Genomic DNA, 72089 nt, shown 5'->3' with positions numbered 1-72089 from the left:
AGTGGGGAGTGAGAGGGCCAAGTGGGAGCCCACAAGCCCCCTAGGCACGGCCAGGGGGAGGCCGCGCCTAGCAGGCTTGTGGCCTCCTGCTGGCGCTCCTCTGGTACTTCTTCGGCCTAGTATTTTTTATAAATCCCAAAAAAAAAATCCACGTTGATTTTCATGGGTTTTGGAGTTGCGCGGAATAGGTATCTCAAACTTGCTCCTTTTTCAGGCCAGAATTCCAGCTGCCGGCATTCTCCCTCTTCACGTAAACCTTGCAAAATAAGAGAGCAAATGCATAAGTATTGTATCGTGAAGTATAATAACAGCCCAAAAAGCGATAAATATCAACATGAAAGCATGATGCAAAATTGACGTATCAGTAGGAAATTTTTTGTTTTCCATGCAACGTTCCTCAACAGGTTCTGCCTTTGGCAGGCTCCACCCGAAGTCGGAGAGGAGAGTCCTAGTGTTGATGGCATCGGGGAGATCCGGTTGTTCCCTTGTGCGCGCCGTCACCGCTCCCCGCCATTGTCCCCTCGTGCACGCCGCCGCAGCCGCCTAGCGCCTCACGGATGATGCGTGCAACCCACACCCTAGCTCGCATGGCGCAACTGCTCCTCCTCTTCCTGCCGCTGCTGCTGCTCGCGTGTGCGGAGGTAACCTTCTCCACTCTCGCCGTTGCGGGGGGCTCTGCCATCTGTGGCATCGCGGCCGACAACAGCACCGTCTACTACGTTGCGACCAGCGCCAGCTCGTCGGCCTACAACTCCCCCGCCTCGCCCATCGCGCCGCACCTTGTCTTCTCGCAGGTCTCGGGCGGAGCAAGGTTCCTCCGCGGTGTCGTTGATGCGGTCCCAAGCGGAGGTGGCGTCCCTGCGCTCTTCTGCTGGCCGGCGGCGGCTTCGTGCAGGCGGCCTTCGCCTATGCCTCTGTGTCGTCCCTCGCCGCGGGGGCTCCCACGTGTGTGGCGTGGTGTCGACCATCGGCGCCGTGCTCTGCTCTGGCTCGGGCGCGGGCGTGCTCCCGCAGAGCGGCCTCGACCCCCACAGGCTCACCGTCGGCGACTCCCATGGCTGTGAGTTCCGACGGAACAACCACACCGCGGTGTGCTGGAGCCCCATGCCGCTCCGGCGAGGCCGAACTCCAGCGTGCTCGTACCCGTGCCCGCTCAGCGAGGAGGAGCTCGATTTGTTCGGGAGGACAAGTGTGTTTGTGTTGAACAGAGACGATGAAGATGACGGATGGGCCCTATGCTCTTGGACTAATTTATTTTTCTTAGTTTATCTCTTATACTCAGTGACACATGGGACCAGAGGACTATTTTGACCAGTCAACGGGACAAAATACAGAGCTCTATGGAGAATCAGTGATCGTATAATCACCGTAACTCATATTCAATGACCGTATTGAGCATATTCCAAAGTCCAGTGATCGTAGTGTGCTTCGTCCTCAACTTTAATAACCGCTAGTGTATTTATCCCTTTGATTTTTATTTTCGGAAAGCTTCTCTCTACTCCACCCTCGCGCCGAGTCACAGATCATTTGAAAACTCACGCATTTTTCTGAACCTTAAAATCACACGGTTCCTTTCTGTAACGACCAAGATGCGGTCCTTTCCGATCTAGGGGTCGAGGCTCCCGAATAGGAAAGAAGCGCATCTAAGCGTTTCGCAAGCAAGTAACATAGCACAAATAATAATAAAAGTAGACAATTCGGCATTCAACTGTCTTCTCATTAATAACTCAGAGTACATCACAGATACAATCAAGGTAGTTCCGCTACGGACTACAAAACATGGAAATGCTATGCTACCCTGCCTGCAAGCCCACGATCACGACCACGCCTCAGTCCTCTGGATAGTTCACGTAGAGGCGGTCTGTCTCCTCGTCGTACTGTCACGCCAGCTGGGTGCCGTCGAGATCATCTGTCTCTGGGGTACCTGCACCTGTTGGGAGTTTCGGAGGAATCCGTGAGCCACGGGGACTAAGCAATCTAAGACCTTGGTGCCAGAACTAGTCATGTTATTAGGTAGGGAATAGGTGAAGTGTATAAGGCTGCAGCATCCTAAGCTTGACTTAGTGGCTAACTTATGTAAAGCAAATATGAAGGTGGTCTGCACTAGCGGTCGTGATTACTTGATCACTAAGTGATCCAGAACACCTACCTACGGCATTCATAACCCCACCGTGTTCCTGATCGAAGAGAGATCTTCGAGGGGGACAGTCACGGTTACGCACACAGTTGGCAATTTTATTAGCTTATGTTTAAGTTCTCTAATACCGGATGTTAACAAAATATTCCAAGTTGCCACATAACCGCGGGCACGGCTTTCCGAAAGATTAAACCCTGCAGGGGTGCTCCAACTAGTCCATCACAAACGTACACATGCCGCAAAGTAATCATCTATCACGAATCTCGTGATCTCATCGGATTCCTTAGAGGAAAACCTCAACTCTGGGGGAAACCAAAGCTTCACTGGGATTCCTATACGCAAGATATATCGCTAAGGTAAGGCAAGACTAGCAGGACCTCCCGACGTGTCGACGACCCCGATAAGAGTCGCGTATCTCAGTCTCAGGACACGCCGAAGGGAACTAGCTACAGGTACCAAACCTCAAGTTTCCTTGTGGTGGCCCGGCAGGCAGACCAGTTTGGACCAACACTCATGAGGAGCATTGGTCCGGGTTGTTGATTAAAGATCCTCGAGTTGATCATTCCCTATGCAGTTTATTAAGTGATTAGCAAATTAACACCAATGTTGGGTCCCGCCGGACAAGCCTTAGCACTACGCGGTTTATCGAGGGGGTCCCCGTAACAACCCCGAACGTGTTAGGAGCGATCATTATGGAATCAAACACCGGTAACCGGTAACTAAGGCGGCAATAACGGAACAAAGCACCCGGCAAAAGGCTAGACCTTCCTTCATTTACCAAGTATATAGGTGCATTAATTAAAATAACAGAATTAAGATAATGATATCAAGCTCATGTTGTCACATGAGTCAAGGCACCTGCAACTAGCAACGCTAACATTAGTAGCTGAGCAAAGCCTACTTAGCCATACAAGTTTTGCTAGGAAGGGATCAGTGTTTGGATTCATGGCATATCAAGAGGCAATTTAATTCAGTGGTAGGCAGCAAGCAATATGACATGGAAACAAAACTAGCATAACAAGTCTAGAGATTGAATCAAGGTCATATCATCTTGCCTGTGATATCCTCAGCTTGGAATGGTTCTGGTTCGTCCTGCACGTACTCTCCCGACTCCACGTATTCGTTCTCCGATACCGGTGCTACCCAACATAAGAATAACAACCAGTGAACAGCAGCACCACAAGATGCAACAAACACATGATGCATGAGATGAAAAATGAGCATGCATCGCTATTTCTATCACTAGCACAAGCAAAAGAAACTACTACAAGTTTCTGGACAGAACTGTACACTAAGCTATTTTCACATGCATGAGGATGGCATGAACAGATGCGGCTCGTGAAAACGATGCAAAACCATATAAATAACATTGCAAACGGAGCTACGGATCAACGGGAATCAACGAGACAAGATATGAAGCTCTACGTGGAAGAATCAACACCACACCCCCAATTGGCACAAATCTGGTATTACCAGGTTGCCAAGACATATAACAACCCAACATGAATGAATTGGAGCAAGGAAGAACACCACAACATCAACTAAGCACACACAATCATCAAAATGACTATACTACACAATCTGCCATAATCTGCATCTTAGATCTTTGTGAGCTACATGCAACATAGCTACAGCCCTCCAAATATGACAAATAATATATGTGGCTGTATCCAACCAAGAACATCACAAGAACCAGCAAGAATAACAGCAAAAGAAATTAAACTCTAGAAGATACAAGACCACAAACTTGCACAAAACCATCAGATCTCAGGGACTTAGTGAAAATTCCTGCACCTGACTTTCTGTCTTAGTTCTGAAGCTTTTTCACAGCAACCAAAACATAACCTACTGGACTCCAAATGAGATGAAATTTGACAGGGAGCTTCACAAACATATCAGGTCCAAAATCCTAGCACTGAACTAAGGCTAGTTCACAACACAATGACCAGCACATCCTCATCTACAGGAGAAGAAAATGTTACCAGATTCTCAGACTTAGTGAAATTCCAGGTTTCACTAAGCTGGACTTTTTCAGCCACATGCCCACTTTGTCTAGGCATAGTTTGCACACCAATAACACCAAGTGATAAATGACACCACTATGATGTAGAGAAAAACCCCTACTACTATCACACAAAAGCTCATGCCCTTGGGCTCCACCTATTTCATGGAAACAAAGAGCAAACTTGCAACAAATCTGAATATGTCAACTCCACAAAGTATCCTAATGGCAAAACTAACTTCACCACTGTATTCCTTGGGAGATTCTACCCCAAAATCATATATAATATGTGGGCACTTACTTGGAACAAGTGACCACAAATTAAGGGAGAGGAAACTACTCCAAATCATGCCTAGTGAATAGGGCATCATTTCTTGTAGTTCCACTATCAACAACTACAAAGGTTGAGCTCGTGTGCACAATGACAAAGTGACATGGGGGTTTGAACCCCATGTTTGTGTCATGCCCATCAACCCACAAGCACATCTACCAAGTAGATCACACACACAATAATCACTATGCCCTCTCAGATATGGAAATGTGAAGGTGCAAGAATGATTTGCAAAGGTGGGTCCGATCCTCACTAACACATCAACTCCACAACACCCACTACACATGCTCTTGAACCACACACAAAATTGCAAGGCATCTAGTAAGCCACACATCATGGAAGTACCAACACCTACACATACATATGAACAACTATATGGTGCCACATGAGCCAAGCCCATGTATGAGTGGAAATCACATATACACACCACAATCTACAAGCACAACCACATGTATATTACCTCACATATGCACACACTAGTGCACCTACAAGCATGCACTAAGCTAGCACCACCACCACACATACACTTCACCAAGTGCTCACATACACACACAACCAACACACTAGAACACACACACTAGTGCATCTGCAGGAAGGAACAAAATTAAATGATGTTTTCTTTATGCCTATTGTTTAGGCACAAGGAGTAGCAGAAATTATAGCAAGGAAAACAAATAGGATAGAAAGAAAAAATAAAAGAGGCAGGCCTGGGATTCAAACCCAGGGCCTCCTGATTGCTAGCCTTTGGTGCAACCACTCTGCTACTGTCATGGTTTTGACAGAGAGAGGGGCACATAGCAAGTTGACCCTCTTGCTGTTGCTACTACTAACGAACAGGGAAATAAAACCAAAAAGGGGCGGTGCACCACCGGGGGACTCGAACCCTGCGCCTTTCGATGACCAACAAGAGTCACTACCACTGCGCTACTGCATCGACATCTGACAAAGGAAGGTGCACAAACAAGGTATACTACTAACAGAGGAAGGAGCGCACCGGCGTCAGGGAGTCCGACGGGACTGTCTCGCCGTTGCTGCTACTACTACTGCGCCAAGGGGAGAGCCCCTACACAGATCGCTACAAGAGGGGGGAGAAGCCCCTTCTAGGCCACAACCCTAACGCACACAAGCCAACAACACACCCAACATACATCTAGCGCGCCAGATCTCTTCCTGGCAGAAACTACTCCGGCGAGCTCCTGCTCGGTCTAAGCGACGAGGAGGAGGGAGGAAGGAGGGAGGAGCTCCTGCTCACCTAGGGGAAGGAGGAAGGGCGCCGATCGATGGAGAAGTCGCTGGAGGGGGAGAAGATCGCCGATGAAGAAGCCCCTGTCGATGAACCGAAGCAGAGGAACAGGGAGGGAGTCCACCGAGAGCGCGGCGTTGACGTGCAGCTGCCTGTGGATGAGGTCGCTCCCTGGCCTCACCGAGGACGGGAATGGAGCGCGGGCTCCTACTCCGTGCCCCTGGACATGGCCGCCGGTGCTGCCCGACGTAGACGGCGGGGTAGACGCGGCGGGGCGGAACTCTCTCTCTCTGCTACCCTACAGACACTTACCAGGAAAGGAGGAAGAAGAGAGATGGAGGGGGAGATGAGAGGTGGCAGCGGCAGGATAGGGAAGGAGAAGAACCCTAGGCCGAGGGGGGGGGGGGGGGCTCGGACGCCCAGCTTATACGGGGGACCTCGACGTCTGCACTCACAGCGTCGGGCGTGCCCTCTCTGGAGCCCGACGGAAAGGAGGCGATGGGAGGGGACGGCGTCAGGGAAAGAAGGAAAGGCATGGGCCTCACGCGCGGGGAGGAAAGGAAAGGAGCGCCAGGGAGAGGAAGCCCACTGGCGCCAACCAGAAGGAAAAGAAATAAAACAAACAAACTGGTAGGAATAAATTCAAAGAAAATATCCCCTGGTCATAGAAAAATATGACCTAAATAATAAAAATAAGAACAAGATTTTTAGAGTAAGCAAATATTTAACAAAACAGTAAGCACTCTTAAAAATCACCAAGCTAGCATAACTACACACTCACATTAATCCCTAAACAAAAGACATTTTTAAAAGCAGAGATAATAAGGTGGGATTTTGAACTTGAGAATGAAGAGAGAAAAAGGGTTTGCAAGTAAAAAGAGGGTATTGAAAATATGACAAACACCAATACTCTTAGTACTCCAACACATGACATCATAGCAGCACCTCATCACATATACAAGGTCACATGCATCATAAGGTAGCTAACCACAAGATCACCACCAACATTTAGTACTAACACCACAAAAAATCATAGTACAACAACACAAGATAAGGGCATGCAATGATATGCTATGCTAGCATGCATGAGAAGAAAATAGTAAGGAACACATATGAAATCATGATATCAACTTTAACATCATAATCTCTGACAAGGTGGACCCACATGCAATAGGTTCAAATATGACAAGGTTACATCTGGGACACTACACTTTCTCTCTCTCTTGGGCCGGCGCGTGTGCCGTGCCGCCCGTCGCCGTCGACGACGGCAACCGGCCCGAGAGCAACGGGCGCGTGCGCCAGCTGCAACCATGGCAACCCCGCGCGCCACCTCGAATCAACCCGGGACTTGGTCGCGCTGGCGTGGCGGCTGCCCCGCTCCTCCTCGTTTTCCGCCGTCTCGATACCTTTCGCCCTCAATCACCAATCCACGTCGAAGCTCCTGCAAGCAAGGGGACGAATAAATTGGCGATCCGTAGGTGCCGCCGTGCCGCCGCTCCATTCGTGGAGGCGATCGGCCGTAGCATCCGATGGACACGCCACTCCACGTACGTCGGCACACTTTTTCGTTGTTTTCACGGCCTCGAGCTTGAGTGCATGCCCTCCATCGCTGTCCATCGGCGCGAGGAATGCACACGATTACACGAAACGCGCGCGCACCGGACAGACTCGCTGATCGTGCGTGTGCGTGTGCGTGTGCGTGTGCGTGTGCGTGATATCTCTCCGAATCGCTTGAAGGAACCCGCCATGATTCCCGCCATCTTCATCATGGAGAAGGCGTGTGCGCGGTGGAATTCTCCGGCCTCGTGGTAGTAATAATAATGGACAATGATCAGTCGCAAGAGCAATAATTCGCGGCTGCTCGTTTCGTCGACGGCCAGTCGTTTGATTTCCTCCGACTAAATGCCGATGGTCTCATGTGTGGTGGTCCTGGCCGTTTGCTTGCGCCGCTGGTGCAGCTGTAGGTCCGGGAGAACGATCACGGTTGAATATGTGAACTGTGATCGATACAGAAAAACGTAACCGTTGTCAAGTTGGAGGCCGTCACTGCCGATCCACACCGAACCGACACTGATTTAGAAGCCTGGCCTGGCATGCTAGCTGCACGCGATCTGAGCTTCCGTGTGCATCTACCTGCTTATCACTTATCAGGCACTCCTACTATGTTGCTAGAGTTTGTAGGTTGGAACCGCTTCTCTTTTTAGAAATGTTGAAATTACTTTTGTTGAGGTAAAGAAAAAGAAATGCCAATCAATCATTGTCAGGAAGATGAAGAACTCATTCCAAAAAAAGAAGAAGATGAACAACTGAACAATAAGACTAGATTTTGCAAATCAAACTAGATTTTCCAAACCTAGTCTTATTGTTCATTTGTACTACACCAAAGTTTGAAGATATTAGAAAAAAAAACGTGATCAAACAAACTAAAAAAAAATCTGAAAATATGAGACATCAAACTTTATCAAATGTTCGAGCTTCTTGCCAAATTTCAGCCAAAAATAATACTCCCTCCATCCCAAAATAAGTGTCTCAAGCTTAGTACAATTTTGTACTAGAGCTAGTACAAAGTTGAGACAGTTATTTTGGGACGGAGGGAGTATCAGAGGAGCTCTCGCTAGAAAAGAAAAAAAAATCAATGTTTTGAGCAGTGATTTTTTTTTGTGAGAGCTCCTTAGATGTTTGCTTTGGCTGAAATTTTGCAAGAAGTTCAAACATTTGACAAAGTTTATTGTCTCAAAATTTCATAATTTTTGGATTTTGTTTGATTACGTTTTTCCCACTTTTTCAAACTCGGGTGTAGTACACCCGAGAGTAGTCACACCTTTCCGCTGAACAATCCATGTAGAGGGGGGAAAACTGAACAACTCATACGTTCTTTAGTAACTTTCTTTTGCGGGTGGTTCTTCAATAACAGTATAATGCATACAACAGACAATCAAACATTTGCTTCCTCCTTGATGTCTAAATACTGGTCTCCCTGAGCTAATATATGAAGCACTAGTAGATTAGAGTTTTTTCTTAAGATCCGGTGATCGTTGGCTTCACTGGATTAAGTAGAGAACGGATTGAGAAACAAGGGTCTGATCTAAAGATCAAGCCAAAAGTTCAGATTAAAGGAAAATGCTGATTTTTTTTTTGGCATTTCACACCCGCGAACGCCATAGGTCCAGGGCACGTCTCATGGCTGCCATCACGTCATTGATCGATGGTCATTTCTTCGTGAAGGTGTGGTTCTGGCGCTCTTGCCATATCTTTTATGTTACCATAACTAACAATATCTCGCACGTTGCTGCGTGAATCGGTTGATGCAAATTTAGGTTGATAATATTATAATTAATATTTAAAATATATATGAGTTATTATATTTGATTCTGTATAGTTGTAAAAAGTTTATTGAATATAAGTACAATAGTTGAATGAAAAACATTTTCTCGTGCATGGTTAAATACTCTGATGAGTTCCCTTGCATGATTGCATGTTCATGTGGGTATAGCTCATTCATAATTGCAAGCTGAGATGATGTGCTTTCATGTTGAGAAAAAATAAGTTAGTGAAAATGAATATATTAGGCATGCATATAGAATATCAACAACTTAGTTTCCTTTCTTTTGTCGGTGCCAACTGAGTCGATGATGGCCATCGTAAGATCCATCATGGTCCTCCATTGCTGCAGATTGTGAGGTTTAGGGCGCGACAACCGCCCTCCCCCATAGGGACACTATCATTCATATGGTCAGGGCGACATGGCAGGTCCAGAAGAGCTGAAAGGAGGACTCGAGGCTGCGCATGCAGAAGTAACCATTTGGCTATTCATTACACTACAACCAATCATTGCACTACATGTGTCTTGATGGAGAAGCCAATTAAAGATCTTCATCTTGTGTGGCACCTATGTCGCATAGAAGTTGGCCTTATAAGTGGCGGGCATTGATCATTGGAATTGCATGCGGTGACGAGCTCATCGAGTACTCGTCGGAGTGTTCAAATTTTGAGGTGGTTGTGTCCAATGTCTTGTCCGACAACTTGATGTTTGTCACCTAGATTTTCCTTTATTAGGGTTGAGCTCGGAAATATTTCCCATGTGAGAGACTCAAATGTCATGAACGCAAACGTGGTTTATAAGTGCCAACATGACTGATCCAACTTTCTTTTTGCATGCTTGAAGAGGTTGGGGAAGAATGCGCAAAATGGAGCAACCTTCAATCATGCACATTGCTAGAATGTGGGTCGTTCCTTAGAGACACTTAGGTCATGAAGGCAAAGAACCAACGGAGTTACAGTGTGGCTATATGCCGACCAGGCATGCTCGTGGAGGCGCCAGGCGAGCCATGACCATCGTAGACACAATGCCTGGCTGGAACGTCCGAGATCACGGAGGCCAAGCCCGACATCGACCTGAGAGCACACATTCTACCGACTCATCCTGTGGCTGCAGCCCACAAGGACCTTCTCTTTTGCCCATAAGAAGCGTTGCCGCACCCCTGTCGGCGCCCTTAAGGAATTTTTTCGGGGCATACAATATCGTGTGAGTACACGTCGGCCATTTTCAATCTCGTTTACCGGCAAGTCTCTTTACTCGTTCCGTAATACAAGATCCCGTAACTTACACTAAGTCACATTACTTGCAAGGCTTGTGTGTGATGTTGTATTACCGAGTGGGCCCCGAGATACCTCTCCGTCACACGGAGTGACAAATCCCAGTCTTGATCCATACTAACTCAACTTACACCTTCGGAGACACCTGTAGAGCATCTTTATAGTCACCCAGTTACGTTGCGACGTTTGATACACACAAAGTATTCCTCCGGTGTCAGTGAGTTATATGATCTCATGGTCATAGGAATAAATACTTGACACGCAGAAAACAGTAGCAACAAAATGACACGATCAACATGCTACGTCTATTAGTTTGGGTCTAGTCCATCACGTGATTCTCCTAATGACGTGATCCGGTTATCAAGCAACAACACCTTGTTCATAATCAGAAGACACTGACTATCTTTGATCAACTGGCTAGCCAACTAGAGGCTTGCTAGGGACGGTGTTTTGTCTATGTATCCACACATGTAAATGAGTCTTCATTCAATACAATTATAGCATGGATAATAAACGATTATCTTGATACAGGAATTATAATAATAACTATATTTATTATTGCCTCTAGGGCATAATTCCAACAGTCTCCCACTTGCACTAGAGTCAATAATCTAGCCCTCACATCATCATGTGAATTACATTGTAATAAATCTAACACCCATACAGTTCTGGTGTTGATCATGCTTTGGTCGTGGAAGAGGTTTAGTCAGCGGGTCTGCTACATTCAGATCCGTGTGCACCTTGCATATATTTACGTCCTCTCGCTCGACGTAGTCGCGGATGAGGTTGAAGCGTCGTTTGATGTGTCTGGTCTTCTTGTGAAACCGTGGTTTCTTTGCTAAGGCAATGGCACCCGTGTTATCACAGAACAAGGTTATTGGATTCAGTGCGCTTGGCACCACTCCAAGATCCTTCATGAACTGTTTCATCCAGACACCCTCCTTAGCTGCCTCCGAGGCAGCCATGTACTCCGCTTCACATGTAGAATCTGCTACGACGCTTTGCTTGGAACTGCACCAGCTTACCGCACCCCCATTAAGAATAAATACGTATCCGGTTTGCGACTTAGAGTCGTCCGGATCTGTGTCAAAGCTTGCATCGACGTAACCTTTTACGGCGAGCTCTTCGTCACCTCCATACACGAGAAACATCTCCTTAGTCCTTTTCAGGTACTTCAGGATATTCTTGACCGTTGTCCAGTGATCCACTCATGGATTACTCTGGAACCTACCTGCCATACTTATGGCTAGGCTAACATCCGGTCTAGTGCACAACATTGCATACATGATAGAACCTATGGCTGAAGCATAGGGGACGGAGCGCATATGCTCTCTATCTTCATCAGTTGCTGGGCACTGAGTCTTACTCAATCTCGTACCTTGTAGAACTGGCAAGAACCCTTTCTTGGACTGTTCCATTTTGAACCTCTTCAAAACTTTATCAAGGTATGTGCTTTGTGAAAGTCCTATCAGGCGTTTTGATCTATCCCTATAGATCTTAATTCCTAGAATGTAAGCAGCTTCTCCTAGGTCCTTCATAGAGAAACTTTTATTCAAGTAACCTTTTATGCTCTCCAAAAACTCTACGTTGTTTCCAATCAGTAATATGTCATCCACATATAATATTAGAAACGCCACAGAGCTCCCACTCACTTTCTTGTAAATACAAGATTCTCCAACCACTTGTATAAACCCAAATGCTTTGATCACCTCATCAAAGCGTTTGTTCCAACTCCGAGATGCTTGCACCAGTCCATAAATGGATCGCTGGAGCTTGCACACCTTGTTAGCATTCTTAGGATCGACAAAACCTTCAGGTTGTATCATATACAACTCTTCCTTAAGGAAACCGTTAAGGAACGCCGTTTTGACATCCATCTGCCAGATTTCATAATCGAAAAATGCAGCTATTGCTAACATGATTCTGACGGACTTAAGCATCGCTACGGGTGAGAATGTCTCATCGTAGTCAATTCCTTGAACTTGTGAAAAACCCTTTGCCACAAGTCGAGCTTTATAAACGGTCACATTGCCGTCAGCGTTCGTCTTCCTCTTAAAGATCCATTTGTTCTGAATAGCCTTGCGACCCTCAGGTAGTACCTCCAAAGTCCACACTTTGTTCTCGTACATGGATCCTATCTCGGATTTCATGGCTTCTAGCCATTTGTTGGAATCTGGGCCCACCATTGCTTCTTCATAATTTGCAGGTTCGTTGTTGTCTAACAACATGATTGATAAGACGGGATTATCGTACCACTCTGGAGCAGCACGTGATCTCGTCGACCTGCGTGGTTCAACAGGAATTTGAACTGGAGTTTCATGATCATCATCATTAACTTCCTCCTCAACCGGCGTCGCAACGACAGAGGTTTGCCCTGCGCCACCATCCAGAGGGATGAGAGGTTCGACAACCTCGTCAAGTTCTATCTTCCTCCCACTCAATTCTCTCGAGAGAAACTCCTTCTCGAGAAAAAGCTCCGTTTTTAGCAACAAACACTTTGCCCTCGGATTTGAGATAGAAGGTGTACCCAACTGTCTCTTTTGGGTAACCTATGAAGACGCACTTTTCCGCTTTGGGTTCCAGCTTTTCAGGATGAAGCTTTTTGACATCAGCATCACATCCCCAAACTTTAAGAAACGACAACTTTGGCCTTTTGCCATACCACAGTTCGTATGGTGTCGTCTCAACGGATTTTGATGGTGCCTATTTAAAGTGAATGTAGCTGTTTCTAATGCATAACCCCAAAACGATAACGGCAAATCAGTAAAAGACATCATAGATCGCACGATCTCTAATAGAGTACGATTACGACGTTCGGACACACCATTACGCTGTGGTGTTCCAGGCGGTGTTAACTGTGAAACAATTCCACATTGTCTTAAGTGAGTACCAAACTCGAAACTCAGATATTCACCCCCACGATCAGACCGTAGGAACTTGATCTTCTTGTTACGATGATTTTCCACTTCACTCTGAAATTGCTTGAACTTTTCAAATGTTTCAGACTTGTGCTTCATCAAGTAGACATAACCATATCTACTTAAATCATCAGTGAAGGTGAGAAAATAACGATATCCGCCGCGTGCCTCCACGCTCATCGGACCACACACATCGGTATGTATGATTTCCAACAAGTCACTTGCATGCTCCATTGTTCCGGAGAACGGAGTCTTAGTCATCTTGCCCATGAGGCATGGTTCGCACGTGTCAAGTGAATCAAAGTCAAGTGACCCCAAAAGTCCATCAGCATGGAGTTTCTTCATGCGTTTTACACCAATATGACCTAAACGGCAGTGCCACAAAAATATGGTGCTATCATTGTTAACTCTAACTCTTTTGGTCTCAATGTTATGTATATGCGTATCGCTATCAAGATTCAATATGAACAATCCTCTCACATTCGGGGCATGACCATAAAAGATGTTACTCATAGAAATAGAACAACCATTATTCTCTAACTCAAAAGAGTAACCGTCTCGCAATAAACAAGATCCAGATATAATGTTCATGCTCAACGCAGGCACTAAATAACAATGATTTAAGTTCATCACTAATCCTGACGGTAACTGAAGTGACACTGTGCCGACGGCGATTGCATCAACCTTGGAACCATTTCCTACGCGCATCGTCACTTCATCTTTCGCCAGCCTTCGTCTATTCCGCAGTTCCTGTTTCGAGTTGCAAATATGAGCAACAGAACCGGTATCGAATACCCAGGCACTACTACGAGAGCCGGTTAAGTACACATCAATAACATGTATATCAAATATACCTGATTTTTCTTTGGCCGCCTTCTTATCTGCCAGATACTTGGGGCAATTGCACTTCCAGTGACCCATACCCTTGCAATAGTAACACTCCGTTTCAGGCTTAGGTCCAGCTTTGGGTTTCTTCGGCGGATTGGCAACAGGCTTGCCGCTCTTCTTCGAATTACCCTTCTTGCCTTTGCCGTTTCTCTTGAAACTAGTGGTCTTATTCACCATCAACACTTGATGCTCTTTACGGAGTTCAGACTCTGCGACTTTTAACATCGCAAACAACTCGCCGGGTGACTTGTTCATCCCTTGCATGTTGTAGTTCAACACAAAGCCTTTATAGCTTGGCGGCAGTGATTGAAGGATTCTGTCAGTGATAGCCTCTTGCGGGAGTTCAATCCCCAGCTCAGCTAGACGGTTTGAGTACCCAGACATTTTGAGCACATGTTCACTGACAGACGAGTTTTCCTCCATCTTGCAAGCATAGAATTTATCGGAGGTCTCATACCTCTCGATCCGGGCGTTCTTCTGAAAGATAAACTTCAACTCCTGGAACATCTCAAATGCTCCATGACGCTCAAAGCGACGTTGAAGTCCCGGTTCTAAGCCATACAAGACTGCACATTGAACTATTGAGTAGTCCTCCTTACGTGCTAACCAAGCGTTCTTAACATCCTGATCTGCCGTAGCGGGTGGTTCATCTCCTAGCGCAGCATTAAGGACATAGTCCTTCTTCCCAGCTTGTAAGATTAGCTTAAGATTACGAGCCCGGTCTACAAAGTTGCTTCCATCATCTTTCAACTTAGCTTTCTCTAGGAACGTATTAAAATTCAGGATGACTGTCGCGTGAGCCATGATCTACAACACAAATATATTCAAAGTGGACTTAGACTATGTTCAAGATAATTAGAGTTCAACTTAATCAAATTATTTGCTAAACTCCCACTCAAAAAGTACATCTCTCTAGTCATTTGAGTGGTTCATGATCCACCTACACCATCTCAAGTCCGATCATCACGTGAGTTGAGTATAGTTTCAGTGGTAAGCATCCCTATGCTAATCATATCTTCTATATGATTCATGATCGAACTTTCGGTCTCATGTGTTCCGAGGCCATGTCTGCACATGCCAGGCTCGTCAAGCTTAACCCGAGTGTTCCGCGTGCGCAACTGTTTTGCACCCGTTGTATGTGAACGTTGAGTCTATCACACCCGATCATCACGTGGTGTCTCGAAACGACGAACTGTAGCAACGGTGCACAGTCGGGGAGAACACAATTTCGTCTTGAAATTTTAGTGAGAGATCACCTCATAATGCTACCGTCGTTCTAAGCAAAATAAGGTGCATAAAAGGATTAACATCACATGCAATTCATAAGTGACCTGATATGGCCATCATCACGTGCTTCTTGATCTCCATCACCAAAGCACCGGCACGATCTTCTTGTCACCGGCGCCACACCATGATCATCCATCAACGTGTTGCCATCTGGGTTGTCGTGCTACTCATGCTATTACTACTAAAGCTACATCCTAGCAAAATAGTAAACGCATCTGCAAGCACAAACGTTAGTATAAAGACAACCCTATGGCTCCTGCTGGTTGCCGTACCATCGACGTGCAAGTCGATATTTTCTATTACAACATGATCATCTCATACATCCAATATATCACATCACATCGTTGGCCATATCACATCACAAGCATACCCTGCAAAAACAAGTTAGACGTCCTCTAATTTTGTTGTTGCATGTTTTACGTGGTGACCAAGGGTATCTAGTAGGATCGCATCTTACTTACGCAAACACCACAACGGAGATATATGAGTTGCTATTTAACCTCATCCAAGGACCTCCTCGGTCAAATCCGATTCAACTAAAGTTGGAGAAACCGACACTTGCCAGTCATCTTTGAGCAACGGGGTTACTCATAACGATGAAACCAGTCTCTCGTAAGCGTACGAGTAATGTCGGTCCAAGCCGCTTCAATCCAACAATACCGCGGAATCAAGAAAAGACTAAGGAGGGCAGAAAAACGCACATCACCGCCCACAAAAACTTTTGTGTTCTACTCGAGAAGACATCTACGCATGAACCTAGCTCATGATGCCACTATTGGGGAACGTCGCATGGGAAACAAAAAATTTCCTACGCACACGAAGACCTATCATGGTGATGTCCATCTACGAGAGAGGATGAGTGATCTACGTACCCTTGTAGATTGTACAGCAGAAGCGTTAGTGAACACAGTTGATGCAGTGGAACGTCCTCACGTCCCTCGATCCGCCCCGCGAACAATCCCGCGATCAGTCCCACGATCTAGCACCGAACGGACGGCACCTCCGCGTTCAGCACACGTACAGCTCGACGATGATCTCGGCCTTCTTGATCCAGCAAGAGAGACGGAGAGGTAGAAGAGTTCTCCGGCAGCGTGACGGCGCTCCGGAGGTTGGTGATGACCTTGTCTCAGCAGGGCTCCGCCCGAGCTCCGCAGAAACACGATCTAGAGGAAAAAAACGTGGAGGTATATGGTCGGGCTGCCGTGGAAAAGTCGTCCCAAATCAGCCCTAAAACCTCCGTATATATAGGTGGGAGGGAGGGGACCTTGACTTGGGGCTCAAGGAGCCCCAAGGGGGTCGGCCGAGCCAAGGGGGGAAGACTCCCCCCCCCAAACCGAGTTGGACTTTGTTTGGTGGGAGGGAGTCCTTCCCTTCCTTCCCACCTCCTCTTTTTTTTTCTTTTCTCTTGATTTTTCTCTTCTTGGTGCATAGAGCCCTTTTGGGCTGTCCCACCAGCCCACTAAGGGCTGGTGCGCCACCCTCAAGGCCTATGGGCTTCCCCGGGGTGGGTTGTCCCCCCCCCCCCCCGGTGAACTCCCGGAACCCATTCGTCATTCCCGGTACATTCCCGGTAACTCCAAAAACCTTCCGGTAATCAAATGAGGTCATCCTATATATCAATCTTCGTTTCCGGACCATTCCGGAAACCTTCGTGACGTCCGTGATCTCATCCGGGACTCCGAACAACATTCGGTAACCAACCATATAACTCAAATATGCATAAAACAACGTCGAACCTTAAGTGTGCAGACCCTGCGGGTTCGAGAACTATGTAGACATGACCCGAGAAACTCCTCGGTCAATATCCAACGGGACCTGGATGCCCATATTGGATCCTACATATTCTACGAAGATCTTATCGTTTGAACCTCAGTGCCAAGGATTCATATAACCCCGTATGTCATTCCCTTTGTCCTTCGGTATGTTACTTGCCCGAGATTTGATCGTCAGTATCCGCATACCTGTTTCAATCTCGTTTACCGGCAAGTCTCTTTACTCGTTCCGTAATACAAGATCCCGTAACTTACACTAAGTCACATTGCTTGCAAGGCTTGTGTGTGATGTTGTATTACCGAGTGGGCCCCGAGATACCTCTCCGTCACACGGAGTGACAAATCGCAGTCTTGATCCATACTAACTCAACTAACACCTTCGGAGACACCTGTAGAGCATCTTTATAGTCACCCAGTTACGTTGCGACGTTTGATACACACAAAGTATTCCTCCGGTGTCAGTGAGTTATATGATCGCATGGTCATAGGAATAAATACTTGACACGTAGAAAACAGTAGCAACAAAATGACACGATCAACATGCTACGTCTATTAGTTTGGGTCTAGTCCATCACGTGATTCTCCTAATGACGTGATCCAGTTATCAAGCAACAACACCTTGTTCATAATCAGAAGACACTGACTATCTTTGATCAACTGGCTAGCCAACTAGAGGCTTGCTAGGGACGGTGTTTTGTCTATGTATCCACACATGTAAATGAGTCTTCATTCAATACAATTATAGCATGGATAATAAACGATTATCTTGATACAGGAATTATAATAATAACTATATTTATTATTGACTCTAGGGCATAATTCCAACAGTTAAAACCTTGCAGCTTATTACTATTTAGTATTCATTTTGACTTTATAAAATCTATTGTGGTTCATTGATTTTTATATATACTCTCTCTAAGAAAAAAAACTAGTGTCATGTATGTAACATGTCTTCCTATTCAAGAGATATCAAGTACATAACCTTTTCCAACTTTCCCAAAACCAGTCCGATACTCTTTGAACCAACATCATCCAATAAATTTTATGTATTCATGAGCTAACTTGAAAGATCATATATTTCCCAACAAAGTGTGGATATAAATCCAACTACATTGCCAACATCGAGCCTCATATTGAATACTTTTTATTTGAAAGGAATGTTTGGGCCAACTTGACGAAGAACTACCTGAATACCCTGCGAAGGTCATACCCTCGAAAACGTTTACTTGTTTTGCAGAAATTAGGTGTTGTCTCATGATAATTTCATCAGGGTAATGGTTGTTTTGCAGAAATTATGTGTTGTCTCACGATAATTTCATCAGGGTAATGGTTAGAGTGTGGACCACATAGTCTCTTATTCACCACCTGATTTCTAGAGGATTTGATGGTGTCCCACGCTTGTGGCAATCAAACTCTCATCACATGAGTAAGCGGAGGAAGAATTGGGCTGCACCACGGGCTTGGCAAAATCAATGTTGACGGTGCCATTGCACCCATCTAGGCGTAAAGGTATGGCTGTTTTGGTTGTTGGAGTCGGGTGTGCCTTTTGTGTCGCCTCAACAATGGTAAAGGAATCCTTCAAAAGAAAAAGACAATGGTGAAAGGATCGATATGGTTGACTAGAGGGGGGGTGAATAGACAACGACCACTTTTTAATTAAACTTAGCAAGTTAAGGTAAACAACATATGGGTTCACAAATATTACGACAATGAGGTGAACCCTAATGAAGCTAACAACGAGAGCTATTAAGACAAGTAAGATATAGACAACAACATAAGCATACACAAAGTAAAGGTTAGAGATAACCACAAGTGGAACCGATGGAGACGAGGATGTTACCGAAGTTCCTTCCCTTTGACAGGAAGTATGTCTCCGTTGGAGCGGTGTGGAGGCACAATGCTCCCTAATAAGCCACTAAGGCCACCGTATTCTCCTCACGCCCTCGCACGATGTAAGGTACCGTGATTCCACTATAGGTGCCCTTGAAGGCGGCGACCGAACCTTTACAAACAAGGTTGGGGCAAACTCCACACAAAGCTTGGAGGCTCCCAACAAGACCACGAAGCTTCACCACAATGGAATATGGCTTCGAGGTGACCTCAACCGTCTAGGATGCTCAAACACCCAAGAGTAACAAGATCCGCAAGGGATTGGTGGGGGAATCAACTTTTCTCTTGGTGGAAGTGTGGATCTAGGCCTTCTCAACAAATCCCTAAAGAATCAACAAGTTTGATTGGCTAGTTAGAGAGATTGAGCACTTTTGAGCTTAGGGAGCAACAATGGAGCTTGGGAGGATGAGAGGTAAGGTTCCATAGCTAGAAGAACCCTTTATATAGTGGGGGGGGGGGATCCAACCGTTTTCCCACTCACAGCCCGTGTCTAGCGGTACTACCACTGGCTGCAGCGGTACTACCGCTGGCACTCCAGCGGTACTACCGTTGGGCCCCTGGTAGTGCAAGCACTACCACCGCCAAGAAAGTCTTCGCAAAAAGGTCCGTCCATGTACAACCGCTAGGCAGGCGGTACAAAGCTCCTGGAGCGGTACTACCGCTGACCAGGGGCGGTACTACCGCCAGCTAGCGGTACTACCGCTGGCTGCAGCGGTACCACCGCTAGCACTCCAGTGGTACTACCGCTAGGGCTAGAAGTACTACTGCTGGGGATAGCGGTACTACCGCTAGGCCCAGCGGTACTACCGTTGGGGGACCATTTGCAAAGATGAAGGAAACACAAAGGCGGGAGCCACTCCAAAGTTGCCGGCAAGGGGAAAATATGTGAAGTGTGCGCGTGCAAAGATTGATTCCAACCAAACCTTTCCACTACGGTTCCCCTCTTAATAGTATGGCTTTCCTATGACTCAAATAAAGAGAATCATAGAGAACGACGTGCTTCTGTTCCACAAACGAGGAGGCGAGTCGTCTTGTGTCGTTGACGTGTGTTATCTGAAACCTTAACACACACGCTTAGTCCTTTATGGTGCTGTCATCAATCACCAAAATTACTTAGGCATAAACTATGCCCCAACAATCTCCCCCTTTTTGGTGGATTGATGACAATACCGGATTTGCATAGAGAATAATATGAGAACAAAAAGATAGAGATATATGACAATACGGGGCATATGACTCACAGCATATGATGGAAATAAATCTCACATAAGTTCATGTCTCACAAACGATAGCAAACTAGAAGCAAACCAAGTTTGAAGCAAAACACGAAAGAAAGCAAAGCAAAGCAAAGTTTGACTCTGAAAGCAAATCCAGCTCCTAGACTCTCTCCCCCCTTTGGCACAAGACACCAAAAAGGGGCACACCTAACGCCACAGGTGGTTACTCCTCATCCTCAGCATCGCCAGACTCGTCGGTACCCTCCAGATCGTCCTGCTCCTCCTCTTCCTCCTCAGCGCCAGACCACTGGTAACCTTGAGCCTGCATCCAAGTAGCCTCTGGAGTGATGTCGTCCTTTGATCCGCTGGAGATGTCAACATCAAGAGTCCTTAGGACACGCTTGTGCCTCTGGCGGCTCTCCTTCTGAGCCACGTGCGTCTGGTACTGGCCCTTAGCCTGCATACAGAATAGAGTATTCATCTTATCCTGCAGTTTGATGGCCCAAGATGGCATGGCAGAAGAGCGGGACTGAGAGGCGGTTCCTCTGTCAGCAGCAGTCTCTGTGTCAGCATCCATGTGCTGAGAGGAAGTTGATGGGTTGGCCCATTTATCCTTGACGCGAAGCTTGACAGGATCGTGCACAATGTAGTCAGCCTGAACGTATAACTCCTCCTGCGGATAGGTGTCCTGCCACTTCTGACGGATATAAGCAAACAGATAGGGCCCGTAGATGGGAACCTTGCGCATCATGATGCAGTTCCAGAGCTCAGTGAACATAATATCAGAAATATCAAGTGGGGCAGACTCCTTAGTCATAGCCTCCTCACGGAGCAGTAGCATCTCAGCCAGAGAGCCATGTACCTCGTCGAAGTTGCCAATGCGAGGAAAGAGGGTGTTGCGGAAGATCCGATGCATAATGTCCAGATGCCTGGGGAGTACTCCCTTCTTCACATAGAGTAGCTGCAATCTGTCCTTGGCGGGGGCCCTATCAGTGGAAGCTGCAGCATGAGGACGCGACCCAAGTGGAGTGTCAGCTCCCTGGAACTCAACCTTGAGGAATGCCATGAATTCACGCGAGGTACCGGTCATCTTCTGAGTCCCAGTCATCCATAACATGGAGCGCTCGTCATCAGGAGAGAAGTGAACCGTGACATAGAACTGGGCAACAACATTGGGGTCAAAGTCTGTCTTGAAAGTGATGATGTCCTTGATGCCCAGTTTGTCAATCAGAGAAAGAGCATCACCAAAGTAGTCCAGGTCCGCTGAAGGTGAGCCAGGTCAATCCACTGAACGGGGACAAAGTTCTTCTTGAAATTCATGACAATATCACGGTAGATCCTGCAGTGATCCCTTGCCCAAACATGCTCAACATTCTTGATCACAGCCCGCTCTTGGAGATAATGATTTTGAGTGCGGAACCGCAGAAAGTCCTTAGGGTGCATTGTGCAGACATTGATCCCCTTCTCCTTGTGAGCGGTCTTCTTGAAGGCCTACTTTTTGGGTTGCAGATCTGAAGTGGCGGAGCTCTCTGGAGCCTCTGGGTTGCGATAATGCTTTGACTGCGTGTCTCGTGAGGGGTTCGAGCGGCGAGCACCACCTGTGACACAAAGCGCACACCGAAAAGGAGCGACAAAAAGAGTCAAGGCAATGAACTAGAAAAGGCAGAAAAGTAAACACTCATTGCCAAGCACATGAAAAGAATACAAAGTGAATCCTCCGGGCGGTAGTACCGCTACCCCTGACGGTAGTACCGCTGGGGTCCTAGCGGTAGTACCGCTACCCCTGGCGGTAGTACCGCTGGGGGTCCTAGCGGTAGTACCGCTACCCTGGCGGTAGTACCGCTGGGGTTTGATTTTCAGATCTGAGAGATAAAATAGACCCCATAGATATGGCTACACGAATTTTATGAGGGGCATGGGATGTGTATGAACACTAAGAACTCCACCACAGCCCTACTCACATGAGGATCACAAGTACCACCGAAATAAGTACATGCCTAGGCAAGAGAGAGCAAGTTTTAGATCTAATCCCAACATAGTTCAAGTGCTTGATCTAAAACATGTAAATTCTAGGGCATGGCAAAATAAACAGCAAAGATTCATAGGACCTACACTCCCCTCAAATATCTCCTTCATGCCATCCAAGAACAAGGCACAAGATCAAAGACATGGATCCAAACCACCAATGCTCCTAACCCTAGAACAAGAACATCAACCAAGAGAAGAAGGGGAGGAGCTTTACCGGGATTCATGGCCCTTAGAAGAGGAAGGAGAAGTGGAGCAAACCCTCCAATCCGACGGAGAGAAGGAGCTCCACGAATAGAGATCAAAATAGGGGGATTTCGGGGTTGGGGAGGGAGGAGCCGCGAGGAAGAAGAAAGAGTGAGGAAAAAACGGGCTCCCCCTCCTTTATATAGCCCAAGGGGTACGGGCCAGCGGTAGTACCGCTGTGGATCTGGCGGTAGTACCACTGGATGTAGCTGTAGTGCCGCTGGGGTCCTGGCGGTAGTACCGCTCCCCCTTAAGACAACCCTAAAAATTTCCTAGTTAGGTCGTGTTAGATTGGGATCCTGGCGGTAGTACCGATATCCCTAGCGGTAGTACCGCTAGGGTCCTGGCGGTAGTACCGCTACCCCTGGCGGTAGTACCGCTGCAAATGTCACAACGGGACCTAGGATAAAAGAAGAACGCGGGCAAATGACAAGTAAGTGGAAAAGGAAGATAGCACCAGAAATATATACTGACTTGTCATTTTATATCCTTTCTTCTATATGAGAGAAAGGTGGGGGCGGTGGCCGAGGCCACCTATGTTTGAGACAAAGGTATGACACCGCGACGGCTTGTGGCGTTTCTAAAAGGGTCAGATTGTAAAATCTTTTCAAATCTGGTTTATTTTATGTTCATGTTTAAAAAAAAGGTTAAAACAGTGAAAAAGACCCTACCAACCACACATGCCAACCGCATTGTCTAGGGCCTCTAGCCTCCACCTAGACCTGGGCTCAATTACCACGTACCCTCCCATTTTTCTTTTTTCAGGAGAGCTAGCAAAATATGAAAAAACATGTTGTAGGTACATGAAAATTTTACTATAAACACATCTTTTCACTAGGTGGCAAAAAAATGCAAAATATAGTTTTATGTATATGCAATTTTTTTATTTTTTTTATTCACCCTTGCAATTTTATTGATTTTTTTTCCATACTTTACAATGCCGAATTTCTCTTTTGACCATGGCAAATTTAGTTTCGGGACCATGGCAATTTTACTTTTTTGACCATGGCAAATTTAGTTTGTGGGTCATGACATTTTTAGTTTGCGGACCATGGCAAATTTAATTTTTGGACCATGACAAAAATAATCATAGCATGGCGATTGTTTTTTTAACACGACAAATTTCATAACTTAACACAAATTGCAATGGGTGTAGAAAACATATTTTTCTTTCAATTTAATGATTTTTTGTAATTATAACTTCTTGGTTGCATGGCAATTATAATTTTTCAATAGTGTTTCATATAGTCCCGTGGCAATTTCACAATTGTTTGGTTTGAGAAACATGCCAATTTTTATCTGCAATTTACTATGCATATTAGTCTTACATGACAAATTTATTGATGACAATTTTAAAAAAACAAATTGGGCCTGACCCTTTTATCCTGAATATTTTCATAATTTGTTGGGTCAGGGGTCGCTGGGAAACTTGTTCGCCCAGGTTTCCGCGAGCGGGACGTCTACAACTGCCACCAGAATGAGCCGCCAACAAGTTCCTGTGGTCGCTCCCCTATCGAAGTCGATTTGACCTTGTTAATAAAAGCCAGAAAGTATTTATGCACGTGTTCCCAAGGGCCAGCACCCTTAAGCCAGTGGCGAAGCCACACATGAGCTGTGTAGTCCATTGACTACACATTTTTTTACAATAAACATCCTAGAACAAATAGAAATCATGATTTTTTTCTACAAATGCGTACTCCTGACTACACAAGGTTCAGCTGACTAGACATGATTGAACTCCTGGCACCACCACTTCCTAAAGCTACAGTCATTTTTATTGAACCCTTGCATAATTCTAAGGTATCTGACATCAAACTTGCCATATGACGAGAAACATTAACCTCGTCATCCCAAAAAGATGACAACAATCTACGCCGGCTCTCTATTAACTACGTCTAAAGAGACAAATTTAAAGAGGACCGAAGTTCACAAGACAAACCCAAAAACAAGGGCCGTCATCCATCCAAGCCTCCATTTCGTATCTCATTCCTCCCCCGGCTGGATGCCGTTGCTGTCAAACGGTAACATGAAAATTTATAGGAACAGTTGACAATTCCAGAATATCTAGTACTCCAAACTTGTTCCTATCAAAATTTATAGGAACAGTTGACAATTCCAAACTTGTACCAGTATTAATTATCTTAGCACCATCCAAATGAGGGGAAAAATTGAAATGAGAGACGCTAATAAGTTCGTTCCGCCATGACAAAATCGGACCAACAACATTCCAAGGAAACTACACCTCACATGTACATTACGACTCGCATGCATAAAGATCTACTATTATGAATTATGATTACCCATGCGTGCATGAGCGCATGGCGTTTATTGTACTTCTGCTCTTGCTCCGATCTATCTAACGCAGCGCGTCGCGCGATCCCTCGCGGCCGGACGCTGCTGCTGCTGCTGCATGCGCAGCTGGTCGTGGAACCACACGATGAACTCGTCGGCGCGCCGGTCGACCACGCCCTTGCGTCCTTCCTCGTCGTCCTCCTCCCTCGCCTGGAACGGCGAGTCCGTGATCCGCACCTGCCGCGGCGCCGGCCCGCGCCCGGCGGCCCACGGCACGGTCCCGCCCTCCACGTCGACATCCTCCTCCTCCATGTCGTCGTCCATCAGCTCGAACAGCGTCTTCACGGCAGGAGCCGAGGTGTGCTCCGGAAGGTCACCGTGCTGGCTCTGGCTCCGGTGCCGGTGCGCGCCGCGGCGCCGCCTGTGCAGTGGCGTGGTGCTGCAGCTGAACTCCACATCGCGTGGTCGGTACTGGTATTGCTGGCACACGGCAGCGCCAGGGTCCATGGACCGGCACGAGAGCGAGGACGCGCCTCCCCTGCCACCGTGCGCGCCGCGGCCGCGCGGGTACGGGTGCACCGCGGCGCCCGGGTCCATGGACTGGCAGGAGAGCGCCGCCGCCAGGTACGTCGTGAATGCCGGGTCCTGGCCGCGCGCGGACCCCAGGTGGTGGTGGTGGTGGCGCTTGGACGACGACAGCAGGTGGTGCAGGTTCACGCCGAGCGCCGCGATCTTTGGCTGGTGCTTGCCGAGGCCCCTGACGAGCACGAGGTGCACGGCGCGCACCATGCGCCACAGCTTCTTGGCGGCCACCGCCGCCGGCGCCGGGACCTGCTCGCCACGGCCGACACCATCCTCCTCCATCCCCTCGTGCTGATAGTGATACTGATCAGCGCTCATGTCCATCGATCGCCCTACCTCTCCTCCTTTCTCGTTTCGGATTTTTTGTTAGTGCTCTTGGGGACTTCTCTAAGCTCTCAGGACTAGCTCTAATGTCTCTGCATCTGAACAGATGGAAGAAGAGCAAGCGTGGTATTTAAAGGAGGGTCATGTCGTGTGATGGACACAGATCACTGGACATTGATGCCACGGGAGAATTATTGGTGCAAGATAATACGTACTCTTCAAATTGTTCTTTTTGTGCTCATCTGCTAGCTCACGACGTGGTCGGACGGGGTTGGCCGATTTAGCTCCACATATATGTGCATGGGATCTTTGGCAGGAGGTCAGCACGGGCTTGCGTGTCATGCCATACATACCTAGCAAGCTCACACGATGTAGATGCATGGAATTAGTAAGTTTTTAAGCCCGCTTTTCTTGATACGCGCGTTCTGGTACACTGACTAAGAGTTTCCACGTTTAGCTTGCGTGATCTGCTGTCGAGAGAAAAAGGCTACAATGGTTGCTTGAGATATCGACGTGACATTCCCCTCGACACTTTTTACCATGAAAAATAGGTTTCTTGATGTAGAAATGAGAGGAATATGAAGAAATTTGTGCGGCACGGTTTTATATCTGTCCATCCTTGATTCGATCAATTCTATGACCCTAAACTTTGAGACTAGGAAAACTTTAGCCCTAGGTCTCAGTCAAAACTCAAAAGTGTTGTAGCTTACGTATGATCGATGGAATATGTAATTTCACTGTTGGTTCCTCAATGATATATCCATTTCCAGATGTGGTTAACCCTAAACTTTGACACTAGAAAAACTTTAGCCCTATGTCTCAGTCAAAAGTGTTGTAGCTTACGTAAGACCGGTGGAATAATGCTATTTCATTGTTGGTTCCTTAATGATATGTCGATTTCCATATGTGGTTACTGGATTAACCCTAAACTTTGACACTAGAAAATCTTTAGCCCTAGGTCTCAGTCAAAAGTGTTATAGCTTACGTACAACCGATGGAATAATGCTACTTCATTGTTGGTTCCTCAATGATATGTCGATTTCCGAATGTGGTCACTGGGTTCACCCTAAACTTTGAGACTAGAAAAACTTTAACCCTAGGTCTTAGCCAAAAGTGTTATAGCTTACGTACAACCGATGGAATAATGTTACTTCATTGTTAGTTCAGCAATGATATGTTGATTTCTAGATTTGGTCACTACGTTCTAAGTTCTAACCCTAAACTTTTGACATAGGGAAACTTCAGCACTAGATATCAGACAAAGTATTACAATCATCCCCACAAAAGAAAAGTATCACAATCAACGGAATAGCGGTGGTTTCATACACAACAGTCCAGTCGGCACAAGAAAAATAAGAAAACAAGGGAATTAGAAAAAGGAAATCAGAAGATGACAAACCAATAAATGGAAAAACTCATGAGAGGAAGTATGGGAAAATCCTACATCTTCTTGAGCCCTTGTCTGAATATTAATTTGTGTTATTGCATTAATAACATAATAAGGTCAGTGACGCCTCCGACCACCACTATGGCAGGTCTAGCCACCCCCGTGACGAGCTACTAGATTGCCCCTTCGGTGACCCAGTGTTTATGCGAACCAATTTTGTCAAGTATGTATTTATTTATTTTGTGTTATCTTGTATAAAAGGCTTAGGTTACATGTATTTGGTTCCAAGACGAAACTCTATGCTCGATGTAAGTCCAACTGTAACCCTACACAAATGTTGAACACAAATCTAACACATTGTGACTTAAAGGAATTAATATAACTATCACCATGGTGTCATCATCTGCTTAAGCTATGTTAAGACAATTAGGAGCTTTTTGAGTGTTAAGAGTGTAGGTCGACGTGGACATTTAGCTAGAGACACCACAATCATGTGGGCATGCTTGGGGACCATGGATTAACATTATGAAGAGAAGGGCATTGATATTTTCATTAACTAGTGTCATTGGTCCATGTTAGAAAATCAGTTAGCATATTGATCTTGGAATCAAAATGTAAATTAGAAGAGCGAGAAACTAACATAAGATGGGAACTGACGCTTAAGACAAGCATACAACAAATTTCAGACCGTATCATACAACAAATTCACATGGAAAAAAATGAATTCTCGCATGAACTAGAAAAGGCTCACTTAATAGCATGGTAGCACAAAACTGAAATGATGAGTTGTGCGTGGCAAACATGTAGATAGTAGTATTCCTGGTGGTCTATCCAAGATATAATTGATTCAATATAAAATGTTATGGTGAGGACATCTTATAGTGCTAATTAAAAAGAAGAGGCCCTCCATGAATTATGCTTCCTCCGTTCTTAAATATTTTAGAGATTTCACTGAGAAACTATATTCGGAGCAAAATAAGTGAGTCTACATTCTAAAGTATGTCGATATACATCCGTATATAGTTTTCTAATGAAATCTTTAAAAAAAACTTATACTATTCAGAGGGAGTATGAAAGAAACAAAAGTGGAATTTTGATGTCACCAGCTGGAACTAGCCAGCCACCAGGTCACTGTTCATTAATTGGAATGTTTTAGGCAATGCAGTTTAATATCAGGGATGCGACAGCCTCTGATAACCTTGATATCACTCTCTGAGTTTAATGTTACAACCCACCAGTTATACACAGCAGGCCTCTGTCCACCTCAAACAAAACAGCTAACGCTCAACATCACCTGTTAAGTATGTCCAGTGGTGTTTAGTACTATGCAACTTGTGATCTAAGTAGGCTCACACACGTGTCTAAGATCTTTTTGGAAGAACATGTGTACATGTTTAATTTTGGCACCTATTAGTATTTAGAACAGCATGTACTCTCAAAAAGATCCCAGGAAGAACACTGTTACGGAATTTACCTGCCCAAACTTGTGTGGTAGGCAAGATATTTTTTACGGGAATTAGTAGCAGTGATGTGGCAAAATTAAGAAGGCGGTTATTCAAGAGCCTCGAAATGGTACTCCCTCCGTCTCAGTTTACAATCCGGTACCTGTACCTAGGTCGTCAATTTGACCAATTTAATGAGAGACATATATAACAAAAAATATATCCTTAGAAATTTTAAATGTTCTATTTTCTAATGATATAATTTTTATGTTAAACAATATATTTTATATAAGTCAAACTGACTATCTAGATACACGTGCATGCCTTCTATACTGTGAGGGAGGGAGTACGAGACGTTGACCTTCTGCCAAATTAGAAATGCGAGCGGCGACCGATCTGAGTGCTGACTGAGATTAGGTAAGCATTTTTTAGGCTGGTCACAATGGGGAGTAACATAAGGTAGGAACCTACACACTTTTTTAGACTATGTTCCTACCTCCACAATGAGGAGTAACATATATGTAGTGTCATGCAACAATGCATTTATTAGGCTATAGACTCATTGTTTGTTGGAGTGTGTGATGTTCCGGTAACTTAGCTAGTTACCACAAGCACCTCTCTCTTCATTAAATATGTGCCACATAAGCAAAGTTGTATTGGAGTGTGTGATGTTACTACTAAGTTCCTCCCCATTGTGACCAGCCTTAAGGGAATGCCTATCGGTGTTAATTTCTTATCCAACAGAGTTACATCCGCTATTACAAAAAGTACACATGGTTTGCCTTTGGAACCAAAATTATTTTTGGGCACAACCAATAACCTCTATACACTTTGTGTTCTACTCCCTCCATTTCTAATTATAAGTATTTTGAAAAATTTCAATACAGACTATGTATGATGTAAAATAAACGAATCTATACTATAAAATATGTGTATATACATCGGTATATAGTCCGTATCAAAATCTCTAAAATAGCTTATGTTCAGAACTTCAGAAGCGAAGAGAGTACTACCTCCGTCTCAGTTTACAAGTCCGACACATGTACCTAGGTTGTCAATTTAACTAACTTAATTAAAGGCATATATTACAAAAAATATATGATTAGAAACTTTAGATGTTTTATTTTCTAATGATATATTTTTATGTTAAACAATATATTTTATATAAGTTAAATAAACGACCTAGGTATACGTGCATGCCTTCTAAACTGTAACAAAGGGAATAAGACCTATGTAGTGTATGCTAAGCCATGCTTGGGATCTAACATGTGCAATTAAAGTAAATGTCTGGTTAAGGTCTCGAGGACAATTATTCTCAAGTTTGCATCAAGATATTCTTAGCAGGTTTAGTCATTCGGCTAGAGTGAATCATCACATTCAATATTCATACAAACATATCACATCACCATTACTCATCTAGTGAGCAAAGCACATAAGAATATATACATCTAAGCATTAAAGCATAACCATATGAATCTAGAAAGCATGTATACAGGCAAAACGACACACACCCCTCCGCCGTCTCTCTCCTCCGAGGCGCTCCGGAGGTCCCAAACCTAGCGTCCCCAGGCCCGACCAACAGCTCACCCTGTCGTCGGCCCTTGCCGTGGTGGCAGTAGGCCTCGTTCCTCTAAGGAGAAGGGGGATCTCTGGTCGTAGCGTTGGGCGCGACGGATCTTGTGCCCGGGACGGCGGCCTCAGCCGATCTTTGTGGCGTCAGCGGCTGCTGCGGACGATAGGGCGGCGTGGTGGTTGTGTCGGGCACAATGGAGTCATCGCGGGTGGCGCCTCCTCATCACGCGGCGAACGCTTGAGGTGGGGAGGCTCGATCCAATTTCAGTTGCGTGGCTCGGTGGATCCAGGTATGTCGGCGATCACGATGGTGTCATCAGTGGGCCCCTATGGTGTGTCCCGATGCTCTTATCTAGCAAGACGACCCCCTTGGAGCGTCTCTCGTGGGTAGTGACCAGGACATCGTCATAGGCGGGATGCTGGTCTTCGACCTGTTGCTCTTCTTCGGTGAATCGAGGCGGGTGAAGCGCCCTTCTTGTTCTTTGAGAGCGTCTTCGCACTGGCTGACGACGTGTCGGCCTTGATGGTTTCCATGGTGGCACAGTGAAGGTCGAATGTCAGATCTGCCCTGGTTCGGGTGGAGCTGGCTCATTAGTTGTTCTGGCCAGCGGTGAGGATTGTCATGGCGTCTACTTGGTCATGGCACGATGGCTTCATGGGAGGGTGCGAGTCAGCGGAGTGGTGTTACGCGTGAGGATGTGGTGTTGGGTAGTGCTTCGGCCGAAAGTTTGTCGAGTTTAGGGTCGGGCTAGCAAAATCCAGAGCCATGTGCGAAACTACAAATTGGGCCATATCGTACTAAAATGAATTAACGAGCAATTAATTGTAATGTATGTGATATATCGTCTTACATAACAATTGGATATATAAACAATCATACCTACAACAACATTATTCTTTTAGTATTTTGTGAAATGAAAACTTGTAAAGGTAGAGGATGATACTTGTGATGCACTTTTCTAAAAAACTTGTCCATACCACCTTTATAAGATTAATTAATTATATTATATTCTCTTTCTTTTCTCTTGCGCTTCTGGAACCAGACTAATGTTTTTTCATGTTGATTCAAATATGTATTATTGAAACATAAGATAGAAAAGATGAATAAAATAAAATTATAGTAATAGAGCAGAAGATATCAATTGAAAATTAGGCCTTAATGTTTTGCAATTAGACAAACGGTCTAACTCATCTAGTCTCGTGTCATGTCCACTTAAACTGCTACACTCTGACCTTTAACCAAGCAGACAAGAACCGATCTCTAGCGATCCAGGCCAAAAGTTGATTAGGATTTAGGAAATTAGGAATTAAAAGTAAGAGTCAAAGTTAATCAGAAAAGACTCACTACCGGCGGGTAGCCATAAAGCACCTAGAAGATGGAAGTCGTGAAGCACATGGAGTCGGTCAGGGATCGATCTGACGAGACGACGAGTCTGGAACTTGGGAGAGGCCGATCGGTCCGATGAGTCGATGAAAGAGACGATGCCGCGAAGACGAGTAGGCGACGATCCCTTTTCTTGTAGCAACGCCGAAGCGATTGCTAATACGGTTATGCGATCGGGCAGAGTGACGAGTCCATGATCCTTTTTTGGATCAAGTGACGAGTCCATGATCCTTTTTCTGAGGACCGACCCGACCTCATTTCCTTCTTAGAGATCACTATCAATCCAACAACTTTTTTCTACTCCTTCCGTTCTTAAATATAAGCCTTTTTAAAAATTTCATTACAAGACTACATACGGATGTATATAGATATATTTTAGAATATAGATTCATCTATTTTACTCAGTATGCAGTCTCTTAGGGAAATATTTAAAAAGACTTATATTTAAGAACGAATGGAGTATTTGAGAAACACTGATCGAGCAGACCTTTTTCTAGGATTACACATCAAGCAGACCAGCAACGGAGATCGATGCCTCGACAAGAGGTGGAGCACGAGGGGCGTGGAGGCGCTGATGTGGATTCTTTTTTTTCTTAAAGAAAGGGGTTGCCCCTACCCCATTTTATTGAAAATGAAGCAGACAACATCCAAACTACAGCTCAAACGAACCTCCACCAACTAAAAAGAACTGAAAGACACCTAGATCAGGCATAACACGAAGGAAATTTCTTGAGAAGCTAGGCCTGGATCAACCAACCAGCTACATAAAAGTGCATCCAAGCATACTTGGGTTCGAACAACAGCAACATCCTGAAACTTTATTATTACAAACCAGGGAAAGATAAATCAGGTACTTAGATCCACGCTATCTGCATGAGCTCCCCCCGGTGCTTGTCCAGCAGCAGAACGAACCGCTTCGGTGTGTCTGTTTGTGCAGTGTCGCGGAGTACCAACCATTGCTGCAAAATCCCTTTTAGCTTGGCAAGGTCGCAGTCCAGACCTCTCCATGTGTGCACGTGGAAACCGAATTCATTTCTCAATCTCCATAAACTCCATAAGGAGGCAACAATTACCAAATTAAGCACATGGCTCTTTTTGTTTAATTTCCACAAGGAAGAGACATCATTAAAACATTGGATTCTATGAACATAAAAAAATTCTGATATGACTGACCAAATACTACCAGCATTAATACGTTCAAAGAACAAGTGTTACACAGATTCAACTTCATTGCAAAACAAACAGGATAGATCATCCACTGTTTTCCTTTTAGCCACATTATCCCTAGTTAGAATTTTGTTGTATAGACACAACCATAGAAACACATGGATATTTTGAGGACACAAAGTTTTCCATAAAGTGTCTTCAAAAGGAGAAATCACGCCACCAAAGTTAACACACTTGTAAAAGGATTTCACCGAATATATGTCACTAGGCTCTAGGAGCCAAACAGGTAGATCTGGGGAGTCTGACAAGGGGAAGTTTTTAGTATGATCAATAAGTTTTTCCCAACTTACCATAACCCCGTGATCCACGCACCTTCTAAAAGAGAGTTTAAGATTAGACCCATCCCAAACTTGGGACACAGAGCACTCCTCTTGGTTGCATATTTCAAATAAATCAGAAAAACTGACTTTGAGGGAACAGTCCCCAGCCCAAGTGTCATGCCAAAAACTAATATTATCACCATTACCAATTTTCCAAGAATAAAAGTTTCTGGCAGCTTGTAAAGACCAAGAAACACTCTTCCAAAAGGGAGAACCTACGTGTTGTGTAGACCAGAATATATTTGGGCTATATACATTATATTTATAAGAAATTAACTTCTGCCAATCACTATTGTTATTATTAAAGAATCTTTTTCCCCACGAGGCTAGAAGGGCCATATTATATTCCCTCACATTGGGTATCCCCAAACCTCCAAAGTCTTTTTTCCTCGACACCAACCCCCAATGGCTAAATGGTACTTATGCTGGTCTCCCATATTACCCCATAAAAAGTGTGCCATCTGGGAATTAATAGCAATAATAGCCCATTTGGGAAACTTCATCACTGCCATCAGATAAGTAGGAATGCTTACAATACAAGCACAAAGCAGAATTATTTTGCCTTTATAGGTCAAGTATCTACTCAGCCAGCCAAAGATACTTTTAATAATTCTGTCAATTAATGGTTGTAGATCTTCCCTCCTTAATTTTTCATAGTGCAGAGGCACTCCCATATATTTAATGGGAAAAGAACCTAGGTTACATCAGAAAATCTAGGCAAAGAAGTTCGCCCTCTCTTCATCTACATTGATAGTGATGATGTCACTTTTATGAAAATTGATTTTCATACCCGAGAGACTTTCGAAGCAGGATAAAATCCACTTAAAATTCTTTGCCTTCTCATAAGAATCCTCTAGAAAGAGGAGAGTATCATCCGCATATTGAAGGCTGATTATCCCACCCGGTATGACATTTGTTAGCAGCCCCGAAACCAGGCCATGATTGGAGGCTTTAGTCAGCATCTTAGAGAAAACATCCGCTACTAAATTGAATAGAAGTGGGGATATAGGGTCTCCCTGTTTAAGTCATTTCCCACCTACAAAGTAGGGTCCAGTGGTGTCGTTAATTCATAGACTAAAGGTACCTTGAAACACCAAACTCTTGATCCAGGAGATCCACTTGGAACCAAAACCCCTGGACTCAAGCATCTCAAACAGGAAGTCCCAGCTAATCCGATCGTACGCTTTTTCATAGTCAAGTTTGAGCACAAGCCCCGGGGTGTTAGATTTCTTCACCTCATGAATCACTTCATGGGCTAGCACCACACTATCGAGGATATATCTCCCTTTGATAAAAAGCAGTTTGATTCGGGGAGATCAATCTATTGCTAATAGGAGACAACCTATTAGTAAGTGCCTTGGAAAAAATCTTAACAACACAATTACTAAGGCTGGTAGGTCTGAATTTCTTCATAGTCTTGGCATCAGGTTCCTTCGGTATTAAAATTATCAAAGCAAAGTCGGGTCTATGTATCTCTAATCTACCTTCCTCAAAATCTCTCACCATCGCCATGAAGTTGACTTGATCAGATCCCAAAATGTTTGGTAAAAAAGAAAAGAAAGGCCATCAGGGCCAGGGGCACCGTTAGCATATGAACCAAAAATGGCCTCTTTAATTTCCACTTCCGAGAAGTTCTTTTGGAGATTCTCATCCTCAATCTCAGTATTCAATTCATCCCCCTCCCGAAAGGCAGGCCCGAGATGAATATTATGTCTCTCTTCATGGCCAAACAATCCTTTGTAGAAGGATCTTGCGAGCTCCAACATTTCCTCACTAGTGTAAACAGGGCCATGGTCTCCGATTAGTTCACACAAATGGTTCTTGCGGTGTCTATGATTTGCTAAAGCATGAAAATAAGCGTTATTCTTATCACCATCTTTAATTCTGTGGTCTCTTAATCTCTGCCACAAGGCAGTCTCGTCCTTCCTCATAATGCTTTCCAACTCATTTTTGATATCTCTCATACGTGCCTTGTCCTCATCTGTAACACAGTCAGTTTCCTCAAAGATATCTAAGATGTCAAATTCCTGAACTAGGTCCCTCTTCTTCTTCTTCTTGATGGCCGCTCCGATATTCACATTCCAGCCTTTAATCTTCTTCCTAAGTCGTTTAGACTTAGTAATCCAAACATCAATGGCATCTCTACCCAAAACTAGGGTATTCCACACAGTCTCCACTAAATTTTTAAGTCAGGTTGTTCTAACTACCATTTCTCAAATCTAAACATTTTCGGGGAGGTAACTCTGCGAGCCATAGTATCAAGCAAGAGGGGGTATGGTCACTTCCAATTCTAGGAAGAGCCCTCAGTACCGACAACGGAAATAAGGCATCCCAAGAAGGGGAAACAAAAACTCTATCAATGGTGGCGAAAATGGGGTTTTCCTGATTGTTACACCAAGTGTATTTCCTATTAGCAATATTGATCTCCATCAATCCCCACTTATTAATCCAGTCATTGAAAAGGAAAGTAACAGAATGATTCACATTACCACTACTCTTATCAGAATCAGACCTAATAAGATTAAAATCACCACCCAAGATAATGGGATACAAATGATTACTCGGCATCTCATGAAACTCCGCAATAAACTCCATCTTATGCTCATTGTATGACGTACCATAAATCACAATAAAATTGCCAGACATACTTGTCAGTCTTGTTCCTAACCGTAGCAGTCACACAAAACTCCCTATTGACAAAGCCAATAATCTCATATATATCACTATTAATGCCCACAAGGACACCACCAGCTGTTTTCTGGGCAGACAGTTGATACCAGATATAGTTCTTATTACCCGCAATATTATTCAAGGTGTTATTATCAATGCTCTCTTTCTTGGTTTCAAATAAACCATCAAAGTCCACTGAATTTACTCTAAGGAACTCCCGCGGGCGCTGAATTTTAACAGGATGATCTAGCCCCCGAATATTCCAGAAGGCTCCTATCATGAAATTTTAAAAGGGTGGGATAGGCTACAAAGCCTTCTAGACTGACTCAGGTTTGATCTGGTGGTATCATCAACATCACCCAGGGGAGAACCCCCATCAACATTGTGTGTGGGATTGTAGAGATTATCAAGTAGAACAGTTCCAAGGTTAGCATCTGAAAATTCGAGACATCTAAGGCTTTCTCTAAGGACTAAATCATGAATAATATCATTTTTTTCACACAATTATTACCCACACACAAATCAAGCAAATTTGCATTAGTAGTAACAAAAGATTTACCTTGGAAGGAAGCAGGAATTTCCAGGTTCTTCTTTTGTAAGTATGCAGTAGCTTTCTCCATGATTTTAATGTTGCCATGCTGTCTTGTAGTAGGTCTGGTAGAGAGCATTGGCCCCCACTTCTTAGACGGAACGGAGTCCCCTTTCATCTTCTTTTCCACCTCTGCCATCTCCAATGATTCTATCAAAGATCTTTTAGGAGATCCAAGATTTGCAACTAGTTTTTCAGGGAGGCAAACCATCTCTCGCAGATTAACCTCATCTTCTCCTTCAGAATCACCCATTTTCAAACTTCCTGAGTTGGGCAGAGACATACTCCGTGTGCAAACATATATCCATATCCTCTTGAATTGGTATTATCTCAGCAGATTCACGGAAATCTCCCACATGTGCAGAAGGAGTTTTGATCTCAATTTTCTCAATGAATTGTTCATGAACCTCATCACTTAGCATCATGGGATGGAATTTAGCTGCAGAGACACAAGCCCCTCCTGCTTTGCTCCCAGAACCAGAAGGTTTTCCATTTGAAAAGTTTGCCTTGTCAAGTTCATCAATAGGTTCATCAACATCTCCCTCCATATAATCTTTACTATTCTGATCAAAATCATCCCCCAACTTGTCATCATCTCCAATATCCAGATCAGGGTCATCATCATCCCCCTCAGATCCCTCTCCAACTTGTTCAAAACCTTCAACTGTGAAAAACAAAATGTACAACTTCTTCTTCATCTCAACCAGCCTCTCATTGATTTGGTAGAGGCTATTGGGTGATGCCAGAATATGGGGCTTCAACTTGTTGAAGCTTGAATTTCATCAGAAGTTTTAACCTATGCATCTAGTTCATCGTGATCGGAATTATATATATAGTTGTTGGCCACGTGAAGGAGAAAGCATCGCTCAAGCTTGGGGGTGGCTTAAATCTATGATGCACACTTGACCCAATCACGATAACCCAAGAGAAATAATTCTAGAAAACTTTTATGCTCGATTTTATTGTGATGATAAATTAATTCTCGACTCTTCTTCTAATAGTTCCTTCATGAAGAGAACTATTGAATTCAAATGGGATCTTCTGAAAAGAATTAAACGCAACTCTGAAGATTGGGAGCTCGACGAAGGTAAAGAGCTAGGTATAAAACTTGAGTTTGATTGTGTTATATCTTTTATGGAAACTGATATCTCTCATAAGTTTAGCAATAAATATGGGTTTGACTCTGAGATAGTAGCTTCTTTCTGTGAATCATTTGCTACGCATGTACAGGAGCCATCTGAACTCATCCCATGACTTGTAATTTAAGTGCCCCTGGATATTTTCTCAATATGCCAAGAACAAAGACGATGGAACACACCCGAAAGTCCTCCGAATTTCTCAGATCATTGTAGTGTCACCGTTTGTGATTATTGGCTATTTCTTCACCTGACAGTGTGCGCTCATAAATGTGTAGATCAGCCACTCGTACGCCACTTCAGTCTCATCGGAAACTATGGCGCAACCAAACATGATGTTGCAACCAAGGGGATGAACGGCATACCATATATGTTCATCTTGAATGGGTTGTCAAACACGGCCACATCGCCGTAGTCCTGATAGTCCCTTCGCGACGCGACTGCACATCGCATCAGAACATACTCTTCCACCGCCCTTCCTTATCAAGCACATATTTAAAAAAGAAATCAGGATAATTCGCCTGTCTGCTCCTCATAATGTCCACTGTCGTCTCAGCATCACCCCCTTTGCAATGAGCTTTGTTTTTTTCTCTACAACACACATTGTAAATGTCACGCTTAATAAGTCTGCACTTATCGTGAGAACCGTACGTGCTGATAAAGTTTTCAACCATTATATGCTTTCTGATCCTAGCCCCTTGCATCACCAATATCTTTGTCTTCGTGCCATCTCCAATCCGTCTATGTGACCAAAAAATGAGACATCGTGTGGTCGATCCAACGCATGGTTATGATTGTCCATGAACACCAGGATGAACCGAACTTCATGTGTTGTGTCAAACTTCACCACCATATGTGCACCACACTCGCAACGAGTCTCGGTTCTAAGCCCGCAGGTGTGGCCCTCCATGGTTACGAATTTGCCCTGCCTTCTCCCATCCCCCGAGCAAAGGAACCACATGTACCGTATAATTTCAAAAGCACATTTCCCTTGTTTCATCTTCTCTCTTCTGATGTTGAACCCACGTTCTTTGACATGCTTGTTTTAGAATATATATGCATCCTCATGGGACCGAAATGTCATAGCCATGACCTTCCAATGTTTCTTCAACATCTGCTGCTGATTTTGAGCCTCCCAATGGCCATATGTGCCTCATCGTGATCACCGCTAGGACCATCTAACCCCTACTACAAAATTAAATATGCAGCTATGTCAATTATTATGATTTATTACGAACCATTGCATGTCGTACAAAATGTTTGAACAAACCTGGCTCAAGTTATCGACGAATGATTCCTCAAAATCATTTTGCTCATTCTCAACGTCCACGTCTTCCTGCAAATTAAAAACATAAACAAATAGTTAGATATATAGTACTCTGCCAATTAAAAAATGAAAACAAAATTGACTACGCTTACGATTTTCATTGTTTGCACCTTGTTCATTATTTTAAAAATCCTCTCAAGGTAAGATATCACATGAGGGCCACTATTCGTTGTTGCAGCTGTCATCATCTTCGGTCTGACTAACCTTATCTGTACCATTATCATCACCCGTAAATAAGCTTTCTTCGTCCATTTAAACACGCGTACCTAGCTACACGGCACAACACTATTATCGTCGGTTAAACTCAAAGTTCACACGGTGGTCATGCCGATGAATAAATTGCAAAATTAAATTATTGTTTACAAAAACCATCTCGATACGTCCTACAAGGGTTAGATGGCAAACCATGGGCGGCGGTGTGGACGTCATCGGTCAAGGCTGACGGTTCCTTCGTTGTGATTCAAGACGACGATGACGTGGAAGACGACGAAGCCCCTGCGGGATTACGAGGCGGATTCGTGGCGGGGTGCGGCTAAGGTTAGAGGCGGTGGACGCAGCGTCGGACGTCGGGGCGGTCACTGCCAGCATGGACGTCGAGGCGGTGAGAAGTAACGGACACGGCGTGAAGCCGGACGACGGCTACGCCCAAGACGTGGGCGGCACTTCCGTGACCGACGACCGCAGCCTGGGACAGGGAGGATGAGATGGAGCGCTGGGTGAGGTTGGAATGGGATTGTCAACGACGTCCGTAGCCGGCGACGGCGGTCTTCCACATGGCAGGCCATCGGCGACGATCGGCTAGTTGGGCAACTGGATCGGGAGCCGCGTGATCGTCGGGCGGGAAGATGGGATGATCGTGAAATGTTTTTTTTCCTGGGCAGGAGGCGGGCGGGCGTGATCGTGACTTTTTTTTTCTCTTTTCCATGGGCCACGCATATGGATACAATCAGTTGTACGTACACAATACAGGGTGGGTATAAGTTTCATTTAAATGACCCATGAGACGAAGCTTGAAGGTATGAAGTCTTACAGTCCAACAGAGCATACATTCCAAACATCGTGGGTTGTGGAACTATCGGAAAGGTGCGAGCAGCTTCCAAACGCGCGGGAGACAACACGGGGAGACATTCATTTCCGCGACAAATATATCTGAACGGAGGGAGTACATCCTGGTTCGCTTGCAGGAATGAATCTGTTTCATAAACAAGGAGCGTAAAATCGAAGTCGATTACAACATCACCATTGGTATATGGTAAAGGGTCTTGAATCTTCTAACGCCCTACGCCATTTCTGATGTGCTGAGATTTTGAGTTTGCACACAAGGGCAAGCCTCCTTTTTTTTTTAAAAAAAAAAAAAAAAACAGAAGGCTTTATGCTGCGGTCAGTGGAGCCGTCGGCACACCGTACACGACACCACATCATCATGGCACTTCTTGGTACAGGGTATGCACGCACCGTCAGAATCTATGCATTGCTACGACGAGGCTGCTGCAGTACCTACCCTGCCCTGCAGGTAGCTCTGCTTTGCACAATTCCAAAAAATCATCACGGTACCGGACTTCCAAATCAAAGGAACTGGAACAGTCGAGCAGAGCTTTCATTCCTCTGACGACAACTACACTGCAGTGGGTAGCCTACGCGACCAGGACACGACGGTAATGTCACAAACTGGCATCCCGTATTCAGACATGGTGATCGATCTTAGCCTGGAACAGCAATAAAATAAAAAGGTTTGATTTGGGTTTTGGCATGCAGGTGGAGCTGGACATTCAGTTCTAAAGCCTTTCAGAGAACGGAGTCTGACGATGACGAACAGTACGCGAAGGTGGAGCTGTCGTACTGTCCGGGCTGGATAGTGTACTTCGTCGTCTCTGGTACTGCGCAAATACAAGCGCGGCTCGATCAAGTTACGCCACTTAAATGTCGGGTTGTATAGCAGCTGAGTGTTTCTTTCGCACAGGCGCCGACGTTTTTGGTGTGTGATGTTCATAGCCATCCTGGCGGTGGCGGTGCTGCTGCTGCTGCTGCTGTACGAGGTGCCGAGCACGCTGCTCGGGTTCTGCTGCACCGTCACCGGGACCGGGGTAGTAACAGCCGCGCTGCCGGGGCCGCCGACCAGAGGACGACGACGACCTCGCTGCTGGAGGACAAGGTCGAAGCTTGTCCTACGACTCTGTCGACTCCAACGGCGGCGAGGGCGAGGACGAGGGCGAGGACGTGGAGGGAGGAGGCGCGGCGGCTGTCCGTGGTTTGCTTCGACGTCCGGTGGGACTGCTTCGTCATGCCCTGCGGGCACTCCGGTACCTGCCACGAATGCGGCACCGCGTGCGAACTGCGAAATTCGTGTGGTCATCTACGTGTTCCACTGATGGCTGAGAGGTAGATGGTGGTGCTGTGTGAGAGGATCGTTGAGGGAGATGCTAGCTGCGCGTTCTGCCGGAGAAAGCTGAAGAAGGTGTGGAGGATCTCGATCTCCTGCCGTTCTGCGTACGGGTCAGACAGTGGCTCGAGCCAGTTTCCTCCTTCTCCTGCCAGGAACAGAGGATGGACATTTCTGACCAGCAAAAAACGTGGCAAGCATAGTACAAAAAAAGTCAACCAACAAAAAGATCGCCCACCGTGGGGCTCGAACCCACGACCACAAGGTTAAGAGCCTTGCGCTCTACCAACTGAGCTAGACGGGCTTGGTGAATGGTAATTAATTTTAATATATTTGACAGAGTTACAATTGTAAACAGTGAGTACATTTGAGCGTTTTCCTTTTATATCTTTCCTATTTGTAAATGTTGAACTGGTGGAAGTAGCAAACTTTAAAGACACGTATGGATGATTGTATTTTACTCGTGTGTGGGACCTAACAAAACCAAACAAATTAAATACTACTTTGATGGGAAACCAACACTCACGTAGAAGCCACAAAAAACAATTGCAAAAAAATACAACTCCAACTAAAAGACATCTTTTTCGTTTTAGTTTGTCTGAAGTTTTCACAAAATGTTGTTCCACTAGCAACCTTTCAAAATGTTGTTCCATAAGGAGCGAAGCCACTATCCCAAGTTTTTACAAAATGTTTTCCACTAGCAACCTTTCAAAGGACATATTATCGTCACATCCAATTCTTCGACGCATACCTTATACCTCTTACAGTATTTTTGCTGTTTTATGATCGTGAATTGTGTAAGATACTAACTTCTTCTAATCATCTCCTAAGTCATTGGCCTAATATCTCTCTTTTTTAATAGTGTTGTACAACGTACGGACATTGTGCTAGTCCATATAAAGTGGTCGGTTTGATTGTCACAACTTTATCAATTTTCTTTTTCTCCCCCCTCTCTCCCTCTCTGTTTATCTATCTCTCTTTCTCTCTGCCCAACACAAACACAACCACACACACAATACATACAGGGTTTCCTCACCATCGTTTCCCTCTGCCCCCGATCGCCATCCAAGTGTACATAGGTCGGGTTCGCCGGCTCTTCCTCGGATGCACACATTGCTGTAAGTCTAGGTTTTTGTTTCTTAGTGAAGTTGAATAAAGTCTCTCCTCTCGCCCTCCTCATGCCAAAGGTATCTTCTTTGGTGAAGATGGTGCCGTAATGGAGCAATCGAGTGCATTCGGGAAGCCATATCTATTAGATGGCATGTCAATTGTTTGGTATTGTTCAATGCTTCTAAATATACCGAAAGTGTTTGTGTTGGTCTAAATAATCTTCTTGTAGCAGCTATCAAAGGGAGACAATAACCTGCAGCTACCTAAGAGCATCTATAGCCGGAACTTGCAAATTTGGGCCCTTAAGCGCCACGGACGCGTCGGGGCGCGTCCACTAACACTGATCGGGCGCGCCTTATTTGTTGCCTTCCACACCCGCGTTCCCCATATCCTAACCCTCAAAACCATACAAACACATGCAACACTATGTAAACTAGATCAAACACGCAGTTCATCGGATCACATTGCATCACCAGACAAAACGGGTCATAGTTCATCGGCAAATCCATAGAGCAAACTACATAAAATATAGTAAAACGATAAACATAAGGGAAGGATGGAGGAAATCGCCATTTCGTCGTTGCCCCCTTCCCCTTCTGATCGTTGACGCGGATGTGCCCCTCCTTCGTGTAGGCGTCAGCGTGCGGAGGTGCGTCGTCGTCGGAGTTGGAGGTGGAGCCATCCGTCATGTTCGAGTTCTCAGAGGTGCATGTCATGCCCGACAGCCTGTGGAGGAGGCGGTCTTGCTCCTTGGCATGGCGGTCCGCCTCCGCCTTCGCCACCGCCTATTGGTTTGCCTCGCGCTCCGACAATTCGATGGCAAGTCGTAGCGCCTCGGCATCCTTGCAGCGGAGGTGGCGCGCATCCGTCTCTGCCACTGTGAGAGAGCGCCAGAGGACCGACGTGAGGAGCGCGTCCTCGGGGTTGCCCGAGTGCTCGCGCGTGAACGGCGCGCGGCCAGTGCCTCCGCCCTCTCCCTCGCCCATTGCCGCCCGTGACAGCCTGCACGCGCCTTGGACTGAGGCGTCCTCGTGCACCCCAGCCCCGATACGGGCACGAGGACCCAGTGGGGGTAGGAGACCACTTTCGGAGCAGAGGGTTGTGAGGTGGGCAGCGTATCTGATCTAGCTGAGCGAAGCGGCAGGAGATGCGCGCGGGGCAGGAAGGGTTGGCGACGTCGTCGGTGCTGCCTCGATGGTCGACAGTCGCTAAGGAAGAAGATCCATCGCTGCTGAGGCCGCCTTGATCCTACAACGACCTCCTCAATGCGATACTGAGGGCCATCGCCTCCATAGCGATGTTGGATTCGTAAAATTCTGTATCGGAGCTACTTCTGTCGCCGGCCATCGGATGAGAGGGGAGGGGATCAGAAGTGGACTCGATAGAGAGAATGAAGTGACCGGTGTCTAGGGTTTCTGGATGGGTGTATTTGTGAGGTCGATGGTGGGCTGGGCTGACGTGGCGGGTGTGCCCGGATGTGCCCGGACAACCTCATATTCACCCCATATTTGAACTGGATACGAGGGGTGCCGGTGAGCCCGAACGTTTGAGGCCCGATTAGGCCGTCTGTTTGGATCGATTTTTTCTGACCGGGTGACACCTCTCCGGCCCGCCCGAGCGTTTAAAACGGATATGAAGGGTCCGATTGTAAATTCTCTAAGGGAAGAAATAACCCGTTGGTGGAAGCATGCTCGAAGTGTTGGCGACATTGTAACATATATGTTAGATTAGGTTTGGTGTGAGGATGGACCTTTCTTCCGCTTGGTATGCAGGATGGTTACCGAGGCGTCATCGTCCATGAATACATTCTTTGAGTGATAACGATGGCCTAGAGTGACAACAAGTTTGGTGTGCAGCCCCGATGATGTTGAATCAATGTTGTTAGGGTATCTCCAACGCTCACAGCATTTCTATTCACGGACCGGTCCGGACAGGTGTCCGGACTATGATACGGGAGGCAACCATCCAAAACTAGACGCAAATGTTCAACCACATTTCAAACATTATTGAACAAAAAGAAACGAACATGATGCAAACTGAACAACCTGGACGATTTTCATTCAAACTTGAATAATTTTTACAATAAACTAGTCAATATTTCGTTTGTTGAAGTAAAATAAAACAAAACAAAACCATCCTATACTTCACGGTAACCACGTACGCCATGCCGGGCTGACCAGCTGCACCTTCTTTGTTGTTGCTGTTGTGAGAGTCGGAGTTGTTAGGCTTCAAGCGGCGGAAGCGTGAGGTTGCGGCAGTGCTTTCCGGCCACGCCTGGAGCTCGTAGATGATCCTCCTTGCTTGCTCATATGTCATGCGTAGTGCGGCCACAGCCACCGCAGATGTGGGCGGTGGGACCTGCCAAAGCTGACGATCTCAGGGAGAGACCAGTCCTCAATGTACTTCATCATCTCCTCTCGAGGCGGCAGAAACCGCGCTTGCTCGTCTCCGTCGTAGTCTTCGACCGGTAGAGGGCCTAGGTCATTGCGGGATCCTATACATTGAGGATTTGTGGCTGCGGGATGTCGTAGTCCGTGAACTCCGCCCGATGCTTGCCATTGTGCTTATGCCATCGCCGCTCCTTGTTCGCAAACTCCTCAATCGTCAAGGTGTTGCAGGAAGACGAACTTCTACCATCGTTGCCTCTGGGGCCACCGTCGAGGTAGTGGAGTATGCACCAGCGCACCTTTGCGGTGATTGTAGGGAGCATCATGTCACCGATTCGGCATAAGTTAATTTTGAATTTTGACCCAGTGATACCAATCAAGTTGTTCATGTCTTAGCTAAGGAATGTGATCATTGACCAAATGTCTTTGCCGGATCTACACTATGTAAGTGTTTATCTAATTCATAAATCTAGCCATGATGGCATTTTCTTAGAAAAACAGGGGATGATTCTGGGAAAAAAACACAGGGGATAGTGATTCTTGTAGGACCGAGGTTGGAGTACATGGCGCCATACTTCATTAGTAGTATCACTACCTATGTTTAATAAAGACGGAGGTGTTTAAAATGAAAACAAGCGGGGATAGCTCAGTTGGGAGAGCGTCAGACTGAAGATCTGAAGGTCGCGTGTTCGATCCACGCTCACCGCATTACATTTTCGTTTTTTCGTAAAATAACGAAATAAACAAACTGAAAACTCTGCAAGTACTTAACCGAGGGATACAGTCATACAGCTTTGAAGACTCCGAGTAAGCATAGTACTTCTTCACTTTGACATCGTAGGCCACTATTATTGTAGCACAGCAAACATTTAAGGACTAGCGCATAGGTCACTATTATTGTAGCACAGCAAACATTTAAGTACTAGCGCTCGGTAAAGTTTGACAGCCTGGAAGCTTTCATGTTGAGGTCCTTATAACTGGAGTAACTGTGGAAGCGATTCTAGAGCAGTACTTTTTTTCCTTTTAACTCTCAGAACGGTAGTTGTGTAGAGACTGAAGCATGAATATAGACTAGAGCCTGAAAAATAGAGCAGACCAGTTGACATGATCATGTACATTGAAACTGAACCAGGAGGAAGTCTGAACATTGCACGCATCCTCGTCAGAAGTTTGTTTCACATTTCTTGAGTCCCAAGGATACATTTACCATACAGCTATCCCCAACACGGTTTGTCAATGTGATCTCATTCTAGTAGTAGTTGGTATCAGTAAAGTAGAATTAACAGTTTGAAAATTTACCAAACATGACTCCTAGGTACACATATTATATGGACCTCAACATGAAAGCTTCCAGGCTGTGAAACTTTACCGAGCGCTAGTACTTAAATGTTTGCTGTGCTACAATAATAGTGACCTACGATGTCAAAGTGAAGAAGTACTATGCTTACTCGGAGTCTTCAAAGCTGTATGACTGTATCCCTCGGTTTTGTTCTGGACATTGCTGGCTGCCAGATTTTTTGTAAGAATGGATCTGGCTATTCGCAATGGACCTCTATGTCTGAAATTCTTGAGCATTGCCAATTAGTAAGCCTACTTTTCAGAAGATGAGAGACTCTCATGACTACAAGCATAGACAAAAGGAAATTACTCCTAATGCATAGCCATAGTAATAAAAGAAATAAATTATAATTTTGCTGGAAATGATATAGGAAACTATGGTATCCTCAATAATGCCAGAGTTAGAGTTCGTAATATTCCTCCTATTTCTGACAAAGGGTGTTTGTTTTATTGACTCAAAATGAAGCATAAAGCGGATACAAACACAATAAGCACACATCGAACCTCTTCATAGGTAGGATGCACACAGACAACACCAATACACATACACATAAAAAAAACACCGACAAATATTAAAGTCATATAAGATCAAAGCTATGTCTAAGCAAGGAAAAAAACAGCATCTCAACCATGTTTTCTATGTACTAGTATCAAAAGGATATCATTTAATGCGCAATATTGTTTGACAAAAGATCACGAACTTGTCATTGTATATCTCAACCATCTGTACTCCCACTTCATATGAAAATGTTTCTCCTACTTAGTGAAATATCACATAGATCATTTAAAGCCCTGTAACTGAGACACCAAACTTTTTTTGATGTACTGGGTCCACTTTGGAAAGTAAAATATTCCACCCATCCCAAAATAAGTGATTCAACTTTGTATTAACTTTGTACTAAAGTTATTTCGGGACGGAGTGAGTAACATTTAGAAAACAAAAGACTGTCAATTATATAGTCAACATCACTACCAGTACAGTATGACAAAAAATTTAACCATGATTCTCGAGACTAGAGTTAGTACCATTGTGTACGTTTGTCCAGAACCCATACGCAAAAGGATGTGACTAGGACTTAGTTGAGTGAGTCTTAGTCGACTGACGTTATTTATTTATTTTTGAAAAGAAGGATTATCCCAAACTCTGCATCAAGTGATGCACACAACCATTTTAAAAACCAGGTAGCAACAAAGTACGTAGTTCAACACAAATTCACAAGCAATCTCTAACGAAAAGGAATAGATTGTCACAACGAGTGAAAATAGGAGAAGATAACTAAACACATACTATATTGTTGTTGTTGTTCTCACTAGATCGCCTGGGCTAGCAGATACCGGTAGTAGAGATGGAGATGGGGTGATTACCTTCTCCCTGGTGAGACGAACTGTCGCCGGTGGCCATCGATTCAGGGCAACGACGGTGAGGCAGAGAGAGAGAGATGTTGAGGTAGTGGTGCTTCCCGTGAGCACCGCGCTAACCCTAGATCAGTAGGGCGTGTAGGTGGGGAAAGTGGTGCGGTCAACCTCGTGGCTCGTGCCCCGGCCTCCAGATCTGTTAATATATCGCGGGTCACAGGGGCCCACCAACCATAATGGGTTGGGCGCCCCCGATCAGGGCGCATAAACCAAGGGCGTGGTAGGCCGTTGGGCCTACTCAGCGGAGATCATCCTAACATTCTCTCCCTTGATCTCAACTTTACTTTTAACCTTATACTTTCTAGTTTATTTGTTTCATCACATATTGGTACATAGTGCATGTTTCATCGTCACAGCTTAATTTTCGATAGAATCATACAACTACAACATACTTTTTGTTTAGAAACAAATTTTGTTCCTTTTGGGCCTCTCATGATCCATAAATCATAGGCTTTTCCTTAAACCCATGCCGGCTAAGTGTTCCTTGAACACACTCGGTGGTAAACCTTTCGTTAGCGGATCCGCAAGCATATCCTTTGTCCTTATATGCTCGATACTTATAGTGTGATCCTGGATTTTATCTTTCACAACGTAATACTTTATATCTATTGTCTTGGGAGCATTACTCGACTTGTTGTTGTGAGCATAGAATAATGCGGGCTAGTTTTCACAGTACATCTTTAGTGGTTTGTGAATGCAATCTACCACTTTTAAGTCGGGTATAAATTTCTGCAATGATATCACCTGTCCGGTGGCTTCAAAACATGCTATAAATTCTGCTTGCATCGTGGACGATGCTACTACGGACTGTTTGGAGCTTTTCCATGAAATAGCCCCTCCAGCAAGAGTGAACACGTATCCTGACGTGGATTTTCTATCATCTCTGTCCCCCGCAAAATCTGCGTGTGAATACCCTTTTATCTCTAGGGAATCTGATCTTCTGTATGTTAGCATGATGTCCTTTGTGCCTTCCGCATAACGCAATGCTTTCTTTACCATCTTCCAATGCTCTAGGTCTTGATTCTCTTGATATCTACCGAGTACCCCCGGTGATAAAAGTTAAGTCAGGGCGAGTGCACACTTGTGCATACTATAAACTTCCAACAACCGAAGTATATGGCACTGTTTTCATCTGATCGAGCTTGTGCTGGTTCTTGGGACATTGGAATTTCCCAAAATTGTCGCCCTTGACTATAGGAGCAGGCGTGGCTTTACTCGCATGCATATTATACTTTTTGAGAACCTTCTCTAAATATGATTTCTGCGATAGTCCTAAGACTCCATTTTTCCTATCTCGGTGAATTTCAATGCCCAAAACGTATGAAGCATCACCAAGATCTTTTGTATCAAAGTTTGACGATAGAAACTTATTTGTTTCTTGTAGTAGACTAACACCATTGCTAGCAAGCAAGATATCATCCACATACAAGATTAGGAAAATGTATTTCCCATTTTTGAACTTTGCATAAACACAGTTATGCTCAACATTTTCTTTAAATCCAAATCTTTTAGTTGTGTCATTAAACTTTAGATACCACTATCTAGAGACTTGCCTTAGTCCATAAATGGATTTTTTCAGGCGGCATCCCGTATCTTCCTTGCCTTCCATGATAAAACCCTTCGGTTGTTTCATGTAGACATTTTCTTCTAAATCTCCATTTAGAAATGTCATCTTTACATCCATTTGATGCAACTCTAAATCAAAATGTGCAACTAATGCCATTATGATTATGAAGGAATCCTTACATGAGACTAGGGAAAAAGTCTCATTATAGTATATCCCCTCTCTTTGTGTAAATCATTTTGCCACGAGTCGTGCTTTATACTTTTCTGTATTCCCATTAGAGTCATACTTAGTTTTGTAGACCCATTTACAGCCTACTGTTTTGGCTCCTTTAGGAATTATTTCTAAGTCCTAAACATAGTTGGAACTCATCGAGTTCATCTCGTCTTTCATTGCTTCCAACCACTTTGATGAGTGATGACTTCTCATGGCTTCTTCATATGAAGTGGGATCACCTTCCATATGAACCAATTATGTGTTATAAACTTTATAATCAACAGCAATAGCTGATCTTCTTGTTCCGTTAGACCTTCTAAGTGCCTCATTCTCTGGCACATCTTCTAAAATTGGCTGCTTCATCTCCCTTTCATGTCCAACAACAGGTTCAGTGGGATCCTGAAGGACAGGTTCGGTATCTTCTCCTATAGTTGGCATGGTTGGAGTTACAATAGGTAGTGCGAAAAATGGCTCTTGAACCCTCTTCTCCTCAAGATCAATTTTCCGAGCTACCATGCCCCCCTCATCATTTCGTCCTCTAAGAAGACTGCATGTCTTGTTTCTAAAAACTTTGTGTATCTTTCTGGATAGTAGAAACGAAAACACTTTGATTTATCAGGATAGCAAATGAAGTGGCAACTTACTGTTTTGGGATCTAACTTTGCAATGTTTGGATTAAACATTTTGGCCTCAGTTGGGTATCCCCACACCGTGAAGTGTTGCAGGGATGGCACTCTTCCTGTCCACAGCTCGTACGATGTTTTGGGCACCGACTTGCTTGGTACTGTGTTGAGAATGTGAATGGCAGTTTTAAGCGCCTCCATTCATAATCCCAATGGCAAGTTGGAGTAACTCATCATGCTGTGTACCATATCCATAAGTGCACGGTTACGCCTTTCAGCTACTCCATTTTGCTGAGGCTCGCCCGACATTGAATATTGGGCTACTATGCCAGTCTCCTGCAAGAACTTTGCAAAAGGTCCAAGGACTTGGCCATATGGAGTGTGCCGACCGTAGTACTCCCCCCATGGTCAGATCTTACTATCTTTGTTCTTTTTTCAACTGATTTTCAACTTCAGCTTTGAATAATTTAAATTTATCCAATGCTTCATTTCTTTCTTTGATGGATAACTATAACTGAATCGGAAGTAGTCATCTGTGAATGTTATGAACGAGTCATAGCCATCCAGACTTTTCACAGGAAATGGTCCACAAATATCAGTGTGAATTATTTCTAGTGTTCGTGTGCTTCGGTTTGCACCATTTTTGATTTGTTTTACGTACTTTCCTTTAACGCAATCAATGCATCGTTCTAAGTCTGAGAACTCTAGTGGAGGAAGAATCTCACTTTTAATCAGTCTTTCTATTCTCCCTTTCGAAATATGACCCAAGCGACAGTGCCATAATTTCGATCAGTCGTGAGTTCTCTTTCTTTTCTTTTGTTCCTTTTTCAATGAGGAATCTTGCTCATTCACATTACACGCATAATGCATTTTTTCACGAAGTGATAATAAATAAAGCTCATTGTGAAGGAAAGCATCACCCACATAAGCATTATTATACCAAATGACACACTTGCCATGTCCAAAATAGCATTCATAATTGTCTTTATCCAAGCATGAAATGCTAATTAAATTTCTATTACATGAAGGAACAAACAGAATGTCTCTAAGCAAAAGCTTGAATCCTTTGGCTAACTCCAAGGAGATGTCGCCGACAACTTCAACTTTTGCTTGGACACCATTTGCGACTTCAATACTTCTTTCTTTTCTTTGCATAGACCACATCGAATGGAATCCCTGTAATGAATTCGCAACATGAACAGTTGCACCTGAGTCAATCCACCAAGTAGATTTCGAAAATTGTGTATACATGGATTCATTTCCAAAGGAAACAATGGCGTTGCCTCTCTTGGCCATTATGGACTTTAACCAGTCGGGGCAGTCTTTCTTATAATGCCATGTCTGCTTGCAGTGGAGACAAGTGTCTTTGTCCATTGGAAATGGCTTTTGCTGATGGTGATACTGCGAGAGAGCATTACCATGGGGCTTTGAAGGAGAAACTTTGCTATTGTGATTGAAGTTCTTTTTCTTTTCCTTCACATAGTTCAGGGAGCCACCATGTGAGGCTTTAATTCTGTCCTCTTCTTGGACACACATTGCTATTGCCTTTTCTATGTCCCATGTTTCAGGTGACATGTTGTAGTTCACAACAAAGGTTTCAAACTCCTTCGAGAGTGAAGCCATGACCAGGTGGACGAGGAGCGCTGGTTTGATCTCCAGATCCGCATCCATGGGCTTGAGCTTTGCTGCCATGTTGCTCATCCTAAGGATGTGCTCTCTTATTCCATGACCACCGCAAGTGTAGTTCTCTCTAGCCAGTTGTTTTATCAACTGGGTGGCATATGTCTTTGAGGAATTTGTGAACTGACTCTTTATCTTTGTAAGCATCTCCCCTACGGGTGTGCACTCTGCAATTGAGCCCACAATGGCGTTCTCAATTGTATTCTTTTTAAATGCCACACACTTTTTGTTGGCATTGATCCACTTTTGATTGTTGAGGGTGTAGGACATCTTCAATAGAGCATAGTCCCTTCTCCTTTTATCCCATGCGGCATCATCATCAGTGGCCTCTTTGACTGGCTCTGTAGGTCTAACGGGTTGTGGTTCCTCCAAAACCTAGTCTACCTCAACACACACAAATTCCATGTCTACTTTCTTCCTCCACTCAGTGTAGTTGTCACCTCTGAGTGTTGGAACATCTTTTAGGCAACTCATCAAGTGGTAGCCTCCCGAAATCATAATTTAAGTGAGATCACTATAACAATCGTATGCATTAATTTAACATTGGTCAAATTAAACATACAATTGTCTATGCAATTAAAACTATATTACCATTGGACAAAAATAGAAATAAATGCACCTTTAATTCCAATAATGCAACATGATCATGTTATTAACAACGTTGGTCATAAAAAAACATAATCATATTCACTTTAATAATCACTTTAATGTGCTCTTTAAATTTAATTCTCTCTAAACTTTTATTTTCATGGTAAAAGAGCACTTTAAATTTACTTTGCAGCGGAAAAAACGTGAATATAAAATTCATGTACTTTTCTACTTTGCAGCGGAAGAAACTTTTTTGTGACGGAATAAAAAATCATGAAAATTTGTTGTTTTCTTTATAAAATTCATGAACTTTTCTTTTTCTGAAAAAGTTTTTATTTGTATTTTCAGAAAAAAATATTTTTCTTTTCAGAAAAAATTTCTATGTATTCTTCTATTTTCTAAACATAATTTTCATTGGAAAAAAATGCATACAAAATTTATTTGAAATCTACCCAAAACTGGACAGAAAACCAACTTTAAACAACAAAACCGCGACGTGTGGCTATGTGGGCCAAAACCGGCTCCATTCCCCTTCGCCATGTGGTAGAGCAAAGGGTGGCCCGAGCTTGCTCCCGCTGGCCCAGCCACCCGCTTTGGCCCAACAGGCCTGCTGGGGCTACGGTTAGCCTGCCGCTCGATCAAGGCCGTCGGATTCAATCCGAGGGTCGCTCGCCCCTTTAGCCCGGATCAAAAAGGCCACCACAGCCGCCGGGGGGAACCCTAGCACATTCTCCCCGTCGCGCCGCTCTCCTCCCTCTGCACTCGAGCCTGCTGGCTCCCTTGCGCAACACCATAGAGCAGCGAGGATCGGCCGCCGGTGGCGGGGTCGACGACCACCGCGCCGTGCGTGCCTCTCCTTCATCTCCCCTTTTCTGCCTCCAACCACCGCCACCACCACAACTTTATGAGCAGAGGCGGCGGACGGACGGCGGCGCCCCCTTGGCCCCCTTGCTGGCGTGTGCATCCACCTTCAGGTGAGTGCGTTACTGTCAAGTGGCCCCAGCGGCGGCGCCCGTGGAATTTGTCTTTGCTCCGTGAGGGGTTATACCTTCTTTTGACGCCTCGGCTTGCCGATGCGCGCCGAGATCGAGAGGGTTAGCGCGGCCTTGCGGCGGCGCTCTTTGCCGGCAAGGCCCGAGGCCCTCTCCGGTGATCTTTTGCCCTTTTTTGTTTGATTTCTTTGTCCTGCTAGGGTTCTTTGGGGAAAGGAGAGAATTTTTCTTTCTATGTTTCTTTCTTGCTACCAAATATGCAACTAGGACCCAGTGGCATCTGATACCATTGTTGTTATCACTAGATCACGTGGGCTAGAAGATATCGGTAGTAGAGATGGAGATGGGGTGATTACCTTCTCCCTGGTGAGACGAACTACCGTCGGTGGCCATCGATTCAGGGCAACGACGGTGAGGCAGAGAGAGAGATGATGAGGTGGTGGTGCTTCCCGTGAGCATCGCGCTAACCCTAGATCAGTAGGGCGTGTAGGTGGGGAAAGTGGCGGCGGTCAACCTCGTGGCTCGTGCCCCGGCCCCCACCTCTGTTAATATAGCGCGGGTCACAGGGGCCCACCAACCATAGTGGGTTGGGCGCCCCCGATCAAGGCGGATAAACCAAGGGCCTGGCAGGACGTTGGGCCTGCTCAGCGGAGATCACCCTAACAGTTGCCACTAAGGATAAAACAATGGTGTTAATTCATATTAATTGTATTTTCTTTGTATACATCATGTCATTGTTCTCCAAGCGTTATTTTGTTTTACTTAATATTCTAGATGCAAGCTGGATAGCGGTCAATGGATGGAGTAATAGTAATAGGTGCAGGAAGGAGTTGACCTATTTTCTTATGTGTTGATGCATATATACACATTATCATTGTCGTGAATAAAGATTGCATAACTATGCGATTTTCTATCAATTGCCCAACAGTAATTTATTTACCCAGCGTATGCCTATTTCCAGAGAGATGCCACTAGATAACACTATGGACCCCGGGTCTATTCACGTATAAATTTACAAACGTCATTATTTCCTTGCTGCCTTTTACTATTTGTATTTACCTTTTATATTTAATATATTTAAACTATCTATCTACACTACTTTTTCGCTTAGAAGTAACGAGTTCAAGGGGATTGAAAACCCTCTTACCCGCGTTGGGTGCAAGTGTTTGCTCTTTGTGTATAGGCGCTCTAGACGGGGGTCGTGTGGTCCTCCTTTTGGTTCGATAACCTTGGCTCTCACTGAGGGAAATACGTATCTATATTGTGTTGCTTCACACTTTCCTCTTCACGGAAAAACCCAACGTGGATCACAAGTATCAATGGTGTGTTGTGAGCCTTTTACAATAGAAGATTCTGGTGAGGCCAAGCGTTGGGTGCGTCAATGCACAGGTTCCGGAGTTGCTTCCAACGCCGATGAGCCTCTTTAATGGAAGTAGACGAACGGACGGGCATTGAATGGGTACGGTAGATATTTATCCCATCACATTGAGTAATCATCTCTCCGACATTGAACAACTGCGGACACCGGGGACGCGGCATGGGCGGACAATGAGACGCTTCAATGCCGACGCTAGTGAGAGATCATGATCTCTTAGGGTCGATGGCCACTCTAGAGAGGCATGAATATGGGCAACTGGCGTCAGGAAGGAAAGCGTAAGGTCAAGGGATATGGTTTTGGTTGCGCCACTATTGTCGGACACAAGCATGGTAGCAGTCTGGACGTGTGCAAACCCCGGCCCCAGTTTATTTTTGTTTCACAGAAAAAATGGTCGGATGAGTCAATGGACTGATACATGACCGTGTTGGATAACAAAACACGGCTGTACCATGCGATCCAGGTAGTTGCAGACGGTTTGAGGATTGGTGTTGGAGATGCCTTGCATGCTTCACATGGCCTGAAGAAGTTGGTGTCGCGTTGCCATTGCCGAGGATCTCGAGGCCAGTGATTTGTATTGGAGCCGCCTTGAGCACCGTACCCCCATGATTCTCCTCGTCTCTCTTCTCCCTCTCTGCCTTTGTTTGTTTCAAGTCAGTGACACCTGGGTGGGGGAGAACACTAGAAGTAGGGAGAGGAGAGATTAGATAGTGATAAAAAAAGGAAAAGGGAAAAAATGAAAGAGAAAGGGAAAATTAGATAAAAACATACATAAATAATCAACGGTTTGTTAGTTCTTTGTTCATGGGATGACAAATAGATTGTTTTAAAGAAAGAAAGAAAGAAAGGAATGTTCTCGAAAGACATTGCATTGCATGCATTTCATTTTAATTGTGTCAATTGCTTAGCACATATGTCATGTGGTAATTGCACACATGTTTAGGGTGCAGTTGTGAATGTGTATGATTCTCAATTCCAAAACTAATGAAGGTAATTATTAGACTATTATGAAATCTTAGTAATGAAAATAACATTTTGTGAGGGGCGTCTCCGGCCTAAGGGATCGCTGCTAGAAAAGGAACAATCAAAGGAAGAGAAAAAAAATAAAGAAACTACAGGCGTGTTATGCCATCTGCTCGGGAAAATATGCTAGTTGTAATCGAGGCCTAGTTGTAGTCGAGTCTAACCCTCATCCCCCTTAAGAAAAAATGACAAGAAAAAAAGAAAATGTAAGCCATCGGCAGGGTACAACAAGCAGCCGCTCCTCTTGAACCTCTCGTATTGATTACATGTTGTGACCATTATAGTTGTGGGGAATGTGTAACATATGCAATTATAGCAGTTGGGACATATGCAATTGTGGGCCAAAGGTGGATATGCAACTCGACTCCCCCCATACCTTTAAGCAAATAAGAAAAATACAACAAAAAAGGAAATCCAAAAATAAAAATAGCGAAAAACACCGCATTATCATTTGCAATTGCATGCCTCACACGCATGCAATTGCCCCTTCCTTGATAAAACACCACATGGTTGCAACCACATTGAAGACATGCTGATATGAGACACGACACTTGAAGTTGTGTGTGTAGTAGCAGACATGCAACTACCCACACCCTCGAGAATACACCATTGAGTTGGGATGCGTTGAATACATGCAATTCCAATCATGACTTGACACTTTCAGTTGTGTGCCTAGTGACATACATGCAACTGTCCCCTACCTCGACAAAACACCACTTAGTCGCGGACGCTTAGAAGACATGCAGTTGTAGTCGAAGGCGATAATTACAGTTGTGTGTCTAGTTGCAAAATTGCAACTTCCCTCCCCCTACAAAACACCATTGAGTTGTGGTCGTGTTGAAAACATGCAATTACAGTTGGAGCGTGACACTTAGGCATGCAACTGCCCCTTCCTCGACATAACACTACATAGTTGTATTAGTGTTGAAGACATGTAGTTGTAGTTGGAGAAGACATTTTCAGTTGCGTGCCTAGTGACACACACCCCCACAGAAAACAATAATGAGTTGTAGTCATGTGTGAAAGACATGCAATCTCTAGTCGAGGCGACACATGTAGTCGTGTGTTTGATGGCGGAGATGCAATCCCCACCCACCCACCTCCATCCTCAACAAAACATCACACGGTTGTAGTTGGTGCAACACCTGGAGTTTCATGCCTAGTCGCGGGCATGCAACTGCCCCTCCTCGACAAAAACACCACAAAGTGGAAGTCGCGTTGAATACATGCAGTTGTAGCGAGGGCGACATTTGCAGTTGCATGCTTAGTGGCGGACATGCAACCGTCCCTCCTGACAAAACACCATAGAATTGTAGTCGGGGCGACACTTGTAGTTAAGTGCCTAATGACACACATACAACTTACCACCCTCGACAAAAATTCCACAAACTTGCAGTTGTGTTGAAGAGACGTAGTTGCAATCGGGGTGCGACACTTGCTGTTGTATACATAATTCCAGACATCCAGCTCCTCCCTCACCCCCGTGACAAAACACCACTGACTGGCAATTGTGTTGAAGACAAGTAGTTATAGTTAAGGATTCCACATGTAGTTGTGTGTCTAGTTGTAGACACGCACCTACCCCTCTCCCTCGACAAAACATCACTAAGTGGCAGTCAGACTGAAGACAAGCAGTTACAATCGTGAACGCCACATGCTATTGTGTGTCAGGTGATAAACATGCAACTACCCCAACCCCGACAGAATACCACATAATTTCAGTGAGGGGCAACACTTGCAGTTGCGTTCTTAGTAGGAGACATGCAACTAGCCTACTCCCATCGACAAATAACCACACAATTACAGTCGAGACCGATAGTTATAGTTGCATTCCTGGTGACAGACATGCAAATGCCCCTCCTGCACTCTGAGAAAAATGCCATAAAATTGTAGTTCGTTTAAGATATGTAGTTGCAGTAAAAGGTGACACATGCAGATGTGTGCCTAGTGTCAGACATGAAACTACCTCCCTCTCCCAAAAAACACCAATAGGATTTAGTCATGTTGAAGACTTCAGTTGCAGTCGATGAATGCACTTGTAGTCGTGTGCCTAGTGGTAGACATGCATCTCGCCTATTTTCCTCAAAAAAATACCACATGGTTGCATTCAAGAGAAATACATCACAGTTGCGTGCCTAGTGGGAGACATGCAACTGTCCCCATTCGCAGACCTCCGACAAAACACCACAGAGTTATAGTCGCATTTATGAGTACTTGCAATCGAGGGCGACCCTTGCCATTGTTGGGCTTGTGGCAGACATGCAACTACCCCCTCCCGCATCAAAACAACAATGAGTTGTAGTCATGTCAAAGACATGCAATTTTAGCCATGCGAAGGGGGCGACACTTGCAGTTGTGTTCCTAGTGACAAACATGCAACCACCCTCTCCCTATACCCCGACAAAACACCATAGAGTTCTGTTCACGTTGAAGATATGCAGTTGCAATCGAGGCAACACTCGAAGTTGTATATGTTGGAAATATGTCCTAGAGGCAATAATAAATTGGTTATTATTATATTTATTTGTTCATGATAATCGTTTATTATCCATGCTAGAATTGTATTGATTGGAAACTCAAATACATGTGTGGATACATATACAACACACTGTCCCTAGTGAGCCTCTAATTGACTAGCTCGTTGATCAAAGATGGTTAAGGTTTCCTGGCAATAGACAAGCGTTGTCACTTGATAACGGGATCACATCATTAGGAGAATGATGTGATGGACAAGACCCAAACTATGAATGTAGCATATGTCGTGTCAGTTTATTGCTACTGTTTTCTGCATGTCAATGTGTCCGTTCCTATGACCATGAGATCATGCAACTCCCGGACACCGGAGGAATACCTTGTGTGTATCAAACATCGCAACTTAACTGGGTGACTATAAAGGTGCTCTACAGGTATCTCCGAAGGTGTCTGTTGGGTTGGCATGGATCAAGACTGGGATTTTTCACTCCATGTGACGGAGAGGTATCTCGGGGCCCACTTGGTAATACAACATCACAATAAGACTTGCAAGAAATATGACTAAGGAGTTAGTCACGGGATCTTCTATTACGAAACGAGTAAAGAGACTTGCCGGTAACGAGATTGAACTAGGTATGGACATACCTACGATCGAATCTCGGGCAAGTAATATATCAAAGGACAAAGGGAACAATATACGGGATTAAATGAATCCTTGACATAGAGGTTCAAGCAATAGAGATGTTCATAGAATGTGTAGGAGCCAATATGGGCATCTAGGTCCCACTAGTTTTTATTGACCAGAGAATGTCTCAGGTCATGTCTACATAGTTCTCGAACCCGTAGGGTCTGCACACTTAAGGTTCGGTCACGTTTCGGTATAGTTGAATTATAGGTGTTGGTGACCGAAGGTTGTTCGGAGTCCCAGATGAGATCCTAGACGTCACGAGGAGCTCCGTAATGGTCCGGAGGTAAAGATTTATATATAGGAAGTCATGTTTTGGTCACCGGAAAAGTTTCGGGCTCATCGGTAGTGTACCGGGAGTACCGGGAGTACCGGGAGGGTGCCAGGGGACCACCAGGAGGGGTGTGACGACCCAAGAGCCTTATGGGCTGTGAGAGGAGGTGCACCAGCCCCTGGTTGGCTGGCTGAAGCCTCTCTCAAAATCCCATGCGGCTAGGATTGGAGATAAAAGGAAAGGAAGGAGGAGTCCTCCCAAAGTAGTCCACCTCCCTTGTGGGAAGGTGGACTCTTCCTTGTAGGGTTTTGCCGACCCCTTCTCCTTGGAGTAGGGGTCAAGGCTGCCTCCTCTCCCCTCCTCCAATATATACTAGAAGTTTTGAGGGTTTTGACACACAAATATCAGCCACGGCTGCCTCTCTCTCTCTCTAGATCTGTTTCTCCTCTAGTCTAGTTCGGCGGTGCTTAGGCGAAGCCGTGCTGGACTAGTTCACCACCACCACGCCGCCATATTGGAGAACTCATCTACCTGTCTGCCCCTCTTGCTAGATCAAGAAGAAGGTGATCGTCATCGAGTTGTACGTGTGCTGAACACGGAGGTGCCGTACGTTCGGCACATGATTGGGATGGATCGTGATGGGATCGCAGGACAGGCTGCGATTTGGATCGCGAAGATGTTCCACTACATCAACCGTGTTATATACGCTTCCGCTTAGCAATCTACAAGGGTATCGAGATTCACTCTCCCCTCTCGTAGATGATCATCACCATGGATAGGTATTGCGTGTGCGTAGGATTTTTTTTGTTTCCCATGCAACGTTCCCCAACAGTGGCATCATGAGCTAGGTTCATGCGTAGATGATATCTCGAGTAGAACACAAAAGAGTTTGTGGGCGTTGATGTTCAATTTGTTGCCCTCCTTAGTCTTCTCTTGATTTGGCAATATTTTTGGATTGAAGTGTCCCGGACCAACATTACTCGTACGCTTATGAGAGACTGGTTTAATCGACTAACATGCAACTTGTTGCATAAAGATGATTGGCGGGTGCCTATTTCTTCAACTTTAGTTGAATCGGATTTGACCGAGGCGGTCCTTGGAGAAGGTTAAATAGCAACTTGCATATCACCGTTGTGGTTTTACGTAAGTAAGATGCGATCATACAAGATACCCATAGCAGCCACGTAAAACATGCAACAACAAATTAGAGGACGTCTAACTTGTTTTTGCACGGTATGCATGTGATGTGATATGGCCAAAGAGATGATATGATATATTGGATGTATGAGATAATCATGTTGTAATAGTTAAATATCGACTTGCACATCGATGCTACGGCAACCGACAGGAGCCATAGGGTTGTCTTTAATTATTTTTGCGCTTGGAGATGCTTTCCTTTATCGCTAGTAGTAGATTTAGTAGTAACAACATAGTTAGTGCGACAACCTCGATGGTAATCATGGTGTGGCGCCGGTGACGATGGAGATCATGTAGGTGCTTTGATGATGGAGATCAAGAAGCACAAGTTCATGGCCATATCATGTCACTTATGATTTGCATGTGATGTTAATCCTTTTATGCACCTTATTTTGCTTAGGACGACGGTAGCATTATAAGATGATCCCTCACTAAAATTTCAAGATAAAATTGTGTTCTCCCCGACTGTGCACCGTGGCGATAGTTCGTCGTTTCGAGACACCACGTGATGATCGGATGTGATAGACTCAACGTTCACATACAACAGGTGCAAAATTGCACACGCGGAATACTCGGGTTAAACTTGACGAGCCTAGCATGTACATACATGGTCTCGGAACACAAGAGACCGAAAGGTCGAGCATGAATAATATAGTTGATATGATCAACATGGAGATGTTCACCATTGAAGCTAAACTCAACTCACGTGATGATTGGACTTGAGTTAGTAAATTTGGATCATGCGTCACTCGAATGACTAGAGGGATGTCAATTTGAGTGGGAGTTCCTAAGTAATATGATTAATTAAACTCATTATCATGAACATAGTCAAAAGGTCTTTGCAAATTATGTTGTAGCTTGCGCTGTAGCTCTACTGTTTTTTAATATATCCTCCTAGAGAAAATTTAGTTGAAAGATGATAGTGGCAATTATGCGGACTAGGTCCATAAACCGAGGATTGTCCTCATTGCTGCACAGAAGGCTTATGTCCTTAATACACCGCTCGGTGTGCTGAACCTCGAGGGTCGTCTGTGGATGTTGCAAACATCTGACATACACGTTTTTGATGACTACGTTATAGTTCAGTGTGTAATGCTTAAACGGATTAGCATTCAGGCGCTGAAGACGTTTTGAACGTCACGGGACATACGAGATGTTCCAAGAGATTAAATTGGGATTTCATGCTCGTGTCCGTGTTGAGAGGTATAAGACCTCTGACAAGATTCTTTGTCTACCAAGTAAGAGAGAAAATCTCAATCGTTGAGCATGTGCTCAGATTGTCTGAGTGCTACAATCGCTTTAATCGAGTGGGAGTTGATCTTAGAGATAATATGGTGATTGACATAGTTCTCCAAAGTCACTTTTGTTGGGAACGACGCATGGGAAACAAAAAATTTCCGCGCACTAAGACCTATCATGGTGATGTCCATCTACGAGAGGGTATTTCTGATCTACGTACCCTTGTAGATCGCACAGCAGAAGCGTTAGTGAACGCGGTTGATGTAGTGGAACGTCCTCACGTCCCTCGATCCGCCCCGCGAACCGTCCCGCGATCCGTCCCACGATCTACTGCCGAACGGACGGCACCTCCGCGTTCAGCACACGTACAACTCGACGATGATCTCGGCCTTCTTGATCCAGCAAGAGAGATGGAGAGGTAGATGAGTTATCCGGCAGCGTGACGGCGCTCCGGAGGTTGGTGGTGATCTAATCTCAGCAGGGCTCCACCCGAGCTCCGCAGAAACGCGATCTAGAGGTAAAACCGTGGAGGTATGTGGTCGGGCTGCCTTGGAAAAGCTGTGTCAAATCAGCCCTAATAGCTCCATATATATAGGAGGAGGGAGGGGAGGCTTGCCTTGAGGCTCAAGGAGCCCCAAGGGCTGCGCACCAAGGGGAGGAGCAGTCCTCCTCCAATCCTAGTCCAACTAGGATTGGAAGGTGGAGTCCTTCTCTCCCTTCCCACCTCTTTTTTTTCTTTTCTCTTTGATTTTCTATCTATGGCGCATAGGGCCTTCTTGGGCTGTCCCACCAGCCCACCAAGGGCTGGTGCGCTACCCCCAAGGCCTATGGGCTTCCCCGGGGTGGGCTGCCCCCCGGTGAACATCCAGAACCCATTCGTCATTCCCGGTACATTCCCGGTAACTCCGAAAACCTTCCGGTAATCAAATGAGGTCATCCTATATATATCAATCTTTATTTCCGGACCATTCCGGAAACCCTCATGACGTCCGTGATCTCATCCGGGACTCTGAACAACATTGGGTAACCAACCATATAACTCAAATACGCAGAAAACAACGTCGAACCTTAAGTCTGCAGACCCTGCGGGTTCGAGAACTATGTAGACATGACCCGAGTGACTCCTCGGTCAATATCCAATAGCAGGACCTGGATGCCCATATTGGATCCCACATATTCTACGAAGATCTTATCGTTTGAACCTCAGTGCCAAGGATTCATATAATCCCGTATGTCATTCCCTTTGTCCTTCGGTATGTTACTTGCCCGAGATTCGATCGTCAGTATCCGCATACCTATTTCAATCTCGTTTACCGGCAAGTCTCTTTACTCGTTCCACAATACAAGATCCCGCAACTTACACTAAGTTACATTGCTTGCAAGGCTTGTGAGTGATGTTGTATTACCGAGTGGGCCCCAAGATACCTCTCCGTCACACGGAGTGACAAATCCCAGTCTCGACCCATACTAACTCAACGAACACCTTCGGAGATACATGTAGAGCATCTTTATAGTCACCCAGTTACGTTGCGAAGTTTGATACACACAAAGCATGCCTCCGGTGTTAGTGAGTTATATGATCTCATGGTCATAGGAACAAATACTTGACACGCAGAAAACAGTAGCAACAAAATGACACGGTCAACATGCTATGTCTATTAGTTTGGGTCTAGTCCATCACGTGATTCTCCTAATGACGTGATCCAGTTATCAAGCAACAACACCTTGTACATAGTCAGAAGACCCTGATTATCTTTGATCAACTGGCTAGCCAACTAGAGGCTTGCTAGGGACAGTGTTTTGTCTATGTATCCACACATGTATATCAGTCTTCATTCAATACAATTATAGCATGGATAATAAACGATTATCTTGATACAGGAATTATAATAATAACTATATTTATTATTGCCTCTAGGGCATAATTCCAACATTCTCCCACTTGCACTAGAGTCAATAATCTAGCCCTCACATCACCATGCGAATTACATTGTAATAAATCTAACACCCATACAGTTCTGGTGTTGATCATGCTTTGCCCGTGGAAGAGGTTTAGTGAGCGGGTCTGCTACATTCAGATCCGTGTGCACTTTGCATATATTTACATCCTCCCCTTCGACATAGTCGCGGATGAGGTTGAAGCGTTGTTTGATGTGTCTGGTCTTCTTGTGAAACTGTGGTTCCTTTGCTAAGGCAATGACACCCGTGTTGTCACAGAACAAGGTTATTGGATTCAGTGCGCTTGGCACCACTCCAAGATCCGTCATGAACTGCTTCATCCAGACACCCTCCTTAGCCGCCTCCGAGGCAGCCATGTACTCCGCTTCACATGTAGAATTAGCTACGACGCTTTGCTTGGAACTGCACCAACTTACCGCACCCCCATTAAGAATAAATACGTATCCGGTCTGCGACTTAGAGTCGTCCGGATGTGTGTCAAAGCTTGCATCGACGTAACCCTTTACGGCGAGCTCTTCGTCACCTCCATACACGAGAAACATCTCCTTAGTCCTTTTCAGGTAATTCAGGATATTCTTGACCGCCCTCCAGTGATCCACTCCTGGATTACTCTGGAACCTGCCTGTCATACTTATGACCAGGCTAACGTCCGGTCTAGTGCACAACATTGCATACATGATAGATCCTATGGCTGAAGCATAGGGGACGGTGCTCATATGCTCTCTATCTTTATCAGTTGCTGGGCACTGAGTCTTACTCAATCTCGTACCTTGTAAAACTGGCAAGAACCCTTTCTTGGACTGTTCCATTTTGAACCTCTTCAAAACTTTATCAAGGTATGTGCTTTGTGAAAGTCCTATCAGGCGTTTCGATCTATCCCTGTAGATCTTAATGCCTAGAATGTAAGCAGCTTCTCCTAGGTCCTTCATAGAGAAACTTTTATTCAAGTAATCCTTTATGCTCACCAAAAATCTACGTTGTTTCCAATCAGCAATATGTCATCCACATATAATATTAGAAACGCCATAGAGCTCCCACTCACTTTCTTGTAAATACAACATTCTCCAACCACTTGTATACACCCAAATGCTTTGATCACCTCATCAAAGCGTTTATTCCAACTCCGAGATGCTTGCACCAGTCCATAAATGGATCGCTGGAGCTTGCATACCTTGTTAGCATTTTTAGGATCGACAAAACCTTCGGGTTGCATCATATACAACTCTTCCTTAAGGAAACTGTTAAGGAACGCCGTTTTGACATCCATCTGCCAGATTTCATAATCGAAAAATGCAGCTATTGCTAACATGATTCTGACGGACTTAAGCATCGCTACGGGTGAGAATGTCTCATCATAGTCAACTCCTTGAACTTGTGAAAAACCCTTTGCCACAAGTCGAGCTTTGTAAACGGTCACATTGCCGTCAGCGTCCGTCTTCTTCTTAAAGATCCATTTGTTCTGAATAGCCTTGCGGCCCTCAGGTAGTACTTCCAAAGTCCACAATTTGTTTTCATACATGGATCCTATCTCGTACTTCATGGCCTCCAGCCATTTGTTGGAATCTGGGACCAGCATTGCTTCTTCATAATTTGCAGGTTCATTGTTGTCTAACAACATGATTGACAAAACGGGATTACCGTACCACTCTGGAGCAGCACGTGGTCTCATCGACCTGCGTGGTTCGATAGGAACTTGAGCCGGAGTTTCATGATCATCATCATTAACTTCCTCCTCAACCGGCGTTGCAACAACAGGGGTTTCCCCTTGCCCTGCGCCACCATCCAGAGGGATGAGAGGTTCGACAACCTCATCAAGTTCTATCTTCCTCCCACTCAATTCTCTCGAGAGAAACTCCTTCTCGAGAAAAGCTCCTTTTTTAGCAACAAACACTCTGCCCTCGGATTTGAGATAGAAGGTGTACCCAACTGTCTCTTTTGGGTAACCTATGAAGATGCACTTTTTCGCTTTGGGTTCCAGCTTTTCAGGCTAAAGCTTTTTGACATAAGCATCACATCCCCAAACTTTAAGAAACGACAACTTTGGCCTTTTGCCATACCACAGTTCGTATGGTGTCGTCTCAACGGATTTTGATGGTGCCCTATTTAAAGTGAATGCAGCTGTGTCTAATGCATAACCCCAAAACGATAACGAAAAATCGGTAAGAGACATCATAGATCGCACCATCTCTAATAAAGTACAATTACGACGTTCGGACACACCATTACGTTGTGGTGTTCCACGCGGTGTCAACTGTGAAACAATTCCATATTGTCTTAAGTGAGCACCAAACTCGAAACTCAGATATTCACCCCCACAATCAGACCGTAGGAACTTGATCTTCTTGTTACGATGATTTTCAACTTCACTCTGAAATTGCTTGAACTTTTCAAATGTTTCAGACTTGTGCTTCATTAAGTAGACATAACCATATCTACTCAAATCGTCAGTGAAGGTGAGAAAATAACGATATCCGCCGCGTGCCTCCATGCTCATCGGACCGCACACATCGGTATGTATGATTTCTAACAAGTCACTGGCACGCTCCATTGTTCCGGAGAACGGAGTTTTAGTCATCTTGCCCATGAGGCATGGTTCGCACGTGTCAAGTGAATCAAAGTCAAGTGACTCCAAAAGTCCCTCGGTATGGAGTTTCTTCATGCGCTTTACACCAATATGACCTAAGCGGCAGTGCCACAAAAACATGGCGCTATCATTGTTAACTCTAACTCTTTTGGTCTCAATGTTATGTATATGTGTATTATCACTATCAAGATTCAATATGAACAATCCTCTCACATTGGGCGCATGACCATAAAAGATGTTACTCATAGAAATAGAACAACCATTATTCTCTGACTTAAAAGAGTAACCGTCTCGCAATAAACAAGATCCAGATATAATGTTCATGCTCAACGCAGGCACTAAATAACAATTATTCAAGTTCATAACTAATCCTGATGGTAACTGAAGTGAAACTGTGCCGACGGCGATTGCATCAACCTTCGAACCATTTCCTACGCGCATCGTCACTTCATCTTTCGCCAGCCTTCGCCTATTCCGCAGTTCCTGTTTCGAGTTGCAAATATGAGCAACAGAACCTATATCGAATACCCAGGCACTACTACGAGAGCCGGTTAAGTACACATCAATAACATGTATATCAAATATACCTGATTTTTCTTTGGCCGCCTTCTTATCAGCCAGATACTTGGGGCAGTTGCACTTCCAGTGACCCATACCCTTGCAATAGTAGCACTCTGTTTCAGGCTTAGGTCCAGCTTTGGGTTTCTTCGTCGGATTGGCTACAGGCTTGCCACTCTTCTTCCCTTTGCCGTTTCTCTTAAAACTAGTGATCTTATTCACCATCAACACTTGATGCTCTTTACGGAGTTCAGACTCTGCGACTTTCGGCATCGCAAACAACTCGCCGGGTGACTTGTTCATCCCTTGCATGTTGTAGTTCAACACAAAGCCCTTATAGCTTGGCGGCAGTGATTGAAGAATTCTGTCAGTGATAGCCTCTTGCGGGAGTTCAATCCCCAGCTCAGCTAGACGGTTTGAGTAACCAGACATTTTGAGCACATGTTCACTGACAGACGAATTCTCCTCCATCTTGCAAGCATAGAATTTATCGGAGGTCTCATACCTCTCGATCCGGGCGTTGTTCTGAAAGATAAACTTCAACTCCTAGAACATCTCATATGCTCCATGACGCTCAAAGCGACGTTGAAGTCTCGGCTCTAAGCCATACAAGACTGCACATTGAACTACTGAGTAGTCCTCCTTACGTGTTAACCAAGCGTTCTTAACATCTTGGTCAGCCATAGCGGGTGGTTCATCTCCTAGCGCAACATTAAGGACATAATCCTTCTTCCCAGCTTGTAGGATCAACTTAAGATTACGAGCCCAGTCTACAAAGTTGCTTCCATCATCTTTCAACTTAGATTTCTCTAGGAACGTATTAAAATTCAGGGTGACTATTGCGTGAGCCATGATATACAACACAAATATATTCAAAGTGGACTTAGACTATGTTCAAGATAATTAGAGTTTAACTTAATCAAATTACTTGCTAAACTCCCACTCAAAAAGTACATCTCTCTAGTCATTTGAGTGGTTCATGACCCACTTACACCAGCTCAAGTCCGATCATCACGTGAGTTGAGTATAGTTTCAGTGGTAAGCATCCCTATGCTAATCATATCAACTATATGATTCATGATCGACCTTTCAGTCTCATGTGTTCCGAGGCCATGTCTGCACATGCTAGGCTCGTCAAGCTTAACCCGAGTGTTCTGCGTGTGCAACTGTTTTGCACCCGTTGTATGTGAACGTTGAGTCTATCACACCCGATCATCACGTGGTGTCTCGAAACGACGAACTGTAGCAACGGTGCACAGTCGGGGACAACAAAATTTCGTCTTGAAATTTTAGTGAGAGATCACCTCATAATGCTATCGTCGTTCTAAGCAAAATAAGGTGCATAAAAGGATTAACATCACATGCAATTCATAAGTGACATGATATGGCCATCATCACGTGCTCCTTGATCTCCATCACCAAAGCACCGGCACGATCTTCTTGTCACCGGCGCCACACCATGATCTCCATCAACGTGTCGCCATCGGGGTTGTCGTGCTACTCATGCTATTACTACTAAAGCTACATCCTAGCAAAATAGTAAACGCATCTCCAAGCACAAACGTTAGTTTAAAGACAACCCTATGGCTCCTGCCGGTTGCCGTACCATCGACGTGCAAGTCGATATTATCTATTACAACATGATCATTTCATACATCCAATATATCACATCACATCGTTGGCCATATCACATCACAAGCATACCCTGCGAAAACAAGTTAGACGTCCTCTAATTTGTTTTTGCATGTTTTACGTGGTGACCATGGGTATCTAGTAGGATCGCATGTAACTTACGCAAACACCACAACGAAGATATATGAATTGCTATTTAACCTTATCCAAGGACCTCCTTGGTCAAATCCGATTCAACTAAAGTTGGAGAAACCGACACTTGTCAGTCATCTTTGAGCAACGGAGTTACTCGTAGCGATGAAACTAGTCTCTCGTAAGCGTACGAGTAATGTCGGTCCAAGCCGCTTCAATCCAACAATACCGTGGAATCATGAAAAGACTAAGGAGGGCAGCAAGACGCACATCACCGCCCACAAAAACTTTTGTGTTCTACTCGAGATTACATCTACGCATGAACCTAGCTCATGATGCCACTGTTGGGAACAACGCATGGGAAACAAAAAATTTCCTACGCGCACGAAGACCTATCATGGTGATGTCCATCTACGAGAGGGAATTTCCGATCTACGTACCCTTGTAGATCGCACAGCAGAAGCGTTAGTGAAAGCGGTTGATGTAGTGGAACATCCTCATGTCCCTCGATCTGCCCCGCGAACCGTCCCACGAACCGTCCCGCGATCCGTCCCACGATCTAGTGCCGAATGGACGGCACCTCCACGTTCAGGACACGTACAGCTCGACGATGATCTCGGCCTTCTTGATCCAGCAAGAGAGACGGAGAGGTAGAAGAGTTCTCCGGCAGCGTGACGGCGCTCCGGAGGTTGGTGATGACCTTGTCTCAGCAGGGCTCCGCCGAGCTCCGCAGAAACACGATCTAGAGGAAAAAACCGTGGAGGTATATGGTCGGGCTGCCGTGGAAAAGTCGTCCCAAATCAGCCCTAAAACCTCCGTATATATAGGTGGGAGGGAGGGGACCTTGACTTGGGGCTCAAGGAGCCCCAAGGACTGTGCACTAAGGGGAGGAGGAGTCCTCCTCCAATCCTAGTCCAACTAGGATTGGAAGGTGGAGTCCTTCTCTCCCTTCCCACCTCTTTGTTTTTCTTTTCTCTTTGATTTTCTATCTATGGCGCATAGGGACTTCTTGGGCTGTCCCACCAGCCCACCAAGGGCTGGTGCGCCACCCACAAGGCCTATGGGCTTCCCCGGGGTGGGCTGCCCCCGGTGAACATCCAGAACCCATTCGTCATTCCCGGTACATTCCCGGTAACTCCGAAAACCTTCCGGTAATCAAATGAGGTCATCCTATATATCAATCTTCGTTTCCGAACCATTTCGGAAACCCTCGTGATGTCCGTGATCTCATCGGGGACTCCGAACAACATTTGGTAACCAACCATATAACTCAAATACGCATAAAACAACGTCGCACCTTAAGTGTGCAGACCCTGCGGGTTCGAGAACTATGTAGACATGACCCGAGTGACTCCTCAGTCAATATCCAATAGCGGGACCTAGATGCCCATATTGGATCCCACATATTCTACGAAGATCTTATCGTTTGAACCTCAGTGCCAAGGATTCATATAATCCCGTATGTCATTCCCTTTGTCCTTCGGTATGTTACTTGCCCGAGATTCGATCGTCAGTATCCGCATACCTATTTCAATCTCGTTTACCGGCAAGTCTCTTTACTTGTTCCGCAATACAAGATCCCGCAACTTACACTAAGTTACATTGCTTGCAAGGCTTGTGTGTGATGTTGTATTACCGAGTGGGCCCCAAGATACCTCTCCGTCACACGGAGTGACAAATCCCAGTCTCGATCCATACTAACTCAACGAGCACCTTCGGAGATACCTGTAGAGCATCTTTATAGTCACCCAGTTACGTTGCGACGTTTGATACACACAAAGCATGCCTCCGGTGTTAGTGAGTTATATGATCTCATGGTCATAGGAACAAATACTTGACACGCAGAAAACAGTAGCAACAAAATGACACGATCAACATGCTACGTCTATTAGTTTGGGTCTAGTCCATCACGTGATTATCCTAATGACGTGATCCAATTATCAAGCAACAACACCTTGTACATAGTCAGAAGACCCTGACTATCTTTGATCAACTGGCTAGCCAACTAGAGGCTTGCTAGGGACAGTGTTTTGTCTATGTATCCACACATGTATATAAGTCTTCATTCAATACAATTATAGCATGGATAATAAACGATTATCTTGATACAGGAATTATAATAATAACTATATTTATTATTGCCTCTAGGGCATAATGCCAACAACTTCCACCAAGCTACAAAGCTTCATGATGAACTATAACGTACCAGGGATAGAGAAGATGATCCTTGAGCTATTCGCGATGTTTGACACCGTGAAGATAGAAATCAAGTAGGAGCATCATGAGTTGATGGTTAGTAAAACCACTAGTTTTAAAAAGGGCAAGGGCAAGAAGGGATACTTCATGAAAGGCAAAGCAGTTGCCGCTCTAGTGAAGAAACCCAAGGTTAAACCCAAACCCGAGACTAAGTTCTTCTATTATGAGGGGAACGGTCACTGAAGTGGAACTATCCTAGTTACTTGGTAGATGAGAAGGCTGGCAAAGTCGACAAAAGCATATTGGATATACATGATATTGATGTGTAATTTTTGTTGGAGAACGTCGCATGGGAAACAAAAAATTTCCTACGTGCACGAAGACCTATCATGGTGATGTCCATCTACGAGGGGATTTCCGATCTACGTACCCTTGTAGATCGCACAGCAGGAAGCGTTAATAAACGCGGCTGATGTAGTGGAACGTCCTCATGTCCCTCGATCCGCCCCGCGAACCGTCCCACGAACCGTCCCGCGATCCGTCCCACGATCCGCTCTGATCTAGTGCCGAACGGACGACACCTCCGCGTTCAGCACACGTACAGCTCGACGATGATCTCGGCCTTCTTGATCCAGCAAGAGAGACGGAGCGGTAGATGAGTTCTTCGGCAGCGTGACGGCGCTCCGGAGGTTGATGGTGATCTATCTCAGTAGGGCTCCACCCGAGCTCCGCAGAAATACGATCTAGAGGAAAAACCGTGGAGGTATGTGGTCGGGCTGCCGTGGGAAAGTTGTGTCAAATCAGCCCTAATACCTCAGTATATATAGGAGGGAGGGGGAGGGACCTACCTTGAGGCTCAAGAGATCCCCAAGGGGTTGGCCGAAGGGGGGGGAGGAAGAGTCCTCCTCCAATCCTAGTCCAACTAGGATTGGAAGGTGGAGTCCTTCTCCACTTTCCCACTTCCCCCCTTTTTTTTCTTTTCTCTTAGATTTTTTCTTCTCGTGCGCATAGGCCCTCTTGGGCTGTCCCACAAGCCCACTAAGGGCAGGTGCGGCACCCCTAAGGCCTATGGGCTTCCCCGGGGTGGGCTGCCCCCCGGTGAACATCCGGAACCCATTCGTCACTCTCGGTACATTCCCGGTAATGTCGAAAACTTTCTGGTAATCAAATGAGGTCATCCTATATATCAATCTTCGTTTTCGGACCATTCTGGAAACCCTCGTGACGTCCGTGATCTCATCTAGGACACCGAACAACATTCGGTAACCAACCATATAACTCAAATACGCATTAAACATCGCCGAACCTTAAGCGTGCAGACCCTGGGGGTTCGAGAACTATGTAGACATGACCCGAGGGACTCCTCGGTCAATATCCAATAGCGGGACCTGGATGCCCATATTGGATCCTACATATTCTACGAAGATCTTATCGATTGAACCTCAGTGCCAAGGATTCATATAATCCCGTATGTCGTTCCCTTTGTCCTTCGGTATGTTACTTGCCCGAGATTCGATCGTCAGTATCCGCATACCTATTTCAATCTCGTTTATCGGCAAGTCTCTTTACTTGTTCCGTAATACAAGATCTCGTGACTTACACTAAGTCACATTGCTTGCAAGGCTTGTGTGTGATGTTGTATTACCGAGTGGGCCCCGAGATACC

At 45.0% G+C, this 72089-nt stretch overlaps 1 protein-coding gene and 2 non-coding genes across 3 annotated transcripts; 1 reads left to right on the top strand and 2 right to left on the bottom strand.

Annotated features, from left to right (window-relative positions):
* Window positions 1-24708: 24708 nt before the first annotated feature.
* On the bottom strand, window positions 24709-25908 carry LOC123416050. Its single transcript, XM_045106775.1, has one exon. The coding sequence runs from the start codon at window positions 25748-25750 to the stop codon at window positions 24905-24907; it is 846 nt and encodes a 281-aa protein (XP_044962710.1). The 5' UTR covers window positions 25751-25908; the 3' UTR covers window positions 24709-24904.
* Window positions 25909-41415: 15507 nt separating this feature from the next.
* On the bottom strand, window positions 41416-41488 carry TRNAK-CUU. Its single transcript has one exon. It is a non-coding gene; the product is annotated as a tRNA-Lys (tRNA).
* A 3828-nt stretch (window positions 41489-45316) lies between these two features.
* TRNAF-GAA lies at window positions 45317-45389 on the top strand. The gene has a single exon. It is a non-coding gene; the product is annotated as a tRNA-Phe (tRNA).
* The last annotated feature ends 26700 nt before the right edge of the window (window positions 45390-72089 follow it).

The sequence above is a fragment of the Hordeum vulgare genome, chromosome 1H (genome assembly GCF_904849725.1).
Source record: "Hordeum vulgare subsp. vulgare chromosome 1H, MorexV3_pseudomolecules_assembly, whole genome shotgun sequence".
NCBI classification, from domain to species: Eukaryota; Viridiplantae; Streptophyta; class Magnoliopsida; order Poales; family Poaceae; genus Hordeum; species Hordeum vulgare.
Note: the sequence above shows the minus strand (reverse complement) of the source record. Positions and strands in the feature narration are given on the sequence as shown.

Coding starts and splice junctions, on each gene's coding strand:
- LOC123416050 (XM_045106775.1), bottom strand. CDS start 25,750: ATGGACATGAGCGCTGATCAGTATCACTATCAGCACGAGGGGATGGAG.